General features: G+C 35.8%; 2 protein-coding genes across 8 annotated transcripts; both read left to right on the top strand.

Annotated features, from left to right (window-relative positions):
- The first annotated feature begins 46161 nt into the window (after window positions 1-46161).
- Prx2 (Peroxiredoxin 2) lies at window positions 46162-60461 on the top strand. 5 transcript variants are annotated; one of them, XM_064435965.1, is made up of 7 exons: window positions 46208-46298; window positions 48732-48857; window positions 52038-52214; window positions 53255-53395; window positions 56559-56698; window positions 57345-57513; window positions 59390-60461. In XM_064435965.1, exons 2-7 carry the CDS (start codon window positions 48754-48756, stop codon window positions 59535-59537), a joined length of 879 nt encoding a protein of 292 aa, XP_064292035.1. In that variant the 5' UTR covers window positions 46208-46298; window positions 48732-48753; the 3' UTR covers window positions 59538-60461. The 5 variants fall into 5 exon arrangements, with proteins under 5 accessions (XP_053601103.1, XP_064292035.1, XP_053601100.1 ...); XM_053745125.1 differs by lacking the exons at window positions 48732-48857; window positions 52038-52214 and adding an exon at window positions 46939-47023 and having other exon boundaries at window positions 46216-46298; XM_053745124.2 differs by lacking the exon at window positions 52038-52214 and having other exon boundaries at window positions 46221-46298.
- Window positions 60462-61815: 1354 nt separating this feature from the next.
- LOC128669898 (uncharacterized) lies at window positions 61816-68989 on the top strand. 3 transcript variants are annotated; one of them, XM_053745123.1, is made up of 7 exons: window positions 61816-61927; window positions 64011-64095; window positions 64602-64706; window positions 64889-65059; window positions 66378-66544; window positions 66850-67033; window positions 67593-68989. In XM_053745123.1, exons 3-7 carry the CDS (start codon window positions 64607-64609, stop codon window positions 67733-67735), a joined length of 765 nt encoding a protein of 254 aa, XP_053601098.1. In that variant the 5' UTR covers window positions 61816-61927; window positions 64011-64095; window positions 64602-64606; the 3' UTR covers window positions 67736-68989. The 3 variants fall into 3 exon arrangements, with proteins under 3 accessions (XP_053601098.1, XP_053601096.1, XP_053601097.1); XM_053745121.2 differs by lacking the exon at window positions 61816-61927 and adding an exon at window positions 62428-62704; XM_053745122.2 differs by lacking the exon at window positions 61816-61927 and adding an exon at window positions 62433-62704 and having other exon boundaries at window positions 64892-65059.
- The last annotated feature ends 3100 nt before the right edge of the window (window positions 68990-72089 follow it).

Here is a 72089-nt window from a genome sequence, read left to right as displayed (position 1 = left end):
TTTATACAATGTAATGATTACACAATAAACATAACCCATTAAAATATATATATTAATGTTTTTGCTATGATATTTTTCTTCATTTTATTATAAGTTTTTAGGAGCAACTCTCCTTTGCCTTGCACCACTTCCTTCGAGCTGCAATTAACGTTAGACAACTAACGGGCCTCCAATTTGGACGGATGGACCGTCCCGAACCGATCGCAAATTACTAACACATTACAAAGTACAGCCAACAGCACACAAATCTACCCAAATTCAATGTAAACTCGCCGCTGTATAGAAATCCATTGACGTCCAGTGCGTTCGCTTTGCGAATTAACCTTCACGAAGTAACTAGATAGTAATATATCCATAATATTTGAAATATCTCTCTTATGACAATAAAAGCTTGTATCAAAATGTTATTTTTGTAAAAAAAAAAACTTGTTTTTCAAATTCAAATTAAATAATAATGTGTTACAGAAAATTATGCATACGTAAAGCGTAGAAATGTAAAATACCTACAAGATAACATTCAAACTGAATTGCCATACCTGATGCTGGTGGAAAATCTGGTTTCAAATTGTGTGTGGAGTAAATACTAAGAAGACTTCATTCATGTAGCTGTTGTATTAAGTAGGTACGTTTCGGCCATTCGTTTACTAGTGGATTTTTTATCTTACAGTGAAGATTTCGGGTTAATTTTTCTGAAAATATCACTAAAACAAACGCAATCATGTACTTCGCTAAAATGTAATTTAAGAAAATACAGTAAAGCTAATTCTTTATAGAAAATCTGGAATCAAATCTTTAAAGTTACATTACATTCATAATTTAACATATTATTTTGACGACCTCGGTGGCGCAGTGGTAAGGTTCTTGCCACTGAACCGAGAGAGGTCCTGGGTTCGATCCCCGGTCGGGTCATGATGGAAAATGATCTTTTTCTGATTATCCCGAGTCTTGGATGTTTATCTATATATGTATTTGTTATAAAATATAGTATCGTTGAGTTAGTATCCTATAACACAAGTCTCGAACTTACTTTGGGGCTAGCTCAATCTGTGTGATTCATCCTGATATAAAAAAAAATATTAATTTCAATATTTAAAAAAAAACACAAAATAATCCACAATACGTTAAGAAAAACACATGAAAACATGTTGCTTCGTCACATGCTTCGTCAATATACACTTTAGTTTTGTAATGTTATTCCATGAAATATAGTATTTAGGGCTGGCAATTACCTGAACATGGAAAATAATGGCAGATAAATGTCCACCTCTAGCAGCACCGCAGATGCGAATCCTTTTCATCGCGTTTTTCATCACATTTTCATACATTTCCTGTTATGTCAGTGACTGTGTCTCGAATATTTTGTTTTTTATTGCTGAAGGTTCATTGGCCTGTTAGCATAGACAAGTCCCTTTAGATAGCCCCACAAAAAAAGTCAGGAAAGCTGTTAAATCAGGCGATCTTGGGGGCCACTCAATGTCACCGTTTCTCCAAATTAATCGACCGGGAAACATTATTTTTAATGTTTCGTAAAACATTTTAATAATTAAAACACGTATCCATCGTAAAACGCTCCGTAATAAATTTGCCGTATGTACACAAAGTAATTTTCATGCAACAACTGTCATATTTACCGCCAAAACAAAATGGCGGCAAAAAGTTGTATATCACCAAATTGGCCACCCTGTACTTACTCACGTCACACTGCACAAACTTATAACCGAACATGAAATACGCGAGGCTGGAGCACTTAGCACCTCATAATTTATGCAGGAAAGTACGCAACACGTCGCTGCCATTAGCGATATATACAGAGCCTCGGCTGGATTGCACTAAAACTGGGCGAACCAAGATGGAATGAATGGATCTATCTATATCGGATCTTTCCGTGTTCCCGGCTTCTTTCGGTGTTGTGACGTCCCAAAGCCCGAGGTCAGCTTAGACTGTGATATTATAGCCGTCCGCTACGTCAACCCTCGTTGGAAAAGATATTGTTGTCTATCAGCTAACATGGCTACAGATAGATAGATAAATCGTTTATTCGACAAACACACAAATAATAATAAAAAACAGCAGATCCATAAAATTAAACCCAGTATAATATATACGTGTGCAGCAGCATCCAAAATGGTCATAACTCAGCGATATTTTTGCACTAGCGAGAGCGCACCTATTCTAAGTCCGAAGCTCACGCAACATGCTACACGCTGTAAGTATACTTCACACAGTCTACTTAACGGATTTTGGTCGGAATAATCAATACGTGACCAAACATCATCATTCTAATCTACCTCACTCTATCATAAACCTTACATACATTTCTTTGCAAATATTTTCTTATTACTGATGGTATGTATGTATACCTAGTTAATGTCTATTTTCCATTATTCACGGTATTTCCCATTGCTTCTATCTAATGCGAAATCCAACAATTTCGCGACAAAACATGAGGTATTCTAGCGCTTTCCACGCTCCTTCTTTGTCAGTCATAAACGGAAATAATTCCTGCAAATGTAACGCGGTACATACACCCGGATACCCGGTACCCGGACGTCGAGACTGGAATACTTAACGACCCGGATTGTTGCTCATACGTTGCTCCGTTGATGTGTGAGGAACTATTTGAGGCACTGAAAGGTATCTCTGCAGATTTTTAGATTCGATTCACAAAAATATTTTTTTGAACTGGTACAGTCAATAATAGCACATCAAGTTACCCTGCATGAACCTCTATGGCGCGGTAATAGCGACTAGTTTGCAATGATTTTGGGTAGGTTAATGAGCTGTTCACTGTACAAGTGTTTGGGTTGTGACTGTAGCTATGAATTTAAGGCCTAATATGTAACACTTTCTAATAAAACATCATATTTTAATAAGACCTGCTTTTGTTTTATTTTAAATGCTATTTATTGGAATTGGTAATTGACTTTATGCAGATGTCTCTCTGCCTAAATGTAATTGCCAATTAATTCAATCCAACATTTGTGAAACACAATTTAATAAGTTATCTCTTCGATGTGTTAATGGGACAAAGTAAACTATGCGTTAAATGTGATAATTTACTCGACATGTCGAATCTACAATACCAAATGATTTTGTGTCTGTTACTAAAATAATGACTAATAATATGTATATAATGTAATGTAATACTTACAAACCTAACGTCACAATCTCAGCTGTAAACCTTGGAGCAAGGACCTCCATTCACAGTCCTGTGAATTTCCAACATTCAGATCAAAGGATGTTCCGAATAACACTCGAACGATATTGACAAAATGAGAAATATCTGAAGAAGCGAACGCTCTATTTACAAAGATATATTTTATTCACATTTTCTCCCCTTCTGTTGATTGTCAAAACCTTACCATCATCTCTAAACGCGATCCACTTTACGACCTAAACTGAACTGCATCGCAAATTCGTACCATAGACTTAATTTGTGTGAATGCGATTCATTTTAGGTTCCTAAATTGAACTGAGTTGCATTGGAATCGTTCTGTAAAAGTTGATGGTAGGCCTGCTGGGCGTATTCTGCTAACATCGATTCACAATTATTGTGTTTCGTTAATTAGTTGTAAAGTTTTTTGTTACCTTCTTTCAGTTGCCTCTACCAGTCTAACCGTACATACATATATTGTTTCTTCACATCTGATTGGGCGCGAACATACTAATATTATAAATGCGAGAATATGTCTGTTACGCATTCACGGCTAAGCCACTATGCTGATTTTGATAAAATTTCGAACTACGGGCACGGGCAATTTACAAAGAACATTACTGAAATCAAAATCAGTGGAACACCATTGAGACACGATTGTGATTTAACATTAGCAGAATGGACGCACTTTTGTGTTCCGTTATAAGTAATCGGTATTGAATTTCATTGTGATTATTTTTTATTTACTTATTTGGAAGCGGAGACGGTCTTGACGTTTGCATCCCGCTCGTGTCCTAGGTTCGAATCCCATTTTTGTCCATTTATATAGAAACTGATTGCGTAATCGTTTTTATTGGTTCCAACAAAGAAAACTTATTAAGGAACCTTAGTTTATGATTTGAAAAAATAACAATCTGTAAAACACAGGCAGTTTATTGGCAAAACCAACCAATTAACATTTGCAGAATAGTCGTTGCGTGTGTTTCATTATGTAGAATTCCAATGATCCGACGACTAGACGAAGCCGTCTCTAAACCAATTTTGCCTGATTGATATTCAATGCTTCGAACTAATTAAAGGATGGATGGAAATTCTAAACATTCTTTGTTTAGTAAATAACAAGTTTAAAGCTGTTCTGGAATAACTGCTGCTATACTGGAATAGGCTATTTTCCAACTCAGATAAACTTTTTAAATGTCAAAAACAAAAAAAAAATATGGAGCTTGTATGACAGATTGTATGATATCTTGTGACGTCACAATTTTAGAGTCAAAAAGTGTACTAATAAAAAAGTAAAATGTATTTAAGGTATTTAATTGGATAAGGATTAATGCTGTATTGGTTAAAATCGCTTAGAAAATTCGCCATTATTTGTCGTAAAAAGTAAATTAAAAAAAAATGTTATTGTGGGATATCCATAAGAGATACACGTATATCATCGCGGAGTTTTCTGTAGACCTTTTAAAATGTGTACTGTAGGACCTTGTCTGATTATTATATTATAAATAATTATACTCGCTATTTGACAAAGATTGTTTATTTAGGGCTGGTAAATCACGAGCAATACATTTAAAATACCAACAGCTAAAAATGGTGGATGATAGCATTTGTTTTTTTTAAAGAAAAGGAACATCGCGCAGGCGCGATATCGTCGTCACAGTGCATGTGCGTAGACAGTACAATACTTAGTACATTATTACGTAGTGTTCAGCCTGCGTTTGCAATGTAAGCGGAAAAAAAATGTAATTATTTACGACATCACATAGAAACCTCAAAAATAACAGTATTTCTCCACCATTTAATGGATGTTATTATACATATAAACCTTCCTCTTCAATCACTCTATCTATTAAAAAAAAAACCCATCAAAATCCGTTCCGACAGAGAAAGCGACTTTGTTTTATTCTATGTAGTGATTCAATTGAAATAGCCAATTCAATTCCAATTGAAATATGATTAATTTCGTTATTTCCCGTGTAATCGTAATTTTCACAACAATAATACTTTCGTAATACTTATTATGATAGAATGGTGGTGTAAAGGTTAAGATGCCCGCTTGTGGATTGAAAGGTCCCAGGTTCGAATCCTACTAGTGTCACATGAGTTTGTATACTGACTCATGTAGTTTTCATCGACCACCACTTGCTTCCGGTGAAGGACAACATCTTGAGGAAACCTGCACACTGGTTGATTATTATTAACTTGTGTGTGAAATGGAGAAGGCAATGGCAAACCACTCCATTAATAATGCCAAGAAAGTAGTTGTGTGTGTTTCACTCCACGTAATGACCACGACCCTCAGCCATGAGGAATACGACTATGAAGAAGAATACTTATTATGAGGTTTGAGAGGTCGTAAAAAAGGTATACCTATGTCTTATTGAATCACTTGGATGCAGGCTTCCACAAAACAGACATACATCTAAAATGCATGAAAAGAAAATTGAGGTGACATGCGAGGAATAAAAATAAAAACACGTTTATTCCCTTTGTACCCAATCTTTGTTCACAATCGGAACTAGAAATATATAACGGTGAATTAAAAAATATTATTTTTACCATTTTCAATCAATGCTGGGATCGATAATGAAAAACATTGAGTGAGCCAGCTGCTTCGCCTCAGGCACACTTGACATAATCAAGAAAAGGGGCTATAAACTGGAGATTAAAAAAATAATGGCATTGGTTGAGAAAGGCAGCTTAACTTTTCGGCTGTAGACCGCAAGGTAATATTTTTTTCAGTTTAAGTCTATAAGTGAAAAGTTAGAATAGCCCTAATATTAAGTAAAGGATACTGACATTTGTTCGGAAAAAGTATCAAAGAAACCTTCCTTATCTTTCCAAGTTAAAGAAATAATTAAACAAACAAATTTTCACAAATATTTCTTCACGTCATATTCTAAATTCAACAAAATTTCTTACAACTACAAACTACTTTTTTTAAAAATATTTATTTCACATATAAAGAACAAATATATATAGTACATAATATAAGAACACTGACAAAAACCACAGAGGTTTGTCCACAGTGAGCATCAACGTCAGCAGTAGTATAAAATATTTACTACCATTACATAAATACTACCATTCTGCAAAGACCAGTGCTGAGAAGAAACGCAGAAATAAATTTATTTAAACAGTGTTAGTCCCTATCATGCTAGAAGGGCGGTTGAAGCGGTGGTAGGATCGTCTGCCAGAGCTCGAAAGGTCCAGGTTCGAATCCTGCTCGTATCCCATGAGTTTGTATACCAATCCGCCTCGTGTATAGTAATTTTCATTGACCAATATTTTCTTCCAGCGAAGGAAAACATCGCGAGGAAACCTGCACACTTATTGACAGTTTAAGTTCACTAGTTACTTGCCACTTGTGTAAGCGATTACTTGCCACTAGATGTTGTAGTAATCATAAAAGTCATGTCAGATGCCTTTAAGAGTAACACACTCGAAAAGAACGAGAGAAAGAAGCCAAACGGGCTTTACCGTTACATTTTTCTCAGGATATCATTTCAGGATTCTGATAAGATCAGTACAAGGACGTCGCTCAGGCACAATGGGAGTAGACAACATAAAGCACTCCCTCTTCAGCCAGGGACAATCGTAATTGGTACAATTTTCAACTGACAACGGGCTGCGACTTTCATGTTTTGTTTTTCTCTGTTAATGTCATTTAGGGATTCTTGTGTAAAATACTGTGTAATTTTATTAAAACGGAATATTAGTCATATATTTTGCATGCGAAAAAAAATGTGTATGCGCAAGGTGCGCTTCCGTTCTAATTTCGAAATATAACTAGGTATTTAATCGGGGAAGCCAACTATCAGGAGCCAGGGAACAATTTATGGGACATTAATATTTTTTTACTTTTAATTTAAGTGTATCTTTTAATTACGTGTCCGCTGAGGAGGTCCCCAATCACATTCAGGAGATATTTTTTTTATAAATTGATGTATGTAGAAAGAAAGTAAGATCGAGACTTCATAACATACTCATAACAACTCAACGATACTACATTTTATGACATACCTATACTATACATATATAGACAAATATCCAAGACTCAGAACAATCTAAAAATTTTCATTTTCCATGTCGTCTGTCATGATGACCTATAAGCCACAGAGTTTTTTATACTCTCCATTAATAATTGAAGACCCATTTATGTAAATGGTGGGTTCTAAATAAAAAAATACCATGCAAATGAACAGTTACTAACCTAACCGCTTGCGCTAACGATTAATTTATCAATCACTGTCGAACAATAGCTAAGTCAAAACTTTTTCCGGTAGCGTCGTCAAGTTAGCCAAATTAATTGCGGACTCAAAATTAGTCTGTCAATCTGAAAGTTAACCTTCATTGATCGCATCAAGAAACATAGAGAAGTTATTTCAATTATTACTATAAATATTGATACTGTAGCGGGAGCTAGGCGATTATGCTCGACCGCCACAACGGGAAGATCTTCCCGCCAGGCTAGGTGTTGCGTCTGGGGAACCGCACGGCTCCGACGGTGTCATGTCGGATGTTGTATTTATGCTTCCAATCGAAAACTCATCGAAAACGCACTGTCTGCGCGGTCTAGACTTGTTAGCTTCTGGTAGTGAATCGACCGTAGTGCCATCTGTCCGTAGAGTCGTGGATCACTTGTGTGGCTTGTTATTCGTTGCGTTTGGTCGGCTTTTTTACATCTGCGACGTTGTGCATGTGGCGTGGTAGATGTCGCCACAATACTAAAAGAGATAACATATCATGCCACACAGCTAAACTTGAACTTCCAGTTTCACAATTATTGACTCGTGATATAATATAGTACAAGAGAGACAATGATGACCCGCTTAATATTTAAAATAAATACAATACTAGAACTGTATATTTACAATTGTATATAAGTAATGTAAAAAAAAAAAGAATACACTTATATTACTAGTATTCTATTATTTATCTTAACCGACTGGTTTTATATAGCTTTAAATATTAATCCTGTTCCATATTTATACAGGCGTCAATAAAAAATATTAACCCCAAGACCCATATTCTCTGACGTGACGCCCGACGTCAAGCTTCATTGGGAATGCTGTTGCTCATTAGCTTTTAAAACACCTTATCCTTTACTCGCCCCGTACGACATCCAGGGAGGACATGATGGTCATATTCTAGTACTGGAACCCTGGAACCACACGCTTCAGTTTTTCATAAATTTTCGTGTCTAAAATATTTTATCCACTATTCTCTGAGAGCATTCTTGTCTTTTTTTAGTCTACGTCATTCATTGATGACGTAAGGTAAGAACAAAGGATCGTTCCCGCGATAATGTAAAAGTTCTTAGAAATATGTCTGGCTGCGTCACTAGGTTTTTTATTTATATCACCGCGGACGTTTTCAAAATCAAATATTAAAAGAAGACTTTGAGAATATAAATTTAACATTTTCCTATGAACCTACAGATTTTCGTGTGCAAATTTTACGTTAATGTTATTACAATATGTTGTTCTATCGAAACTTAATACTATGTAATTTTGCTGCGGAAAACTTGTATGAATCCTTTTATTAAAATATTTAAGACCCTAATGTCTTAAAAGCCACTATTAAATGCCATAATAGCACAAGTTTCTAAAACGAAACTTTCTAAAACATACAATACAAAGAAGCTCTATACAGCACCTTGTATAGACCTTCAAGAATTATTATTGATATACAAAGTTTTACACAATATTGACGTTATGTAACATGATGATTCTAACCGACTTGAATCTATGGACGGTATTTCAGTCTGTATCAACCAATTTAATACCGGATCCGAACTATCGATGAACTCTGTAAAGCGGATAACGTTGCGTAGTTTATTATGTGAGTTTTTTTAACTGCAAGAAAAAACCGGCAATGTGTATCGAAACCAAGGCATAAATAAAGGCAAGCTCTTTGTTTAATTATAAGTCATGTCAGATACTCGACTTGAATAAGTTGTCCAGATACATAAATAAACATAAATAAATGATACTATTGTATCTATTATATATATATATATATATATATATATATATATATATATATATATATATATATATATATATATATATATATATATATATATATATATATATATATATATTACAATAATAGTACGCTCCACTGGCGTGGTAGGGATAAACACTGTTTAAATGAGTAGTTTCTTTCGGCATTTTTGCTCAGCTCAACCTAAAATGCTAAGGACTTCTTATATAAACGCTTTGACTTTCACATAATAATAACCAATGCGGAATATTCGCATTAATGTCTGTATTTGCATTTCATCCCTGTTTCAAACCACGCTAAGCTGTCCGGGTCTATTCACCTTGCACAACAGAAACGAAGAAAGAGAAAGCATATAATCCCCTCAAATCTGGTCCGTAGCCTCCAGCTTAATAACCGGATCATACAGACGAGTGAGGATAGCTTAGTGTAATCAGGATTTAACATCTCGTTGAGTCCAAATGCAACGGTTAATATTTATAAATAGGAATGGTCGTCTCACTAGTTCAACCGTTAAAGCGCTTTAAGGCGCACAATAAGGCCACCATCACATTTTTATCAATTTCTTTTAACTCTTAGCGAAAAATAAAAAATAGCAACATTATAGAATTTTTGATCGAGTGTGTATAGTTTTCTATATCTATCTTTTTCTATTGAAGCGGTGGTGGTGTAATGGTTAAGACTCCCGCCTGTGGAACGAAAGGTCCCAGGTTCGAATCCTACTCGTGCCATCTGACTCATGTATAGTAGTTTTCATCGACCACCACTTGCTTCCGGTGAAGGAAAAACATCGTGAGGAAACCTGCACACTTGTTGATTATTAACTTGTGTGTGAAATGGAGAAGGCAATGGCAAACCACTCCATTAATAATGCCAAGAAAGTTGTTACGTGTGTTTCATTCCATGTAATGACCACGACCCTCAGCCATGAGGAATACGACTATGAAGACAAGAAGTTTTCTATGTAGTTACAGTTAACTAAACGGATTTTCGTGGCCACCGTTTTTTATTTAGCCAACTGCGATAACATTAGGCAATGGAAAACTATAATACTTTCTATAAACATTCATTCACATTTATCTAGTGTAACATCATTTGTCAAGAAATTTTTCAAGTATTTATCAAGATATACCCTAAAAGTATTGTATGTATGGCACCTTAAATTTTAATACAAAATTCCACAACAAGTTAAAGATCAGAATTTAAATTTATTTAAAAAGCACTTCAGGTCCTTACTGATTGATAAATGTTATTATAATTTGAACGATTTTTTTAATGATAGACTCAGATAAAAATTTAGTTACTTTTTATTGTTCGATTTTGTTTTGTGGGATGACAGCATGCTCTCTATTTAAATTTGCATACCCGTGGACGGTGAAACATGTAGTACAATTAAGTTCTTCTTTTAAAACCACATTGTAAAAAATGTAAACTCATGTTTTTGCAAATAAATAATCTTTATGTTTGTCTAAGAAATAAAAGAAATTAATAAAAATGTAACGGTGGCGCAGTAGTGGATAAAAGTAAACACACGGGTACCATACTCCCTGAAATATTCGTTGTACTATTGAGCACGAATGGATTTGTTTGTGATTTTTGCCAATAACTTCTCCAAGCGTACTCCAAAATCGAAAACTGATAAATACAGTACAATATTAGTGATTTCATATTTATCATTTTTCTTAGCCATATGTTGTTGATATTATGTGTATATGTTACTCTAAAAGCACGAACTACGGTAAATCCTAAGATATAATACTTACCAAATGAAAATAATTTAAAATGGGTATGTATTTGACTAATTACTTAGTTAATTAATTATTCTAATAATTATGATACCTACATAAAAATATGTAAGGTTTTGATTGAAAAATAAATGATTAATAAGAATTACTCATTGTTTTATTCCCAAAATCAACATTTACCAGCCGTCAGTAGCAAAACCTAGCATATACTAAATTCTAATGGCAAAAAATCGTCAAATATGTATAAATCCTTACATTTACAAACCCATGCTGGGAAATCCTAAGAATTTCTGAAAAAACCTAAGATATATACGGGCTTTTACAGTAACATATATAGATACTGCTCTTTGACAGTTCAAAACTAAAAAGGTTCGGCGGTCTTTCGTGGGTCAAAGTGTAAAATTATTCAATAAACTCCCTGCAGAGGCTATTAATCTGCCAATGAAAAATTTTAAAACTTATGTTAAGAAAATTTTAATGGATAAAGCGTATTACACAATTAACGCCTATTTGACTGATAAAAACGCATGGATCCTCCCGACAACTTTGCCACTCCACACATGATCTCCTAATTTTTATTTTACTGTTTTTAATTATTTTATTCATAATTTTTATTTTTGTTATAATAATTCATATATTGTGACATTTAAATTTTATTTGTAAAACATGTACGTGATTTGTGATCTTCAAGTGTCTGAATTGTACTTCTATTTCGACGAATAAGAATTATAATTATGAAGTCATGGGAATCGAGTGACTCGAAATTGACGAGAAAAAGTGCCTGTGAAGGTCTAATTTCTGAATAAATTATTTGAATTTGAATGAGGACACAGCCTTAAAAATAAAAGGGTTTTGTAAATAAATCTAATTAATTAACAAATCGAGCGGCGTGATTACATCGCGATAATCGCTCCCCCAGGAGAGGCGCGACGAAGGGACGGGGGGAAGGAAGGGAGACCAGACGATGGCCATTCGTCTCAATTTACATGCTGTAACAGTTTTTTTAGTGCATCCCAAGTGGATTGTACGATATTTTTAGATTGTATGTATAGCCTTTTTTATTCATGATGATAAAAAATCTAAATTTAGAGTAAGGATACCAAAATAATTAGTATAAATAGAATTCGTTTGATAAATTTTTTCAACAGTTTTTGTCTCGGTGACCACTTCCCATCAGGTGGGCCGCATGCCTGTTTGCTTGCTCAATTGAATATTTTAAAAAATCCTGAAATATCACAATCGATAAAGATCAATCAAAAGCATCGATAAATGGAACTTTTTCGATTGTGATTTTGCTTCTCTTCGAAAAACAACCTTCTTTAACCTTCGAAACAATGAAAAATTTATAAAATTATCTTCGATTGCATGATAATCGGACATCAGAACTTCGTTCCCGTGAATAAATCAGTTTTTTCCTAATTCCTCACCGGAGTTCCAAGTCCCAGATTGTTATTAAACTTAGGTATTAAATTTTCATAAGGTAAAATTGTTTTGTTTCATCGTAAAATAGTTTGGTTTATATTAAAACGGTATGGTTGAACTCTTGAGGGTTATAAATCAAATTGTATAAGCCCTAATTGGACACTATTGTTTTGGTTAATTTCATTTTCCTGAAAATAAATTAAGTTCTGTTATTAATAGTTTCGGAACGAAATCGTACGGCACTACCATTCTAAATTTGTTTGTGTATAGGATTACCTTTATTATACAAAGAACACATGTCAAAAGTAACAAGACACATGTCATAACGAGACTTAAAAATACAATAGCGGACTTATCCTATGAAGGGATCTCTTTCAGTCAACCAGCTGTAGTTTGAGAGTTATTATATAATTAAAACACTATATATTATACTAATTAAAAAAGCTATTTATAGCGACTCCATGTATTCGCTATGCCACTCTATTCTTGGCTTTATATTTTTATATTATGCCAGAATAGTCGTGATAAGACATGATTAAAACACTCGTTTTTTGCAAGAAAATTAGGACTGAAAATCGCATGAGTATGTGGTCTCCAATCAAGAGTTGAAGCGGATTTACATCTGGCTATACGATGGATTTATTCTTTCAACGTTTAGACAAAATGGCGAACTTTGTATTCTTCTATATGGGTTAAAATTAACGCCAAAGTTGACTGGTACAACCTACTCTTAGAGAAGTTTGCTCCAGTAATAGAGAAACACTATAAAAAGAAGACAGACTGCATACGGTTAATACCAGTGTGATGACGTCACAACTCGCTATCGGCCATTACCGCAGTTACAACTATCTTCAGGCTGTAAAAGTAAATTATGTGACTATTTCGCCGTGGCCCTAGATTAAAGAAGTGAGGAGTTATACGAGTCTATTTCAAGTGACAGCACCAGGAAAGATAAGATTCGGTGTAAAAAGAAAGATATTGATTTTCTTTTTTCTATGTGAATTGATAAGTTAATTATAATTTGGCGCTGCTTTGGTTAAGCATTGAATTTATTAGTGCCATTAAAATTTCAAAAGACATAAATTATAATTGATTTAGCTAATTGATGAACTTGATAAGCAAAAAAAGTAGTTTAGTAAGTACTTTTCATCATTTCAGAAATCCAAAATGATTCTTCAGATGAAATCAGGTAACAGAAACTGACTACAGGGAAAACAAGGGCTTTCCACAAAACTCAGTAGAAAAAAAAAACATTTGTGAAATGTTATTATTTATTTTTTGAACTTTATTACATCACTACATAGTATAAAACAATGTCGCTTTCTCTGTCCCTATCTCCCTATGTATGCTTAAATCTTTAAAACTACGCAACGGATTTTGATGCGGGTTTTATTTATATATAGTGTGATTCCTGAGGAAGGTTTAGGTGTATAATTTATTAAGGTTTTACCTGAGCGAAGCCAGGACGGGTCTCTACTAAATTATAAAATTAACAAAAAGCATATTTTCGTCACTCTCCGAAGTCAAATATTTATCATATCTCCGCATTTCTATAATCCGTTGAAAATGTTCTTTTGTCGACAGATTTATTTATCGCATTAGCGAGATAAAAGTAGCTTTATGAGGGACAGTATATTGGTGGTATTTGCCTGTTGTTCGCTCGGATAGCTTGTCTTGACACACGTGCTCTGCTTTATTCTCATTCTGTAGCTAATTGACCTCCATTTAAGTACCCTTACAGAAGTAAAAACTTCTAGGTAACTCTTTGAATATAATAGACTAACTTTGGCCCACAACTTCGTATGTGAGTAAAAATCCGTTCACGAATTTCAGGAAATACCTTCTTAGTGTTCCCCTACACTCCCCAGGGAACCCACATGCCAAATTTCAGCTTCCTACGCCCAATAGTTTCGGCTGTACGTTGTCTGTCAGTCAGTCACTTAGTAAAGAAAGAGTTTTATATAATATTGATTGATTAATATTAGGTGTTGCTCGCACGAAGCTCGCTCCAACCAATAATGTTTGTAATGGGTCAATCCTAATCAGAATATTATATAATATGCGAATGAAAGTAAGTTTGTTTGTTGTCTTTACGCTTTATCTACCAAACCAAATTTTACATACATGTACTTTGAAGTATGTAAAAGGACACAGGGTATCTTTCATTCCGGAATGATAACTGTTTCCGCGGGAAATTTTAGCGGGCGTAGCCACGGGCAATAGCTAGTAAATATATATATTTCAAATTTAGTGAAAATTGGCCACAATAAGACATAATTCAATATTGTGTATGCGAATACTTGTCACTAAATGGCGGCAAGTTGCTTGTAAAAGCCATGTCTGGGGGCCTACCGTCATCTCTTAACGCGATCCACTTTACGACCTAAACTGAACTGCATCGCAAATTCGTACCATCGACTTAATTTTTAGTATGAATGCGATTCATTTTAGGTACCTAAATTGAACTGAGTTGCATTGGAATCGATCTGTAAAAGTTTATGGTAGACCAGCTGATGACATTTGATGACTTAAACAAAATCGGACACATAGTAATAACACGCTCGATACAAAGACTGACAGATAAAATTAAGTCTTTCACATTGATAAACAGATGCACGTTGTATGGAGAAGTTTTTATTCGCAATAACGTGACTGCATATAGGTAGGTCATAATTCTACAGAGGTACAAGAAATCTCATAATTGTACGAAAGAAACGTACTATCTTTCCCGATCACATAAAAACATAGTTCCCTAACATTTATCAAGTGCCGATATTTTCCTAGTCAAGAAGCTGACATACGAAATAGAGTTAGCAAATTTATACATATATATATATACATATTTTGTTAGTACATCTTAACTTATATTAATATGTTATTAAATTAAAATAAATAAATTAAAACACAAAAATAATCCAGAGACACCCTTCTCACAAAAGCCGTCCACAACGGAGACGTATACCTATCTCCTAACGTCCTCAGGAGGCAATTGGAACCATCCCGAATTTTAAAAATAAGCGCCGTTGTTCTTTTACGGGTAACGGCTGTAAAGCCGTCGACTGATATTCAACAAACATTGCTTCAGCAATTATAAAATTAACTCAAACTTTATTCATTATACAGGCTTCCAGAAAATCCTTTCCTCTGATTTATTTTTAATTTTCTTGTATCCTTACATATTATAAAACAAAGTCCTCTGCCTAGTCTGTTTGTCTGTCTGTTCGCGATAAAGTACTGCACCGATTTTCATGCGGCTTTCGCAATTAGATAGTGTGGTTCCTGAGGAAAGTTTAGGTATATAACTTATTATATTTTTACCCGAGCGAAGCCGAGACGGGCCGCTAGTGCTATATAAATAAATTTCCATAATCATTGAAATTTATATTGTTATTAAAAAAGCAGATAAGTAATCTCTATCCAGTTCGTAGCTCCCGGTCGTTTCCCTAATATCAGCTTATTTGCCAATATAACCCCGTATGGCGACTGACGCACAAGGATTATGACGCCATATTGGCCTCTCTCTTCAACACAAAGGGTGGACAAGGACATAAGATTCTGAAAATCGTTCACGGTTGTTTATCACGTCATTTATTACATCCTATTTTTTATACGCTTCTGGGGCCTATCGTACAAGGAATTTTCCTATGATGAAATATTTAAAATCCACTTTTATTTTTATATATCTATTTATGCTTTTATCACCCGCCATATTATATTGGCCAGTATGAAATAATAATATTTAATTCATTACAATTTTAAAGATTGTTAATAATACTATTCTATTTGTTTAGATCAATAGTAAAAAATGGAGCACGAAGCTTGCCTGATGGAAAGCAAACATCTCAAGGACACAATTAATCCAAAGTGGGTTGCCAACATTGTGGCAAAGTCTTTTGCTATAATACCCTGTAATAACACTGCCTCATTCACCCTTAAACCAGGCACTGTTATGTATGGTGGCGCTTTTACATGTTATCAATGAATTATACAAGATGAAACCCGAGAATTTCCATGCATACTTTCATGAATTTTCATACACACAAAATTGTTTCAGGTGGGCAAATCTGCATAATCATTATACCATAAAATATTCAGAAGCTGATATTAAAATGTCGGCAGCTGTTTTAAAATTTATTAAACATTTATTGAAATTTTCTTTAACTAGTTGTTCGCTGCGAACTTAGACGTCGGGAATACAATATTTATTTTTTTACAAAATTGTGAATATTTCAAAAACGACTTAACCGATTTTGATGCTCCACAAACTTAAAAATTCCATTGACAAATCCTACATACCTTTTAAATTTCATCATCAACGGCCCAACGGTTCGAAAGTTATGGCGTTACAAACATACATATATACAAAATATTTTTGCCCCAAGTAGAATGTTAGACCACGCTCGCTTCGCTCGGTCAATAACTACTAGCTCTTATTCGCGGCTTCACGCGCTTGAATGCACCAATACCTCCACAAAATATATAGGTATTTATTTTCGGGATAAAGGTACAAACAAGGTGGAAACTTTTACAAATAAGTGTCATCTAAATTTTTCAAAGATTTTTTTGAATAAACTCCAAAAGTCAGTCTAACTCCACCCTGTATCTTACTGTTGTACTGAGGCGGCCATGTATTAGAAGGCGGAGGCTGAAGAAACTACAAGTCACTTCCTTTTGGAGTGTCACGGCGTTGCATTAATGGTCGGATGGCCATAAACTATGTTTATCGATGTAATATTGCATGTGATTTCGTTGAAAAAACTTGTACATAGTTAAAAGGTTTGGAATCGCGTTATAAACAGAATCACCCAATTTGAAACCTCTTTAACTAAAATTCCCATTCAATTTCCCATCGGGAATCCTTATTGGAATGCAGTGGAATTCCCGTTTAAGCCAGAACACGTACCGCCGATTCTATCCAATAAACAGGTGCTTAAAAAGTAAGGTAAAAAGGAGATCCTTAGACAAACATCGAAATAGACAACAAGGCGACGCAAATCAAATAATTTATTCAGAAATTAGACCTTCACAGGCACTTTCACACATCAAATTTTATATTTAATAGTAATTTCTGAGAAGTAATGCCGAAAGAAACCCATTTTAACAGTGTTGGTCCCTATCATGCATCCAGAAGAGCTTACCATTATTGTTTCTTACAATGTTTTTTTCTAATTAAAAAAATAACAAAGTAGGTACATAATGTACATAGTCAAAAAGTATATAAAAACATGATATGATGGAAGAACCAGTATGCGACATTTATAAAATATAAATGTAATCTTTAAACCCATTCGATGTTTCAATATTAAAATAAAAATATCAAAAGTTTCTCTTCCATTTAGCTAGACAGAATTAAAATGGCGTCCAAACATTGTGACAGCAACTCGAAGATACACGGCAATTACTTAGTTTGTTGATTAATTTGATTAATATATTTTTATAGATATCTACTTCGATGTGTAGGAAAATACCGTGGGACAGGCCGCATACCGGGTGACTTACCAGACAATTTGAAGAGTACGCGAAAAAGATATCACTTGCTGATCTACGATGATTATTGGTCTAAGAAGGAAACAATAGTAGAGGGAAAATTCAATTCCGATACTCTGCTAAATAGAAAACTCATAAACCGCTTACGTTTCGTGTGGCTTTGTTTTTGCCCCCATTTTGTTTGTGGAGTTCTCAATTGGGCTGGAAATATTTTTTACATGCTTTCATGTATGTAGCAGCTGAGAAAGGAGCCGAGAAAGCTCTCAGCTAGTTTTCTTTTATATAAAAATTAAATTTACGTACTCTAAAATACTTTAATAGCACCCGAAACAATAGTGGTTTAGGTACTAGTTTTTATTCTTCAAACGAGTAAAATGTACTCGTATTTTCAGTTTGAATGAATCTCAAATGAACTCCGTGTTGTAGTCTCTAGGAAAAACCATGGAAGATCTCATTCCACAACCTCAGAGAATGTTGAGAAAGTTCCTTTTGAGCTCACAGGTGTGTGTATAAAGTCCCAATGTGTGAGGATCAAATTTAAATAGGTTTCGGTGGTCACTACACAAATAGACGAGAAGACCATCGATGGACCAAAGCAGTATCGGAGTGGTGGCCGAGACAGGGAAAAAGACCTCTTGGTAAAAGACCAGCCCGCTCTGCTCATATGACATTGGTTGGGTCATGGAACAAAATGGATGACGGTGGCACAATACCGTAAGCGCATAAGGACGCCTATAGCCAGAAGCAGGTTGATGATAATGACTGTGTTACAGAGATATATTAAACCTAGTATTAACACTATCAAATAGTAAACACATTCACGAGCAAAGCTAAGTGAAAAACTTGCGACACGGAAACTAACCGACTAATGACGAAACTTATTCGTCACACGTCTCCAGCGCTCAAGTCTCCCTTCAATCGTGACTCACGCAATATCACGAACATTAATGGTACAAAGTATATTGTATATATCACTTATATGTATTACGTACATTCCGATATTGTTGGCTTGCATATGAAAATGTGTTTGAAAGCTTGCCAGCGCATATCAAATATTTTTTGAAGATTATTATAGGATTCTTAACGTCAAAAAGGTAAAAACAAAACCAGATCGTATAGGTTCTGATCTGAGTTCCATTTGTGTTTCAAAACCATGTCTCCAACGTCTCTACTCTTGTATATAATGTGCGTTCAATTCAAAGGCAAACAATAGGCCAAGGTTTAAAAAAAAAATACATAATTTATTTCTTCAGGAAGCGGTAATCGTTAACCGGACGTGCACCCAGTTTATTGTTCATCTACCCTCATTAACTACGCAGTGAAATTTGAATCTTTTGTCACAGAATTTGAGACAGGATTTTCTTTGGCCATAGTGAACGATGAATGGAGTTTGTGCCAATTACGTTCGTTTTGTAATTTGCTTGGACCTGCGTTACTTTCACAACTGTAAAGAAAGGCAAGTCTAGATTGTATAAAGAAAGAGTTGATAATGCAGGCTGTTAAGTTTCAGTTAATTGTTAATTAAAAGTTGGTTTCCATTTTGCTTTCAAAGTAAAATGTCATTGTCAGATTTTAAGTATAGATGTACTTTTACATAATATTATTTCAGTTTAAAATATAATGCTAAGGTTTTGGTTGTCTTATAAGTGTCATAATTACAGAATAAAAATCGGTTATACAAATAAGGGGCATCGCTCAGAAGTTCAAGACGTTTTTACCCGAGCAGAGCCGGGACGGGCCGCGTCAATGTGAATAAATAAAATGCATATAAAAGTGCAAAGTGATTTTCCGACTGCGCGTCCCGCAATCACACGCCGCTCTGCGCATTAGAAAATTGACACGAGTTCCATTACTTCATTATCAGATAATCGTTCTAGTGCTAAGGAATTTAAATAGGTTTCTAAGTAAAATCCTGAACAGTTCGAGCCTGGCCCCATGCTACGTTGCGCTCCGTTGCGACTACGCATCGCGTTACCGCTCCGTTGTTTTACAAAGGTTTTGAAATTAACGTGCGTCAACGTAAGTCGAAACGTTCTGCGTTGATGCATCGACGGACGTCAACGCAACGGAGCACAACGTAGCAATGAGCCTAGCTCTACGGCCATTAGTGAAAATAATAGGACTATTATTTTCCATAATTTATAATGAGGCTCTTGTCGATGGAGTAATTTCCATTTTACTCTGTTTAAAAAATCGTACTTATAATTTTTATTTTACTGAAAATCACGAAACTGATTGAAATGCATCAAACGGTTCGTTTATAGTACCGGCCAATATTTTTCAGTTGCAATTCGAAGAATAGTAAAATTAAAATGTAAATTTAGGTAATATTAAGAGCGTGTTCTCATTGCTCAGTCGTTGCGACGACGCAGTACTTTCATTTTGTATATTGTTTATTCTTAAGAAACTATAATATTATTTACACAATCAAAAAAATAATATTATCACTTAAGGTGATGTGCACCGTCAAATTTGACGTTAATTTTAACAGGCGCACGGCTGATGTTTAGAAAACATGGCTTACTTTGCGTTTTTCTGCGCACGTTAAAGTTAACGTCAAAATTGATACACGAACAACTATGGGTGGTTTGCGCAACCTACCCTTAGTTGTTCGTGTGATCAATTTCTACAGCAATAATGTAACAAATAACATTGTATTTTACGCCTGCACGTAAAAGCACTAAAACTAACATTTTTACACTCAAGAGTTTTATTTTAGTTCATCATAATGGATATAGAAAGATGCGGTGTCAACAATTTGGTCTTTCTTTTGTCAAAATACAACAAAATATTACTTAATAAAAAACTTTTACAATATATGAAAATCATGCCAAATCCAAGGAACAAAAATTATATTGTCAAATTGTATCAGATCAGAGATAATATGTGGAGATAGCACGAGTTTTTGCGAATCGCCATCGATTTTTTGAAGTAGCAGCACCAGCCACATATATGCAAACCTAGCAAAATTCATTGCAAACTCGTCGCTATCACCGTGCCATAGAGTTTCATGCAGGGTAACTTGATGTGCTGTTGGCTGTACATATAAACCGATAAGATCAGTTTCATCAATTTCAGACGTGTCAAAACAAAACGGTGGTGGTAGCGGTGGTGTGAGTTGCACACCTACATTTAACTTGTATTATTCAAATTTAACTCCTTGAATCACAATTCGCCTTGATTCGTTCTGTTTGTTTGGGGTTTTTATTTAATACTGACTGGGGGCTGTCATACGGGATAATTAACTTGATATTTGGACCGTGCTGCAGATTAGGGAAATTAGGCGATAATATATGTAACTAATAATAATAAAAGTGTGTTCGGTTTATTCGGTTTAGTCTCCCAAACAAGCTACAATCGTCGATAAAACGATAAATTTATCTTATTTATAAATATCTAGTTTTTTTTACAAATATGAAGAGTATGTTGTTATATGTTGATTTATTTGAACGCTCAATTATTTCTATGTATGATAGTTACATTTGTAAAGGTCGTATATAGTCCATAACTTCAGAATTCCTAGAGGATACAAGATATAAATAATATTAACAAAACGTCATGTTTTATCAAGAAGTGAAGGAATTACCTAGCTTTGGAGAGAGACCACGGAAGGAACTCCACCGACAAGAGCCACGCTCTTAAATTATATAATCACAACGAAACAATTATGCGTGTAACAATGTAAAAAAATGTCATTTTTGCAACAAGCTTTTAATGTCATCAGAGAGATCTTGTGGTATTTCATACCTGAAAAACAACCCATGTCCATTCTGTAAACCGTTCGGGAGTTCTCTCATTGGGAGCCCATTTAGGATGCACCATCATCAGGTCATGCTTATCATAATAATGCATCGTCATGGAAACTGAAGCGACGCGGGAAATATCTACTCTGTAGGCCAACTGGAAGTAGGAGAAATGTAACTTGAAAATTTTAATTACAGACAGACAAGAAGAGATCTAGACAGGTGAAACTAAATAAATGCTTGTAAAATATATTTCATTATATCTTTTACCTAGAGACAGAGCAATATTCCGCTCACGCACATCATTAATATGTAAATTCGAACCCGCATACAATATTAAACACAGCCAGAGTTCATTATTTTTAGATATAATCGGATAATGGACATGTTGGAAATATATTTGTCATTTCAATGAATTCGATTTTCATGGGAATTGATTAGTGTGAAACATACATATTTTTAATAGCGTTATTTTACTACATTGTTGCAACATTAATTTCTAGTCGTGAAATACACATTACGCATTATCATGCGTAATGTGTATTTCAGAAGTTACTGTACTTAGGTCTTAATTTATCAATTAAGACCTAAATACAGTAACTTCTCAATTTAGCTGTCTAAGAGTGGTTGCACCAGTTAACTTTGACGGGAAGCACGTATTTTGTCTAAACGTCGGTGGCGCAGTCGAAGTTGACAACCACTCTATATAAAAGAACATTTTCAACTACCTACCTACTTTGGAAAAATAATTGTATTGCAATTTAACCACAACTTTAAAGTTAGAACTCACTGTTCCCCGGAGGATGTACCTATGGAAATACTTCAATGGGTGTTACATAATTTTGTCGCACCGGTGTGCCACAGATCTAAAGAAGTTTCAACGTTTTGTGCAAAAAACGACTCACGACAAACCTATGGAAAACAAAAGGGCAGGCTTTTGCACAGCAGTGGGACACATAATACAGGCATTACAATAAAAGAAGTGTGCCATAGATTTGTTTCTAGTGCCCCAAGGATAAAACGGATATTACTAAAACTCCACTGTCTGTCAGGCTGTATCTCATGAACCGTGATGTTAGACAGATGAACGTTTCACAAATTATGAACCTATTTCTGTTGTCGCTATAACATCAAAAACTTCTTTACGTGTCGACGTTCTCCAACGATATTCGTTATTATATTTCCCCGGAAAAAACGGAGTAAAATGAATACTGAAAGGGCTAGGTTTCTTCAATATATGTAATCCCATAATGTCTTGATATAGTTAGTGCAAATCAAGTTTTTGCTAATTACATATAAGCCGCCCCGAGGCAAGGCTCCTTATTCCTTATCTAATAAGCTTATAGGGCGCACGCACACAGAAACAAAATGTTTATTTGGAAATTATTTTTTGTAAAATTACATACATATACTTGTATAACTCTAGATTAGTATGTCTATTAATATTAAGTAAGCCATCCGCGACAAACTACTAAGAAAATACTGAAAATGGACTTCAAATACAGCAAAATTCACCATGTTACCTATTTATTTGCAAATCTATGAGTATTTTTGAAGACTCTTTACAGATTTTTTTATAGTATTAAACAGGCATGTGGTCCAACTGATGGAAAATGATCACCAGGATTATCGCACTCGCGTTTGCCGGCCCTGAATTAATATTTCATGCTCTTATTGAATACTTTGAAGATCTCCATGTTGTGGTCTCTAAACCACGGATTTAGATAATGATCTCATTCTCCGACAATTTCGTAAAAAGAATCTTACTTTTAGGATATTATTTATTAAACAATAATATTCAATTTAAAAAACGAAAACTAACATTTCTTTACCATAATATAAGGGTATAATGATGCTTTGTTGAGTTCATGGCACTCCCCTGAGAGCCAGTTAGTGGGATGGTGGACAAATTGAAATAGATATTTTATTTCTTCAATGTGCATTCAGCCTAAGGTAGCGCGCGCTCCACAATAACAGATAAATACATGTAGGTAGGTAAATGCCGCCATAATTCCATTTGGTTTTGTGTGGATTACGGCGCAAGCCCATTACCGAAGGTCAATAGTTACCTTCTATTCATTTGGTATTAATTACTTTTGCAACTGGAGTACCGGTTCATTTGGATTATTTATCTTTAGTTAATTGCGGATGAGTGATTATAATTTTCACAGCTCCTTGTCGCTGATGTTGTATTGAACAGTTGGTGATATATGTATATATGCTATATTAGGATATTATAAAAACGTCCCTGTTTAGACTCAGCACCCTGGCATGTCCTTTGTACTCTAAAAACAATATTAAAAAAGTGTGTCATGTGTTTCTAATAATCTAAGTAAAATAAGTTATATTATAAAATGTTTACATAAGCTATATTGCGTTTAATCGTTTAATAGTTTCTCTGTCCATCTGTCCGCCTATCATGGGGCTGCATCTCGTGAACCGTGATGTACTTATGTTGTTGTTCTAACAATAATATAATATTTAAGGTGGCACCCATACTAGAAACGTGATTTTATTGCCGTTTTATAGATACCCATCGAACGCGAGTCCGACTCGCACTTCGCCAATTTTTTATTCACAGTTGAAAGCACAAGAAAATATTCAGCTTTCTTTACAGTATCCTAAGAAAATGAGACTACCAGACGGATATCTAAGGTGCCTAAGAAGCCCTAAAAAGGAAAGAAAACCACTCTCCGACTGGTCTCGATCGGAATAATTCCGTTTCCGAACAAAAGCCGAACTCCAAGTAACACTCATTATTCGGCAAGAAAGAACTGCCACTCGCAACTTTCCGACTCCTAGACCATTGTGCCTTTATTAGAGAAACTTTGGGCAAATACTGAAATGCAGTTGTTTCACTCAACGGCCAGGTTTAAGCTGGAAAAGGTTTGAATTCTGTTTCTGAACGGAAAAATTCTGGTTTTAAATTTTCCAACCGTTCTCGCAAGTTTTGGATTGAGACGCCTTTTGCACACTAGCGCCAAATCGCATTTTTATCAAAGTCTTTTAAATTTGTTAGCGAAAAATAATAAAAAAATTAACAGATTATGCCACACCGGATTTTTTTTCTATAATACAATATGGTCACAGTCGACTAAACGGATTTTGGTGGCCACCGTTTTCGATTGTACGTAAAAATGTAGTTCCTGTCTATCTCGAATAAGTTCACCCGACAGGTATACAATAGAACAAAAACACTGATTGTAATATGGGATATTAAATATACAATATATTCATACGATATCACGTTTATATCATCAACAGCCATTTAAATGTTCCCACTGCTGGGGCACTGGCATCCTTACGATAAGGAGTTTTGACCATAAGCCACCACGATTGCGGATTGGGTCAAATATAAAATATAAAATGTATTTCCACCTATAAAAAAAATTATACACAATTTAAAAATTCCTTGTGGTATAACAGGAATAGTCCTGTAGGTTGGTTTCATCATTAACACTGATTAAACTACAAAATGACGTGTGTCGTTATAAAGTTTTCATGCGTACGAGTTGTGTTACTCCATTCATCACATCATTATTAATCCCTTGATGTAACAACAATAAAGAGCTTATAACCAAATGGTGTACTGTTTCTTCGTTTCTTTTCGAATATTTTTATAGTACCTATAGTCACAGTCTCTGTGTAAAGTATAATTATCATTCTTTGTAATTTTAATACTTCGATTGTAGATAGTCATTTTTCTATTAGACTTCAGTCGTGTAACTCTTCTGTAAACTCCATTTACTTCAAAGCTCCTAGTGTCGCTCTCAGATTAAATTTCGTGTTTGTGCATACCGGTAGCACTTCCATTAACTATGGGTAAGACGCGAGCATTAATAAGTGTCACTGTGTTATTAACACGCGTAACGTTGTAACGACTTGTCCTAGAGGCCGCAGAGGCCTTGGCGCTAGTATCAACTTCGCCTTTTTGCTTTTAGGCAAGTCTAGTTATGTGACTAGAATCGAGTTCAAACACGCGCTTCACCCTTTTGCAACCAACAACAAAAGTTTTTAGCTGCACAAAATAAAATTACAATGAAATTATTATTTTACTTGACGATCTCGGTGGCGCAGTGGTAATGTGCTTGCCTCTGAACAGTGAGGTCCCGAGGGATTTTTTGGAAAATGGTGTTCCGTTCAAGGAACAATACCAATCAAAGTGTAAGCACGCGGGATAATCGTGCTTCCTTCCTCAACCGTCGAGCGTAGGAGCCCAGGTATCGCATTTCTAGATGTTCGTCTCCACAACGCACGGTCGTCAGCATCCCTAGTAGTCAGATCATTGGCACGCAATCATCCTTGACGACATCAAGCCAAGGCGGGAGCGATATCGCCAGACATTTGTTTCTTACGTAATTTGCTCAAACTGATTACACTCGTAATGCCGACTCCACGCTGACGTCTAACAGTTCACCAAACTTTGGTGGATTCGGTATACATTGCTTTTTCATTGCGGTAAATGAAAGCTCTCGTACAAATTACGCAATGTTCACGCCTTCGCGTCGTTAACGTGTGTTTGAGTTCGGCGTCAAAGTGTGAAGCTGGTATGATAATGCTTAGTACCGGCTATACAACATCGATAAACAGTTCGTGAAACTTTGGCAGCACAGCAAAACTAGCAATGTATACTTTTGGTATACTTTCGGTATACATTGCTAGTTTTTCATTACGTTAAATAAAAACTCTCATAGTAACCACGCAACGCAAAAGTTCGACGATAATGTGTAGCCGATATATGAAAAGGTGATATGATTTCTTATATGGTACGTAACACTAAAATATGAAATATCATAACCATTAAAAACTATCGGCAACATCGAGAAGTTAGATCGAGTTGCGGCATCGGAAGTAGGGTGCAAAGAAAGTTCGTAAATAAAACGGAAACTGAAATTGCTTGCTTGGCTTCCGGTAAAAAAACGTATACTTATATTAAAAGTAGATATTTTATTTGTTTGTAACTCGATCCATTAAAATCATCTCCACTCATTTGCAGATTTGCTAACAATCCTACAAATATACAAATCACACAGATTGAGCTAGCCCCAAAGTAAGTTCGAGACTTGTGTATGGGACACTAACTCAACAATACTACATTGTTTAACTTATACATATATAAATAAACATTCCAGACCCGGGCCAATCAGAAAAGGTCATTTTCCATCATGACCCAACCGTGGATCGAACCCGGGACCTCACTGTTCAGAGGCAAGCAATTTACCACTGCGTACATAATAAACAGTGTAGCACTTTCTTAGTCTCTTTATTAGAAACTAGCTATTGTCCGAAGCTCCGCTCGCGTGAATTCCTCTCTCTGGACTATAGGTCGGCTATTTCAGGAAGATTGGTTTAGTAGATAGATCGTGAAGAGGTTTTAAACAAACAAATGTACATACTTTCGCATTTATAATAGTTACCATAAAAAAATATCGCCAATTTTGAAGGATATATAGGATAAAAAATATCGCCAATTTTGAAGGATAAAAATATCGCCAATTTTGAAGGATATATAGGATAAAAAATATCGCCAATTTTGAAGGATATATAGGATAAAAAATATCGCCAATTTTGAAGGATATTTAGGATTAAAAATATCGCCAATTTTGTAGTGTAAATATAATAGAAAGATCTTTGAAAGTCTCAGGTTTGTATGAAGATTCAATTATTTAATGAAAATATTTGAAAACTTCAGTGTAACTCTGTTAATTGCTAATTAAGACGAATGTATCAAATCACCTTTTGATGTTGAAAGGAGTGTAATATTTATTCCAAACTACATAGGGTTGTGAATGGAATGAAGATTGAAATTGGGTCATATTAAAATTTATATTTTTGTTCCAATACTAATTGTTGTACTTAGTACGAAGTACAAATTAGTACAAGTAAATAAGTTTCTAGTTTATTAAATACTTACTAAACTGTGACCGAAAAGTCCCAGGTTCGAATACTACTCGTACCACACGTGTTTGTATACCAAATCTGACTGGTTTATAGTGGATTTCATAGGTCACTACTTACTTCGGTTGAAGGAAAACATTGTAAAGAAATCTGCACATTGGTGGACAGTTTAATTCAGTAGTGCGCACTCGACTGCTTACCACTAGATGGCGTCATATCAGAGTCAGACGCCTAACCCTGATAACTAAAATAAAACCTGATACCAGTGTTAGCAATAAGACACTCATACGAATGAATGAGTAGGGTCACTCATTCATTCACCACCACAATCGCGAATAACAACCACGTCACCCTATCGTGCCAGTTTTATTTTTTTAATTATCCAAAATTATTGGAATTGTTCTAATCCAACTATTATAAATGCGAAAGTTTGTGAGGATGTATGTATGTTACTCTAACATACAACGTTACGAAATTTGATACACGGGTTTAATATATGGAATAACACGTATAATACTGTTTAATCCGTAATTCCACGAACGACAGCGAAGACCCGGGGCGCAGCTAGTGTCAAATAAACGTTGCCAACCAGTTACCAGTTAATAAAATCACGAGAACCATAATTTTCGAAAATACATGTTCAGAGACATTTCCCCAAAGTATAACTTTCTTCGACATACCCACTTTCTGAGGTTCCCTTTGTAACCGAAGCTATTATTTGCCGACGCAAACAACTCGTCAACGGTTATTGCCTACTTCCGGCACAGAATACGAAATAGTACAGAAATGTCACAGTTGGAATAATCCATTCGAACGAAATTGAACCTTATTTCGGTACACGAGCATTCATTATTAAATTAACACCGCATCGATGCGTCCATATAAAATATTGAATTGATACATGAATAGTTCTCCACTTTATAAATCGAAATACAATCTTATAGCTTTATCGTTTATAATCTAATGGAGTTGCTGACCTCTAAATATTCTGGGATTTCACGGATTGAATAAACGGCATAAGTAGTATAACATTCTTCCTAACATTATAAACAGACTGGAGTATGAATAGAACAGAAAAATTTGTAATAAATGAGTAGCTCCCATCCTGTTCCTAACTTTAACGCTCATATACCACACTCTAGGCTTTATATATGCGTATGCAAATTATAATCATTGAAAACATTATGCATGTCCGGAAAAATTTAAACTTATTTTAAAAAATTGGTGATTACACTGATAGAGCCTTACGTAATAAAGATAAATTGTCTGTCCCCGGGCATCGGTTGGCCAAAGTTAGAACGTCTTTTGCTGGGAACTGTATCCGTTTTTATAACAAATTGCCTAAATGGATTCTTGATTTGCCGGACAAAAAATTTAGAAATTATATAAAAGAAGTACTTTGTTTGTGTTATTGGAAATACAACTTTTCTTTTATTTAGTTATTCAAATTTTTAATAATAATGTAAATTCGTCCTCCTAATTTTTAATATATGTATAAGACCTATATTTCTTAATTGACGTCCTTGGAGAAAAGGCTGCGGTGAAGTTTGTTGCGCCGCTTCTTCTTCACTTGCGCTTTGGAAGCCGGCAGTAGACTTAGTTTAAGTAATTTTTTTGACGTCAATAAGTGATGTATATCATCCTAAATTGAATAAAGAATTTTGAATTTGAATCAAGTGTGTAAGGATTGTACCACAATTCCATGAAATAACGTTGCTCGTTACCTTACGTGCGCTCACATCGGCGTTTACGCATAATATGGCGGCAGGCGTGTTAGTGGATTGTTAACTCTACTCAAAAATACCCCATGTGGGGTCCAATTGTCTATCGTGCCTAAATTTCGAATTGGCCCCTGCTTCCGGGCCATGAGAGCATTTTGGTAATTTAGTGCTTTCTTCTATTGTTACAATGTCATCGGGGACTCACGCTCAAGAAATTAGGCGATAATGGCAATTTTCTTTATTTTTCTTTGGCACAGTAACATTCAAAGAAACCCCTGGCAATAGACATGCTATTTGATAAATGGGCGATGGATGTAAATGAAAACTCTCAAATATATTTTTCTTTTAATATGAATTCTTTTGACATATTTTGTCTAATAGATTAATCTCATTCTAAAGTTAAGGCAATTTGTACGTGTTCTTCATATTTTTCCGATCTGAACAATACAAACTCTTTGGCAATCAAAACAGGTAGTATTCAAAATTATTAAGAGGAACGTCTCGTTTGATTTCGATTGTCTCTATAAAAACAAAACGCAAGAACATACCCCTGTACTATGCACTTTATTCATTGTAGAAACAAAAAATTATTAAATGCACCATGTCTATACAATGTATTATAATAACTACACATTGTAATGTCATACTATCCGTTCTAAGCGAATGGATTTTCCTTGTAGACAGTCAATATACGCAACACGCAATATTTTACACTGATGCAGCGACTCGCAGGCGCTAAAAGTGCAAATAAATAATGCTTTTTACAGGCTATAACCTCATACCGTCATCTGTGAAGTACTAGATGTTGCCCGGGGCTTCGCTCCCGTAGGAATTTTGAGATAAAAATATAGCCTATAGCAATCTTGGATAATGGTGAAAAAATTTTTGAAATCAGTTCGGATTTTCGGAGATTATTCGCCTCAAACATACAAACTCACAAATGCTTACCTCTTTATAATAATAGTATAGATTTGTTGAATGAGAGTCTGACTATACAAAATTAGTAAGTACAGCATAAAAAAACATTCTGTTTTGAAACTAGATACCTATAGTTACCCGCATATCCGTTCGCGAGAGTATATGTTAGGCTCCGGGTCATTAACTATATCTAGTCCAAATTTCATTAAAATCGACCCAGCGATTTAGCCGTGAAAGCGTGACAAACGCATGATAAGATCTTCGCATTTTATTAATATGGAAATATGAGTGGATTTTTACAGTAGAGAAAACCTGGATCATTAGTAGTAAGCACTAATGTTCTTAGCTAAAAAAAAGCTTCTTTTTTCAAAGCCTAAAAACGATTTTAAACCTGGTAAAAATGCATTCGATCACGGGCTAATGGATCAGATCGTTTCCCGGCCGGTTTTCTCTTTTCATGTGTAATCGCCTTTTTTTCCACGTTTCGTTTCACATACAATAGTGCTGTGGACGTTGGCAACGTCCACAGCACTATTGAACGTTCTGAACGTTCGTTCATTTTATTTTGTTTGAAAGGAATATACATACGTGTGATATGTTATTCAAAATCGTTGTTTTGTTCATGTTGGCGGTAAGATTTTTTTCATCATGATTATAGATAGAATCTTAACTAATATTATAAATGCGAAAGTGAGTTTTTATGTTTGTTACCTCTTCATGGTATCGTTCGAAGTACCTACTTCGAATGAAGTTCGCGTAGAAAATTTACCGAAATCTAGCCGCGGGCAAAAGTTAATATTATATCATTTTTAGCCAGATTAATGTGTCAGTTTCTTTATTTTACCATTATCTGTTTTGATTGTTAACTGAGACATTTGCTTCAGTAAAAAAAGTTTTGTATTCACCTGTTTGTAGCACAGCGCTGTTAAAATTACACATTCACTTAGAGTGAATTGCATCAGTCAACTTTGACGTAAACTTTAACCTGCGCGCCGTCGTCGTAGTTGTTAGACAAAATAGCGTACTTTGGTTTTTCCGCGCAAGTTTATGTTAACGTCAATGTTGACTGGTGAAACCCACCCAATTTCCCTTGCGCGGGAAGAGAACAGTTACCACATAGTATTTTTTTCTGGAAAACTTAAAAAAATGTTTTACATTTTATCCCAATAATTGTCACTCATATTTAATTTATTCAAGAGCAATGACATCTACTTACCCTTAAAATAATGTTATGTCTAGTCAAGGGCATTCGCATTCATTAAGTTTTCAATTAAAATGTTATTTTGAAGAGACATCGTGCTTTCAAACGGGTCGTGTTCAATTACTGATTATTCGGTATTTATTTGCAATTACTCATAACGAAGCGAGTATAGGCTGTTAAAATTAAATTACAAATGAGAGAAGTTTTCACAAAATTGCAATCATGAATTTACAATATGAAACGAACAAACATGCAAATATAATTAATAACAATTTTGTTTGAATAAGGCGACGTATCAAGTGGCCACACGACACGACGCCTTATTTAAAACTATTTTGAAGAAAATAAATATAAATAAATATATAAATAAATATATTAGTACAAATCACACAGATTGAGCTAGCCCCAAAGTAAGTTCGAGACTTGTGTTATGGGATACTAACTCAACGATACTATATTTTATAAATAGATACATATATAAATAAACATCCAAGACCCGGGCCAATCCGAAAAAGATCATTTTCCATCATGACCCGACCGGGGATCGAACCCGGGACCTCTCGGTTCAGTGGCAAGAACTTTACCACTGCGCCACCGTGGTCGTCAAAATCGTCGAAGAAAAGGTAAGAGGAAGAAGTAGTCCACGCCGAGGAAGCATCATGCGAGCCAACGAAAAGAGAAGTGTCGTCGTGTCGTATCAAGAACTTACTTAAAACCAAGAATAGAGAGGTGTGGCGAATACTCTACCCAGAAGAACTTCATGAATTTGGCTAGCTCGTAGCTCTAAGAAAATCGGAGTTCCATTTGTAGGTTAGCTTTGCGCTGCCATGCTACAAAGCTACAGAGTGCTATACGACGCGACGTAGCATCGTCTACGATGAACGGCTATGGTGTGTGAAACGGTAAATAACTTTTTTATGATCTCTCTCTCATGTGTTATAATACAACAAAAGTATACAAGTTCGTTTTATTTTTTCATTTATTTATAGCTTCTGTGCGAAACGGTTGTTCAATATGTTTGAAATGGTTTTTCGTATTGCACAAAATATTTTCTAGTTTGGAGTTCAATATAGGTACGGACATAATACTACTAGATAATGGACACAATAGACACCATTCTGATTGATACATAGAATCAATACTAAATATTTTTATTGCACACCATAAAGTTGACATGGTGTTATAAATTATATAAAAAAAGCACATATTTACTGGCGGGCACACCAACATGAATAGATGAGAGGAGGTCGCACTCAAAATAATTTTTTATAAGTAAATTGTAAATTACGGACTCAATTCAATTTCAATTCATCATTTATGTATGTATAAAATTTGGGGACTTTTGTTTTTCTAAATAACAGTGAAAAACTGCTGCATAATACAAAAGAAAAAATATGGTTTAAAAGATGAAAGCGTAGAAAAAGATAATGTGCCTTTGTTTTATACTATGCAGTGACGATTATACTCCATTTTCAGAGTTTTAAATTAAAGAACTTCGAGTTCTTTAAGTCATCTACAATATTGTATATCAACTTGTAAGCACTCAGTTAACTGTTGTCTTTGAAACCGCCATTTGTCGCGTGCTTAACAATAGTAACCATTACATCTTCACTACAACTAAAGTTACAAAGCCTCGGCACTTTATTCAGTCGTCTGCGGCTGCCGATAGTCGAGAGCCTGTGACACGAGATATTACTTGAAAACAATTACTGAGAGATGTTTCAGATTCGTAAGTGTTTTGCCTTCAATTGTTAATTGTAGACTTAAAATTGTGGGTGTATTGTTTAACTGTTCAAAAGACTTTTAATTTTCGTCTTGAGTCAAATATGACGGAGGACAAGGCACACGCATATCATTTTTTTAAATGCCTATTCATAATTAAAAACAATCTCTAAATGGCAATAAATTAGGAAAATACTGAGCGTAAACTCTTTTATTATGACGAATATTATTTTTTTCACAAAATAGTATCAATAGCCTATATATAGATGTCAGTCTGCAGCTCTGTATCTTCACAACAGAAACACCTTAATCTCCTCCGCTCCGTTTTAAAGAACAAACAAAACAATATTTCGCATATATATTATTAGATAGACGAACGTTCCGTTTTAAACAATACACTAAGTAAATTTATCATCTATTAATAATGATAACTCTGTATAACGACAGATAGGTAAATGAAGAGAAGAGTTTATTATAGCCGGGGTATGACGTAAATAGTAGTATAATTACTTATAAGAGAGTCGAAAAGGTTCCAAACAGAAAAAAAAATTGAATAAAATAATGGAGCAGACACGATTACTGAGTAAACTTGTATCTGTTGCGTCAACTGTGTACGCAATTCACAGTGGAACAAAACAAAACGTTGCCAAACAAAGTCCACTCAATCAAACAGTTCTCGGTCACGTTGTCTGCGTTCAGCAGACGAAAAACAAAATGGTTGCCACGACCGCGCTGACGATGGACCCCATCGATCATTATGCGGCAGCAGAATCGCTGATAAAAATAAAATCTAAGTAATAAAAATACATATGTTTTTCACAAATAATTATTTTGAGAATGAAAATTGCCAACGCAACGACCGCATCCGCAACACATTCTTCCGGCCTTATTTTATCTCAACTTGCAGTCGGTTCTCCTAATACGACATCTCTAGAGCGATCGCTGCCGTACCGCAAACGCACGTGCCGTGCTGCAAACAAAAGCTAAATTGTTCAGTTTTCAATATTTGTCCTAGCTCGTAAATTTATTTTTTACAGGAACAAAGCCTCTAAAAATTGGTGGTGGTGCTCTAAAAATGGTGGACACAATACTTACAAATATAATAAATATAAATACACACAAAACTTCAATAGCACGTATGTATGTCATCTACAGCAGTAATAAAAGGGTAGAATCAACGGTACTAACTACTCACGCACGACACGACCACTCATTGACAGCTTATGCGCTGCTATTCCTATCTGATATCCTTATATATCATTATATAACCTCATAATCAACATTGTTCTCTACTAAAAGTATTCAGTGAAAATTTTGTTACCTATATTTCCACCAAATGAAATAGTCCAGCACGAAATGTACGTACCGTATTCTAATTCCTTTTATTAATTGCTTGTCTGCGGTGCACTCAATCACCGTTTTTATTTTGGTACTCCCACGTCCGTGAAAATATTGCATTCTGTTTTAAGTTTGGAGGTTGCTCACAGATATTTTGGAGAACCGTAACCATACGTGGCTGACACTATCCGGTATTCATTATGCAGGTTTTCAAAACCGGATCCGACATGTTGAGCTAACTAATTTTGAGTAGTGGCAGACTTCAAATGCTATCTAGCGCTTTCTGACTTACAAACCTTTTGTTTTTTCTAGCTCCTCCATTACAAGAATATCATAGTTATACAATAAACGTAATTATAAATATAAATATAGTATATTCATTGAAATATAGAAACAGCTGAGGAAACAACCAGAAAAACGCTCGGATGAGAGAAAGAGTTATTTTTTTAATTACTCTTTCTCTCATCCGAGCGTTTTTCCGGTTGTTTCCTCAGCTGTTTCTATATTTACGTTTGTTTTATAACTAACGGGTCGAGCGCTACTATAATAGCCGCTCGACCCGGGTAAAACCACAATAAAAAGTAGCCATGTCTCTCCTGAAGATTTCGCCTATCTCTGTGCCAAATTTCATCAAAATATGCCCAGTATTTTTTGAGTTTATTCATTACAAACAAAAATACAAAACTTTTATGTTTATAATATTTGTATGGATTTGAAATAATATCTTCGTATTGTTCTAAATAGTTAATTAAAAAGAAGTGCTTAATTAAGCACTTCTTTTTATTGCTCTGATATCATTTTGTATCATATTTAATGCAATAAATGTCTCTTTTATCATATTGCTTTATCCAAAACCGGTTTTTAATATTCACATATCCGTAACAATATTCAGATCCACCGGATCCATAACAGCACAGCTAAATAAATTTATTTTAAAATATCGGCGCGCGCTAACTTCGACCATCTATTTCAGCGTCTAGTGTTTTTATTTCGTTCGGGACACCGAAACTAATGCATAATTTTCAAATATTCAGAAGTTTAGCTTTTATGCTTGTGTTTATAAATCATTGCAATAAATAAATGAGTGAATATATGAGTGTGTTTTCAAGTTTTTGGAGCCATGTAACCAAACCAAACGAGGATTTGTAGTATATGATTGATTAACTACTTTTATGATTGATATATTGAGGGTACGATATGTGATATTTTTATCATAACACTTTACTTATGTCAGACACCTTTAGATATCGTCTTCATTACTGATAGTCATCGGGTAAAGCTTGCTCGGCTTGATTTCGGTGAAGGAAAATATCGTGATTACAGCACATTGGTTGACAGTTAAGTTCACTAGTGTGTATGTGATTACTTGCACCTAGACGCGGTAAAGTCAGGCCAAGAGCCTTTAATAAAATCTTGCTTAAATTTTAACATCAGTATTAGCAATTAACACACCCGAGAAGAAAAATATCTTAAAATATTCGGTGTGTATGTATGTTTGTTGTTGCGAAATCTACTGGATGGGTTATTATAAAATTTGGTACACAGGTAGAATACGACTTGGAATAACATATAGGGTACTTTTTATCTCAAAATTAGCACGAGAGCAAAGGCCCGGGGCGAAGCTAGTTTTTCATAAAATATCTTAAAATATTCGGACGTTACCCTCGGAATTCTGCAAATACCTAAAGCAGTTAGCTAGTTTCCAAGTAGTGTGAGCAGTACACAGTGCCCACAAGACTGTGAAGATCTCGACCTCTGGTCTAACTTTGGAATGCTCACAAACTTTCTTCATATGCCCCTCGCAGCCGCTCCCGGCGTCTGGTGGAACACGTATACTGATAGCGATTGAACGAATATATACAAATCTGGCTGATATACCTAACTACTAATATCTGTGACATTGTACGAGCGGACGTCGATTGCTTGCTACTGGTTCAGTTGAAGAGCTATTTCGATGATAAATATTCTATTTCTTGGCGATGGACTGGAAGTTGGTGGAGCTTGCGGCAATGTAGGACCTCCAGGTAGTGGAGAGGCACTGTAAGATGCTGTGGTAGAAGCCCCATAAATAAAATTACAGAAACAAACCAAAATAAAAAGGTAAGTAAAACTTGCCTAGTAAATAAATATTTCCTTACAAGTTCGCAACGTAACATTAGTCTACTACACTAGTCAACTAATATATACGCCCTGATCAACAGTTCTCGTCAGGTGGTAACAAAAATCTTTAGGTCTGTTAATCTCCAAGCTTTTGTCACTTGGGCCTATTTTTATATTGTTGTAGTTGAGTGCAGAGTAGGCTGTTACGTCGATAATTTGTGCGCTCCAGATTCCGTTGCTCACTCACATGCTGACAGACGGACTAACAAGTTACTGAATATACATACCGTACGGTTGAAGTTAAGAAGGTTATGTTGTTCATTTGAACACTGCACATTTTTCTCGGGAGTTTTGTTACTCAATCATGTCGGAACCACATTTATGAGTTAAACTTACGATCTCTCTGACATCTCTGCATGATCCCGGTTGCTTTCGGGGTTGTGAAGCCGCGAAGCCCAGTAACCGCGTAAAAAAATATTAACATTAAAACATTCGGCTGTGATTTTACAACCGGCCGCCTGCCTGACGTCAACCCTCCTTGAGAATGCTATTGTTGCCTGTCAGCTGTCTTGGCTGTGTGCCCCTTAGTCGCCTCGTACAACACCAATGGGAGGATATGGAGTGGTCCTATTCTAGAGTGGAACCAAACGCCACAATGGATTAAACTTACAGTACCTATCAGCACAAAAAAAAAATATTACATTTTTTAATGCCTCGTCAAATATCATAAGAAAAATTCGCCACAATTCGCCGTGTTCACATCGTTTTATAACCAATTTATGGTTCCAATCAGTAAACAGGTAAAACATAATAAAAAAAGAAAGTTTGCAAAAATCTATGTATTATTCAAAATCTCCTTCCAAACATCTAGAGATTTCTCGTCATCAATTCAACAAATTCCCCCCTCGCAGAAACACCAATAAAACTTGCAAACCTTATCGCCCGGGGCAGTCCAATTTGTACAATTCAGATCCCGCCTTTTTAATAGCACGTTAAGTATAAGTTTGCACGCGGCAACCAAGCGAACTTATGTCTACGCTATTATACATTTCTCTTTCAACGCGTAGGTGGCGCCCCCACTGAAACGCCTACATTACTGCAGCGCGTCTTGAACGCCACGCACAACCAAGATAAGTCCAATTTGCCTACATCACGTACACGTCCCGACTTAAAAATACAAAATCAACTTTTCTTTCCTTTAGAAAGTCGGTTTTTTGTCGCACCCTGTGTGATTAATTTGGTTTATAGGATGAAAGGTGTTGAGGTCTCTTTTTACTTTTCGATAATTTGACTGCGAATCTTTTGAACTTTTTAAACAACTTAGGTTCTTTAAACATTGCTATGTTTTAATGGATTATGTATATAATTATCCCAAACGATATGTAACTACCATGATTTCGGAACAGTACATTTAGGCCTAAGTACTCTCTAGATTCTCTAGGACGATAACTATCCATCACAAAATTATTTCAGCATTTGTTGAAAGGGAGTAAAGATCGATTTGAATAATCTCTCCAGATTATCAAATAGGGGCTTTTCTGTGCGCTTCGCTGTTATTAGTTGCCGAATTTCCAATTTCCTCTTGACTAGGTATTTGTCGAACTTGGTCCAATATAATCTGTGTATTTGTAATGTCCAAAACTTCGATGAGACTTTACACCTATATGATAGCTAGCTTTATCTTGTCGTGAGACAAATTCGTCCCAGTGGTTTAACTTTTTCAAAAAATAACTACTGGGACCCTTCACGGGAATGGCCTACTGATAAGTTACGCCGTTTGACTAGTGAGATTTATTTGTCCAAGAGTAGAAGCTGCTGGCACTTCCTACACATCGAAAAAGAAAAAAGAAAACTGATTTTTACACTAACTACACGTTTTTGCCTTTCCAATACAAAATATAATAGTCAAGATTGGTTGACAAACACACAGTGTTGCCAGCCAACAGGAGATAATACCCTCATTTATTTTCTTCACTTTCTTGACAGAGTGTACGTATAACTTTTGCCCCCAGACTGTATTGCAGTGTTAGTGACCAAAAAAAACGTGTTGCGCTCGGGAGAAGTGAAAAATTGAATATTAACGTTGTGCACTTTTGACGTCTTCCGAATTTTTGATCAGGGTCACGTGTCCTGACGCGAGTTAAACATTTTTACACGTCACAAAAAGTGCACAAAGCCGCTAAAGATGTTTTCACTTCAAAAATTTAATTTACTTGCGGAGGTCGTTTTCCGTTGTCGTTTTCCGTTTATTTTCCCTTGTCACCGTGTAGTTACGCTGTCTAGTATACGTGCATAAACGGTATATAGACGGTAACACGATTGAGGAGTTTGATAGTCGACTAACTTGTTGGATGAGTTTAGCTGTGCTTGCATTTATGTTCTAGGCTCCTGGCTTCTGGACGTTTGCGGATATAACTCTAGATTATTTTGCTGTGTTTATTGTATGATTTCGTAGGTATCCCAGCCACACAACCCGTGCCAACAAATACTTATATTTACGATCACTTTCAGATTTGAGTCATTTGGTGTCATTGAAGGTGAAGAATCATATTTTCATTGATAAGTTCCTTCACTGAGCCAATTAAGATGGCACATGTAGAACTAGTAACAGGTTTCAAAAACTCAAGGTTCCTTGCAAAATATTTCAATTACAAATGGAGTTTTGGTATTAGTCATTAACTACGGGGAATAGGGGAAAAACTTGATCTTAACAGATATCAATCAGATCGATATCAATCAGTTTTCGTGCGTTAATAAACGGTTGATATCGGGTACAATAATATTTAGGTGGTCAAAGAACATTAAAACGATTTGTCCTCGTCGTTAATGACGAATAGTTTTGCGACCGATCACTGCCGGAAATGGGTTACGGTCCGACTAAAACTACACTTTTTCAAAACGTCCAATCTGAATGAAAGCAAACTATGGAAATTATTCCGCTGTATCGATATGGTCGAATCGAAAAGCCATACTACATGCAACTGTAACAAATATCAACTTCCATTCTTCTTCTTTTCGAATCTGTTATGGCTAACACTGGTTACCTGACATTTAGTGGCTTGCTGTAACACTAGTGAACTTAAACTGTCGACTAGTGTGCAGGTTTTCCTACACCAGAAACAAGTGGTGATGTATGGAAACTACTACGCAAGAGTCAGATTAACGTATCGATCTGCAATACCAAAGTACCAAAGTTTAATAATTATATAATCATTATAAGACCATCATTGTACACTTAGTTGGCAAATAAATGAATATGAATATATAAACTCATGTGGCATGACTAGGATTCGAACCGGGGGCCTTTCGATCATAGACGGCCACCGCTATCGCTTCATATTCTCTCTGAAAACAATGTAAAAAAAACCTATGAAAGAGTCCAGTCTTGATTAGATCACAGCCCATCACTGGCCACCCCTGCAGTCCACCATTAGTTGTAGCCGATGATTGATGGTACCTTAGTACGTTCCGCCACTTTTTGTCGCTCCGTTCTCGGATTCACGCGTCCTTTATTGCTATGGTGGCTGAGCATCGATATTTATCGGAAATCAGAGAACATTTATAGAGTATATTCTTTAGTTTGTGCGATGTACAAATTATAAAGCTAAAGCTACCCGTAAAAATATCTAATACTTTTCAGACCATGTCAACTCAGCCTAATTGATTAATCGTAACTTTGATCAATTTATGTCTTATGCTGACGTACAATTTTCAATAGAGAGTAGTAGCAATAAATTATATTTTATAGTTAAATATTCAAGCATTGAAATGGATTTTCAAACATTGTCATACAAACTTTTAAAGTAATTTTGAAATTAATAAAAACATAACAATGTTCTGTAATAAAAAAAAACTATATTTTTTACTATCTTGCGAATTATGTAATCAAGGCAAATTGGGTACTATATTAATGCAAAATTTTCACGTTTAAGCTAGACATCTAAACTCAAAATTTAATTATCGCCTGCTTCTCGTCTCTAGATCTTGACCAATAGGATGCCGAGACAATGAATTTCACGCAGTCAAGGGAATGTTACACCGAACTTTCGGTACTACGGTCCGACCCCACGAGGGGACATTTTTTTTAATTTCCATACACAACTCTCATCTGGGGGCTTACCATCGTCTCTTAATACGATCCACTTTACGATCTAAACTGAACTGCATCGCAAATTCGTACCATCGACTTAATTTTTAGTATGAATGCGATTCATTTTAGGTGCCTAAATTGAACTGAGTTGCATTAGAATCGTTCTGTAAAAGTTGATGGTAGGCCTGCTGAGCGTTTTTCCTATTGGTTCCTCAGCCGTTGTGGACCGCTTTCCTACTTTTTCATCTCCACTTCGCACGGTCGTCAGCATCCCTAGTAGCCAGACCATTGACACGCATATCATTCTGGACGACATCAAGCCAGCATTACTTGGGTATGCCCCTTTTGCCAGGGGAGGCAGGAGCGGCATAGCTAGGTATTTGTTCGCTACGCAATTTGCCGGTTTAAAATAGGATACTTTTTAATATGGTTTTACCCGAGCGAAGCCGAGGTTGGCTGCTAGTCTTCTATGAATCGTATTCCATAACAAAACATACACAAAAACAAATTACAATCAACAACAAATAAAGTAGCAATATTTAGGTAGACAATCACGTCTGCCTGCGGACTTTCCCACAGCTTGAATCTAAAACTTGGACAATTCTATGGTATATATCCAAAGTCAGCAGTTGAATTAAATCGGCGACGACGCCAATGAAATATGAACACTCATACAACGCAATAGGTTTCAATTTCTATTTGCTTTTGTTCCAGAATGAACCTTCTGTATGTCATCTATTATACATATTCTGTGCCGCAGTCAAGTCGGAATGGCGAAGGAATGTGGAATTTACAATCAGGTTTAATTATGAAATAACTAACGGTCCAGGAAATAAATACTATTTATATACGGAACGTTATTCTTAAAAGACGTCTCCCGCCTTAAAATAGGACCGTGTATCTCTAACGAGGCAGCCAAGAGATACATAGCCTTGGAAGCATTTTTTACGCTGACACTGGGCTTCACAGCGTCACAGCCCCGAATCTAATTGAGAGCACATAAAGATGAAAGAGAGCGAGAAGGTAATATTTTTCGGTATTTTAGAAGCATATAATGGTTAGGCCTTTATAGTGGACGAAGATGTTCCTATATGCCAGCTTACGGAACAAATGCATGAGGCATATTCATAATCGATTCTCCACATCGGAGTTTCTAATCGAATGATCACAGCATCTCGATACAAATTCAGCCGATTGAATTAATCGTCGAGCCTATCAGGACTCCGTTCATAATCAGATTTCTTGAACACCTTCCGAACGGCGGTGAAGGATTTATAGAAAATGGATAAGACACAGAAGACTAATTTAATAAATTAATGACCGTTCATCTCCTATGGTTCAAGTAAACTTAATTTTTACATGGCATCAAGTCCGATGTCAATATATGCATGGCAGCTAACACACTCAGATCGATGCGGTATTCAGGTAGTAAATAAAATATATGTAAGAATAAGTCCTTTTTACTTAAGGTTTATTTTTTGTTGATGACATGACAGAACTTCATGTCAGTGAATGAACAATGATAAGTGATATTTTCCTTTTGTTAAAATAAATGTTCCCTCTTATTATTGTTTTTTTTTTTTTTGTGGGGGCTAGATATTAAAATATGGGGGCTCAAAAAGTTATCATGTCTTTACATTTTGCCATGTAAGGATCAATGTTTTACAGATATGAATCTAAGATAATAAAATATCTCTTTCAGAGCAACGCAATTTACTTTTATTTCTTCCTCTTCTAAGTAACACAATTATAAAATAACATTTAAAGCTATTATTTCTCGCATTTTAATCGAAATCTAACAATAATAAGAGGGAATATTTATATATATTTTCTACCTTCTTCTTCATAGTCGTATTCCTCATGGCTGAGAGTCGTGGTCATTACGTGGAACACACAACAACTTTCTTGGCATTATTAATGAAGTGGTTTGCCATTACCTTCTCCATTTCACACACAAGTTAATAATAATCAACCAGTGTGCAGGTTTCCTCACGATGTTTTCCTTCACCGGGAGCAAGTGGTGGTCGATGAAAACTACTATATATGAGTCAGATTTGAATACAGACTCATAATGGCACGAGTAGGATTCGAACCTGAAACCTTTTGATCCACAGGCGGGCGACTTAACCATTACACCACCACCGCTTCTTTAATACCTACCTGCATAGCATAGATAGAAGTGATAGGGCTGCCAGGCGTTCGGACGTATTTAGGCGGACATTAATAAACGGTGTCCCGCTAGTACGGATTTTAATGTTTATTGAACCATTTAATTTATATTTCATTGAGAACTTAAGTAGAAAGTAAATAATAATAAAAAAAAATGATTTATGCATACCATATTTTTGTCATAATAATACTTACTGACATTAAATTCTCAATAGGTAATGTATAATGTAGGGTGTCCGGTTTTACCCAAATGTCGGGCCAAGCTGTCTGGCCTGTCAGGTTATAGGGTTTGGCGAGCTGGCAACCCTAGATACAAGTGTCCAAGTGACTCTTTCACTCAAGACTATGGAGCAGATTACGACCCTACTCAAGTCACTCTACAATGGACATAAAAAGGATAAGAACTTTATATTACTTGAATTATACGCATGCATGCATTGGTAGGTAGTAACGTAGATAAATAACTTAATATGTAACACACAACTTAATAATTAACTTGATAACTTTATTGTACTAAATATAACTACATAAATAAAATTAACAACATAACGGACTTACCTAGGTATCCCAAGTATAAGACAAAGTCGCTTCCCGTTATCTGTCTGTCCTTATGCTTAAAACTACGCTACGGATTTTGACAGGAATAACTATTTTATTAAATGCAAAAGTAATAGTGTCCGTAGAAAATACTCGCGGGCGAAGTCGCGGGAAAATCTAGTACAATATACGTATATTGTATGTATTTCAATGCACGCATGTTATTATTTATCTAGATACAGTGTATCCCGGAACTGCAGTTGCGTCGAAATTTCAGTATAAACTATTACCATGCCATTTCAAGTTTTACTTCACGTCCTGACAAAGAAATCTATATGTCTATGAATAGTGTCGGCTATCCAGAACATTGAATGGAAAGACATTGCTAAATATTATAGATACGCTTTCAACACAATCTTATCTCTTCCATTAGCCATTTTTCTATGACGATAATCACTATCTTTCATCTTCCACTCAAACGCGCTACTCAAGAGACGTAGGTATCTTCATAAGACAGGTGTTATTGTTATTTTTTTATGAGTTAGTATAGAGGAAGCAAGTGAGATTTATGAGGAGAGCGGCAAGTGATTTTAATTAATGATAAAAAAAAAACCAAAGATAACAGACTACCATAGTGCCTCGGTTACGCACTGAGACGCGTCGGATGTATTTGCGTTCTGAACTCAGGGGGCTTACCATCATCTCTTAACGCGATCCACTTTACGACCTAAACTGAACTGCATCGCAAATTCGTACCATCGACTTAATTTTTTCCATGTGTCCGATTCATTTTAGGTGCCTAAAGTGAACTGAGTTGCATTGGAATCGTTCTGTGGAAGTTGATGGTAGGCCTGCAGTTGGAAACTAGGACGCGCGACGGGAGCCATGAGTTGCGGTCACATTTCAGGCTACATTTAGCTGTATATGGCGGGTTTAATAATATTTTGTATTGGTGGTATTTAAATTCAAAAATAGTGACAGCTAGCCTAGCCATACAGCGTAGTTGCTCGTCCGCCTATAAAACCTGCGCAGTTTAGTTTAGTATAGCCCTTTCCTTGGGGCGGCCATTCAATATCCCAATCTAAATCCCGGCCAACGCTAAAGCGATAAACGTAGTGTAGTAATGATCTAAAATTATTATTAGCCATTACGAGTCGAGAAGATCCTGGTGTGTTACGCAGTCTTCGGATGAGTGTCGACTATGTCAGACTGTTTAGGAATGGGTTGAATGGCCTTCCAAGCACAAATAATATATTTGTTTCATTGAGAATCTAGTACCAACAAACGTAATAAATTATTTAGGTACAAATGCTTTCAAATCCCTCTCATGTCTATCTCTGGCGGTTGAAAACCGACGAACATTCATACGTTCAACATATATATTGATTAGTAAAGAGCGTCGAAACAAAATTAATGTCTTGTTTTACATTTGTTTTTCAGTCGTAGGTTAACTTAAGCTAGATATGCCGACTAAGCTTCAAGTGAATATTTTCAACAGTTTGGAATAATAATGTTTATCCCAGCCATTTAATATTCAACCTGTTTGAAACTGCTAAAATATAAAGCGCCTGTTCAAAATATTAGATCAAGTAACATTATAGTAACATTATGCTTATAATTGCTTTTTATTTTGTAAAAGGCGTTTTGTTTCAATTTGAACTTTTAATTTCTGTTGTTGGTATTATACTCAATATAAATTTAATTCACCTACCATCAACTCACTACAAGCTGAGAGTTAAGTGGAAATTCTAATTATACAGGTAGGTAGTACATTACCTAGGTACCAAGTAAAAGGAAAAGGTTATAAAGTAAACACAGTTTTCTTATAAATATATATATCTGAAAATAATGCTAGATAATGTAATAAGTACAAAGCTAAGTTAAACTCTTGTTTAGTCCAAACCAACGACTTACTATAACTAATTATACTTGGTATTTGTATGCAGACAATACTGCATGTTGGCTTTAGCGGATACCATATTGTTACGATAAGTACCTAAGCATGAAAGCACTCTGAGTGGGAAATATCATCAGCAAATATTGCAGTACAAAAGCTAAACAAAACACTAGAAGCTGCCAGCTCTATGGCTTTCTAGATTAGGCTAAAATTGGACTCTTTCAACAGAGTTAATTTCCACTGTACCTAAATGAGTCAAGCACAGGACTTAGCTAGGTTACCTATAACAGAACTAATTACTTACCTGTGCTATGAAGGAAACACGTTTTTGTTTTATGGTAAGAACGAAATACCATGGATTTAGTAAGTACTTGTACCTACTAATTCCATGGGAAGTACTATGTGACAGGCAAAACTTCTGTTACGGCATCATAGTTTATGCCAGCTCCAAATTGTCGCCGAACTCGGACACATGCCGGTGTGAATGCGTGAACATGGCGTGAACATTGTGTAGATAGTGATTATGTGTACTTTTATTAACCGCAAGGAATAACCGCCAAAGCATAGCAAACTGTTCGACGACAGTGTGAAGCCGGCATTAGAGCCACGCCCCATTGTCGAGCTCCGTTGCGCCGATGCAGAAAGTTGTAGCTCCGTTGCGCCGATGCAGGACGTCGTAGCTCCGTTGTTTTAGGTTTCGACACAGACGTGCGTTGACGTACGTCGAATCTCCAATTATCTATACAATCCTGCGTTGCCCTGCGTTGTCTGTCGACGGATAGTCGACGGTAAATTTTTATATGTTAAAAATCACTAACATTGCCATCTGTTGACACACTTTGAAACCAGTACAACGTCACTGATTTCATTTGAAGTAGTACCTAGTAATTATTTCTGTAAGTTAACATTTTAAATCTAATTAGTTATCATGTATGTATTCTAATAATATATACTGCGATTTATAGAAAATAATAATAATATGCATGAAGCCAAGTACATTTTTGATTACTGGCAATAAATGAAACAATCGTTCAACTCAACCGGCCGGCCGGCTGTCATTTCGTTTTCGTCATTTGTCATTTTTACGTTTGCACGTAGCTTGAGTCGTGTAATTTGTAATTTTAATTATCTTGTGCAACATTTATTTCAAGTAAGTAAATGCACTTATTATTTTATAGAACATATAAATTCTTTGGTCCTACTTCTATGGTGCAGATTATATTCAATTGTGATTAACTTTATTTTCGTTCTACGGGGGCACTTCGTGTTGCCTTTCGAAGATGCGTCTAGAAAAACGGTAGATCCCGCTATTACGATCTTTTATCAATTTTTTCTCAATATTTACTGTGTGTAATCTACGAGAATAAGATACCGATTTTGGACTTTAACTCTTTTTGAGTTAGGTTACCAAACTGAAAACGAAGCCAATTAATAATTTCCACTCGTGGCCATGAACTACCTACCATCAAGATTTGAATATGAATGACCTTTTATCTTTACCAAACTAACTCCTTCAAACGTCTTGAAAGCAAGTACTTGACTAGCATATTATTGTTTATAATTAAGCATATATTACGATAAATATTTTACTTTGCCTAGGAGTTTTTATAAGAATATAGGTGTGATCTAGACTTTGTCTCATGGCCATGATAAGAAATCATTTTCTGTCATTTTGCAAATTGATTACTATTCTGCTGGTTTTGTAAAGGGATATTTAAGTTTTATGGAGATGAAAATGGAATGAAGAAAATAAAATTGTGTTGATACATAGCATGCTTGATTTTACTAAGGTGTGAACATGCAAACCGATAGGAAAAGGATGCGCGAATCGGACGGGGAATGTGGGAATGAACCGAAAAAGTTTCTACCAGAAAGGTACATGCAAATAATATGTACAGTATAGTTTGCATGTAGGGAAATGGGTGGCTCTTTATTTAAACTTTATTGAAATTATCTCAAATAATAAGTGGTTGAGGTCTTACACCTTAAATTATGTATAAAATTTAATATGGCATGGAATATTACCTATCCAATTCTTTGGAAGAAAATACATTTAACTAGTCATTTATATTTATGTATGCCTATTTTCTGCCCTTTTACAGGCAGAATAATATTATTATGAACCCACATTCTTTTACATTTTAATCATAAACTTAGTTTTAATTGGTCAGTAGTTATTATATTATTACATTGGGCATTAACTAAGGAAATACCTAGTTTATTATCACAAATATCTTCAAATATTTTTTCTATGTTTATAAGTAGAACATTAATTAAATTGTTTATGTCCATGTATAAATTGCATGTTGCATGAAATAGCATGCAATCAAGCGTGACAGCTGAGCATGAACCATTACAAATAAATCCTACTGGCCTTAAACAGTATTATTTCAGGGATCCCTTTTTTCACATAATTCATTTTGTCCCATAGAATAATCTTTCGTGTACCGATTTTTGCATAAAATATTTTGGCGTTATAGGTGTAAGGCATAATTGATTTTTGGCATATGGGTATTTACCCATAAATGTGACATAATTAACTTTTAGGTTAGTTATGCTTCAAATTTTCTGTGTGAACTGTTATGCAAGAATGTTATGCTTAAAAATCATTATGCCATAATATAGTATGCAGTATTACATTGTGACTTAATTTTTTATTTTATATTATGTTGTTCATGACTCAATAAAAACTTTTTGTTGGCAGAATATTTTCCATATGAATGTAAATGTTGAAAAAAAAAACATTTTTCCATTTTTATCTTCTGTGCATGTCATTTTAGACGACATGAGAATTAATTATAGTCAACATAGACATAACTTCTTTCACTTTGTTATCAATTTAAAATATTAAATGTGAAATTGTAGAAATAGAGATAAATATAAATAAATAAATATATTGGGACAAATCACACAGATTGAGTAAGTAAGTAAGCCCCAAAGTAAGTTCGAGTCTTGTGTTATGGGATACTAACTCAACGATACTATATTTTATAACAGATACATATATAGATAAACATCCAAGATCCGGGCCAATCAGAAAAATATCATTTTCCATCATGACCCGCCGGGGATCGACCCCGGGACCTCTCGCTTCAGTGGAAAGAACTTTACCACTGCGCCATCCAGGTCTTCATGGGCAAAAGATAAAACATTAGAATTCAAAATATTTAACTTTTTTGTAGCTAAACTGAAACTTTTAATAGGATGATTCACATTATAATGTAAGCATTGTGCAACAAATGACGGCAGATAGGTATAAGAATTCTTGTCCTAAGTAGGTAGGTACATACAACATTATACGATGGTGTAAATTTTACCTTGTTGTGTAGTTATCATGCATGCTACCCACTATAATATTATGACCTCTTTTGAGTTATATTACCTTACAATAATGATAGTTATAAACAACCTAATTATTTTACTGCAGGTTTACTACCTTATTTATAGATTTCTTTTTACATATATTGTCTTGAAAATTTTAGTTAACCATTGTTTATTTTCTAATATCCAAGCGAATTCAGTAAAAAAATATTTTTATAGGTAATAAACCTCACAGTATTCTAACATTTGTCATAATATTCAGCTGAAATTGTCAAGTGCTAAAGATGTCGATGGAACACAAGTGTTACTGTCGCGGAGATGAAGGTGTCCACTTAGACCTGGAGAAGCCGGAACACCTCATGCCTATGATGAGGCCTTTCTCCTTGAGGTGCTTGCCTTGATATTTGTAGTTTGATGTATTTGGAGTTTGGTACTTTGCGCGAATGAACTTGCGCGATAGAACTTGCGTGCAAGAAACTTGCACGTAAACAACTTGCGCGAAAGACGAAAGGTTAAGGAATTAAGGCGTTGCGTTGTGTTGCGTTGCGTTGTGTTGTGTAGTGTTGTATTGTAAACCGAATCTGTTAAGTAAATAGCTAAGAACATAAAAAGATAGGGCAATTTTTTTTCCAATTTATCTTGCCATAAAACTCCCCTTTTTTAATATCTCAATTTAACGCAACAACATCAACACAACGCAACGCAACACAACGCAACGCCTCAATTACTCAACCTTTTAGTCTTTCGCGCAAGTTTCTTGCGCGCAAATGTCTTTCGCGCATGAGTCTTTACGCGCAAATGTCTTTGGCGCAATTTTTTTAGCGCAAGTGTCCTGATACGATGTATTTGTAGTTTGTTTTTTAGGTAGATAGTCTGTAGTATTTGAGTAGAAATAGTTACTTGGTTTTATTGAGTAAGTATATTATAGTACATTGAAAAGTTAGAGTAAACATATAATTTTAATATAATAATGTAACAATACCTAGTAGTGAGAGGACCTGTCTAATTATTATTTATTACTGTGGAAATGTATTTTAGAAGTTAATAATATGGCTGATTATTTAACAATTGAGTTGTATAATTAGCATTCGTTTGAAGTCTTAAACGAAATCTCTCATTCAATGAAAACAGCTAACTAATTTTATAATATCTTTATAATTCCTTTAATTTAATTATAAATTGTTTTTTTTTTTAATTTCTTTTTGTGACTTCCAATTCAATACCGAGCTAATGCTCGAATGGTTAGCTTGTATCGATATCGTATCGATAGCCTCGTCCTTGACATACCATTAAGGTTTTTCCCATGCATTTTATTAATTAAAGATAACAATGACAATTTACTTCTGGAAGTACAGTCAACAGCACATAAACCTACCCAATTTCATTGCAAACATGCCGCATTATCATTACAACAAAAAATTGCAAATGTAATGCATAGTGAATTTTTTTTTTATTTGTTTATTTAGTGTCATTATATGGAAGTGTCTTAATAAATACATTAATTATAATAATTAATATAAAAAAGTTACAAATTGGTGGTTAAATAATGGGTAAAAAGAGTAAGGGTAGGTACTGAAAAATTATTAACCAGAAAACAGCACTTCTGAATAATAGATGTGTATATTACCTATAAACTGGGCTGTTCAGATCATTGCCGTTGTCACACTCCGACCCGGTTCACACCAAGACGAGACGTGACTATGTCTCATTAACACCCATAACGCTTATTTAAAAGCCACATGAATTTATGTGGCACAGTGCAAGTTGGTTCAGAGTGAAAGTTGAGTCTTGTTTGACTGTGAAAGATTCATTGTCTAGAGATACGATTACTTTCATATTTTTTTACGGCATATCAAACTACTCTAATTCAGTGGAATTTCGAATGAAGTGTAATAAAGGTTTACGCATATCCTATAATGGCATTAACATATTGGGCAGCTATTAAGCTAAAATGGTATTCCAAAGGAAAGTTGACATCAGGCAAGCCAGCTGTGTTGTAAAATCACAGACGAATCTTCAAAATTTTAAGGTTGCATTTTACCTCGTTTTCCGAGGAAAACGACAGCCAGTTGTTAACATCAGTTGGTCCATGAGGAAAACGTTTTTTACGCTGTTCCCGGGCTTCGCGCCATCGTAGCCCCGAATGACCATGCGAGAGAGGTCTATGCAGTGTAACTTGCGGTCGACGGTATTTCAGAAGAGCGATAAAATATTTGGCAGACTGAGAATTACTTATTCTAGGGCCATTCAAGATGGTATTGAAAACTGATGACTGATATTTTTATGCATAATTAACACTTATGTTCGACTTGTCTTATTGATGGCACATTGTATACTTTACTGTATTCATTACTAACGCGGGTGCAGGATGGAATGCTTACAAAGTATTGACTCCAATGAGAGTCAATACTTTGTAAGTCAATACTTTCTGAGAACGTAAATACGTTCATCAGAAGTAATCGGAACGAATAACTATGATTACATGGAAATGATACAATTTTCCTGAGCATTTTTGATTTCGTTTGTATGGCGTATTGGTAATTCCACGTTTCAATAATGATAGTTGAAAAAAAAAATTTACCCGTTTTTTGTGGTTTCATGCTATTAATAAAAGGTTAATCATAAGTAAATAAATAATAATAAATAAATATATTAGGACAAATCACACAGATTGAGCTAGCCCCAAAGTAAGTTCGAGACTTGTGTTATGGGATACTAACTCAACGATACTGTATTTTATAACAAATACATATATAGATAAACATCCAAGACCCGGGCCAATCAGAAAAAGATCATTTTCCATCAGGACCCGACCAGGGATCGAACCCGGGACCTCACGGTTCAGAGGCAAGCACTTTACCACTGCGCCACCGAGGTCGACAATCATGGCAATGAATCATTTGAATTTTAGTTTGGTACTATGCACAGGAAAATGGGTGAAATGGTCCCAAAATAGAAGGAGCCACCCGTAGGTATGTGCTTGCCCTGGCGTTCGCAACCTATTTTTGATAACAAGCAAAATAACACTATAAATTATACCAAAATGTAAAGACTGTCCTTCTCATTGAACTCAGAGGTACCTATCTAAATACTAAGATCTTCCTTATCTCAATACGTTTCATATCAATTAACTGACGATGATAGACCGCCGATTATCTGTTTTATGTATATTGATGCATACAAAGATTAAGTGTCTGCAGTTTGTACCTAATTACTGTTTATGTTGTACCTTCTTCATTGTAGAATTTAAAAGCTTTCTCTACTTATAATATGAAATGCAGCTCAAAAGACATAAATTTATGTAAGTACAATGCTTCTTTTGAAATTATTGCCTATTGTATTATGAAAAAGTTGGTTGCTATGCTACTTTACGTTCGGAATCACATGACGTTTCAGCCAACCCACATCTTCCATTCTACAATTCAGACAAATCTCATTTTAAAGACATAACACATTTTAAAAGTAAGGATATATACCAAACACCGCTCATCGAAATTATCGGTAAACGCAAAATTGTGACATTCCATATAACAGTGCAATGGTGAATGATGGTCATTCTAATCCCCAGGATGCAAAATCTCGAAGCGACAGTGGCTAACATGCTCACTACGGGTCTTCTCACAGACTATTTCTATAATGGCGCCGGTCAATTGCTGGTGAGCCTATGGAAGACTACTGAGAAGATGGTCTATGATGTCCACTTGATAAGATTTGAAGAGTTCCCTGTAGAGTGGAATGATGTTAGGTTCGTGGTCGTAGGGTAGATGGTATTACTAGTGGCCATAGAGTTCCATATTCATAGAATCCGTCCACTGAAAGTTTTTGTAGGTAGGTGGGTATTTATTAGGGAATACTTAGGTACTGAACTTGTACCCTTGTCTTGTTCTTTGAGGACTCAGATAAGGATAAGCATTAATCTACTAACTACAGATACAATAAAACCTCGATGTACTTACGTGATCCAGATCAACTATGTCATTTTTGTAGATTTTTTTTTCGTTACTGTAAACGGTGTAAATCATTGCGTAAATTTTCCAAAACGTTACGTGCTACAAAATATTTCTTACAAGATTATCACGTGGAATAAAATTATCGTCTACATACTAACATATGTCGAGTCATAGTAAGATCACCGATAGCACACTCATTGATATTGGTATGTGTATAATATGACACGGAACACTGAACAAAGTCAGTTGTGGTCGAGACGCGAACGGTGAAGGACGTGTTTGTGAAATAAATTGTGATTTTGTGTAGTTATTGTGTATTATACTGGTAATACTTGAAATATTTACTGTAGTAAAATAAGTTGGTATTTTAGTACATTATATTGGAAGTAGTAGTTTATTGTAATTATTTGATAGGTTTTAATTCATAATTTAAATATTAAACTATTTTCGTTTGTATGCCGGTTCTACAAAATGCTGAATTCCGTGAAGACAATACCTATAATGAACTACTAACTGGTAACTACAGCAGTTAGGCAGATGTATGTAATACTAATTTATTTTTGTTTTACTCGATCTGGCAAATCCTTTTATTCACATCACCAGTTACAAGAAAATGCAAAAAGTGTTTTAAGGCTTATTTTAAGGAATAGCGCCGAAATTGCAACCTTAACAAAATTCCCCTGCTAAATCCTTAATCATAACCGCCACTTTATCTACAAGCTGAACGAAACCTAAATGTTAACTTTTAACGTCGATATTGCTTTAGCTTCAAGAAAATACTGCTGCGATTCCCGAAATGAACCTTAATATTTAAAAAATAACGTTGTTATTGCAGCTTCAACAAGATGCCGCTGCAGCTGACCAAGCCCGCGCCCCAGTTCAAGACCACAGCGGTCGTCAACGGCGAGTTCAAGGACGTCTCGCTCTCCGACTACAAGGGAAAATATGTCGTTTTGTTCTTCTATCCTTTGGACTTGTGAGTACCCTAATCTCTCATCTACCCGTGTTCCCCGTTGTGTTCGGGGCTGTGACGCTGTGAGGCCCGAGCGTAAAACAATAACCTTTACAGACTGCTGTGATGTAATTTATCTGTGAGCTACAAAAGACTAAATTGCTGTGACTGAGACTGAGAATGCAATTGGTTGCCTACTAGCTGCAAAAGCTATGTCCCCTAGTCGTTCCATTCTAGATAGAAACCTTGATAATGAAAAAAGTAGCCTTTTAGATTTTCGTTCAGTTAAATTTTCGTAAAGAAATGAGTAGTGAGAAAGATCGGTTTTATACATATATTGTAATTTTATCTGTCCAGCGTAGTGTAATCCCAGGTAATCCAAAGTGCGATTCCTGAGGAAGAATAAAGTGTATAATTTATTATATTATAGTTTTACTCGAGCAAAGCCGAAACGGGCCGTTATAAATATTTATAAGGCCTCAACTCTGGTTCTCAGTTTTGGTTCGTAGGTAGGTAGGTACCTAGGTCTGCGTAGAGTGTTGACGTGATTTCTTAAAATATTTCCATTGCAAAAAATATCTCCTTGTTGAGGTTGTATAACTTTTTTAACAGATTCGTTGCTTCTAGAAACGTCAACATTACTTCTAAATGAATTCTGTCTAGTATTAAATCAGTGTAACGAAAGGTGAACGTAATTAACAATTAAAAGTTTGATCCTTGAACCGTTACAACGAACGAAACCAGTTTCCAACATTCCTCCAAAGTCATAGTCTATTCTTATTCAAAGATTTGAATGTATAATATGTTCGTTGATATTTTTTCGTAGTTCTCATAAAAACGAATTAAGTAAGTAGTTTCTAAAAATATCTGACTTTAGAATATGCAAAAAAATATAAAATGTTTATAAACTATTTTAATAGTATACCTTTAAAAGATCGTAACAAAAGCACTAAATATCGGTGTCTAAAACCCTTTAATTTAATTTAATAGGTTATTTGTCGTATCATTTTTGATAAGTAATGGAAAAAGTCCCCACATTCTGATAATGTGTTTATCTACAAGCGCTGTCTGACATCACTGACTTGGCTTAACCTCTGAAACCACTTAACTAACCTATAAACTGTCAATATTACTAAGTATATCAAATTTAATCTTATCAGCTTCTTTGATCTTAGAATTACATGTATTTTCGCCAAGCATACTAAGCGTCATATAAGTACAGTGCAAAAGATAACTTGGTGTAACAAAGTCTACATGGACCGTATCTCTGGCACTGCCTGTAGCGGTGGCAAAGTCAAAGCATTTACTCAGAAAATTGATTTTGCTCGCGGCTTCGACCGCGTAAATTTTCCTTCAAAATAAAATCGGTAAAATCTCAATTTTTATCGCGTTATTACCGCGTGTTCTGCATTACTTGTAACATTTTCTTTTACGGACGAAAAAGCTAGTAGTTTGGGCTGATATGGTGGTTGATTTTTCTATATTTGGAGGACCTTTTGATAACGATATCGTCCAATTAGTTTTTTATTACCATAGCTTATAGTTTTGCTTATGACACAAGAAACAAGTGAACCATGGTGTCGCCTACAATTTTATCGTAACAGCTCCGTGATAATAGCTAAACTCGTCAGTAACAAGTTATCAAGTTTTATTTGCTTTTTAACTTAGTTACATATTTGAATATTAAATATTCGTTTTTGTTATGAGTGTGTTGTTTACAATCACCATTTGGTACTATATTGAACTTTCGGTTGCTTTAGAGTTGACCTTCTAACTAAATTGAGCATAGATTATAAATAAATACTTTTTATATACTATTAAGCAGCAAACAGGTACGCAGCCAGTGGGCCGTCGTGTGTGATGGTATGTGGTCACCGCAGCCTATGAACAACTGCAACACCAGGGGTGCCACATCACATGGCCTAGGGTCTTTTGCCACAGTACCCTGTAATTATTGCCTCTCATCCTTCATATCGGAACATAACAATGCAAAGCCAAACAGCATAGCGCTGTTTGGCTGATGAACAAAATCGATTACTTACTTAAATTCGATTAACTCGTCTAAAAATATACACCAAAAAAAAGTGTGTCAATACGGAAGTATAGTAATGAAAGCAGTCTACAGATTAAAAATTATATTTCCATAATAAGTTGTATATATATATATCATGAATCTGGAATGTTCATATTAAGTAAAACAGTTGTCATATGTATATCTAATCTGCAAATACGTGATACACTCAATGACATCGTTTATCACTAACATACATCTGTTTTTAATAAAATACCATGACTGACTACATACTATTGAAAATACTTTTAATATAATAATTTTGTGATCTTGTCAGGTCACGGAAAATAAAGAATGCGTTAGCTTCTCTGCCCTGGCAGACTATCTCTGTATGTATATGATGGTATTAAAATATTAATAACTAGAATTTTGAGATAAAATATAGCCTATAGCAATCTTGGATAATGTACATTTCTAATGGTGAAAGAATGTTTTAAATCGTTTCGGTAGTTTCGGAGATTACTCGCCTCAAACATACAAACTCACAAACGCTTACCTCTTTATAACAATAGTATAGATAAAGGATTTTTTACAACAAGCATATAAACGTTAGTTTTTTTTAGCCTGGTTATGTGTCCCACTGGTGGGCAAAGCTCTCTTTTGTCTTCCATGTCTTGGGCCGTTTGGTGCAGACCACAATTTTAAACTTTAAGTTGTCTTCAGCCTTGCTATCTTGTTTCCTACGTCTACGTCAGGATCTTGGCACCAAACTCGCTTCATACCATATAAGTTCTGTTGCACTAAAATAAAAATAATATTTTTATAAAAAAAAGTAATACCTTTACATCTCTATTAGCAGAAGGTATTGCAAGTGATCCAATAGAGCTGAATAAGTACAGGAAATTATGAAAAGAATGTGAGAAAGAACAACATGAAGTCGATAATAATAATGAGATGAAAAAATTCTGGAATCGACAGAGGCGCGGGTTCATTTGCCGCTCGAAAAAATTCCAGATTATTTTCATCTCATTTTTTTTTAATAAGTAAAAACTCGTGTATAACAAATCCATTTCAATGAAGACAATAATTCGCAAACTAGATAATAAACTATGATTGCTTACAAAATTACTTAGTTTTACATCCTGTTTCTAAAAGTGTATTGATTTGTTTTCCCAGCACATTCGTCTGCCCGACGGAGATCATCGCGTTCTCGGAGGGCGCGGACGAGTTCCGCAAGATCGGCTGCGAGGTGATCGCCGCCTCCACTGACTCACATTTCGTGCACTTGGCTTGGATCAACACCCCGCGTAAACAGGGTATGTCTTTTATACCAACAAGCAGGTGAACAGCGGCCTAGGAATAAAATGCACACGGCCCATCTGATGGTAAGTGGTCACCGCCTATGCCGCGCCTGCTACACGCGCGTTGCTGATTTTAGTGGCGTTTGTCAGGATGTTTTGCCACAGTACCCTGTAATTACACTACCTGTCGCCTGAGAATGCGGCCCCATTGTTCTGCTGTGCCCCTTCGCGTCGATTTAGCGCGGTGCCGCTGTCGTGATCCGTCCACATACGTTTAACATTGACGTGCGTCAATGAACCGTATAATATATGCGTTGATGCGTTTGCCCTTGCCTTCTCCTTTTCACTCACAAGTTAATAATCAACCAGTGTGTTGGTTTACTCACGATGTTTTCCTTCGCTGGAAGCAAGTGGTGGTCGATAAAAGCTACATACATGAGTCAGATTGGTATACAAACTCATGCAGGCATGCACTCGGCACGAGTAGGATTCGAACCTGGACCCTTTCGATCCACAACCATTACACCACCACTGCTATATTTTTAACATAATATCCAGTTCAATTTCAACCTTAATTCAGAGGAGCATGTCGGCGTTAGTTGTAACGTTAGAGGCAATCGATAAAAATATAAATGTAGTAATAAATTGTGTAATTCGGCAGGCGGCCTGGGCCCCATGAACATCCCCATCATCAGCGACAAGAACCACAAGATCGCGCGCGACTACGGCGTGCTCAACGAGGAGACCGGCATCCCCTACCGCGGGCTCTTCATCATCGACGACAAGCAGAACCTGCGCCAGATCACCGTCAACGACCTGCCTGTTGGACGGTCAGTCGCTCTCTCCCTCACACACACACACACACTCCATCTCTCTCCCTCACACACACTCCATCTCTATCTCTCTCCCTCACACACACTCCATCTCTATCTCTCTCCCTCCCTCTCTCTCTCCCTCTCTCTCTCTCCTTCCCTCTCTCTCTCCCTCTCTCTCTCTCCTTCCCTCTCTCTCTCTCCCTCTCTCTCTCTCCCTCTCTCTCTCTCATCTTCGCGTGGCCCCGATTGCGAGGACCCTATAACCCTGAGGATTAATTTATCTAAGTACCCTTGCTCTTATCGCGTAAACGTGTAAAGGTATATGCCCCGTGCATTGAAATACTGTTACTGCAAGTAGAAAACATGATTTGAAATCTTCCACAACTGGTAGTGTTCACTAATAAATAGTGGTATTTCTGAGGAAGGCTTAAGTTGTGGAGTCCCGGCCCAAAAGTGGTCGGCGTTGACACCGTGTGGTTTTAATGGGTTCGAATCCCACATTACGTTGTCCGGCTTCCCGTGGCTGGATGGATGAGACGGTGGGACACTAATCATTTTTTTACGTGAGGAAAGACACACTTAAAAACTCAGTCATATAATCATGTGTCATAACAAATAGACACACAATTTACCATTATTTATTTTGTATTGTACTCCATTTATATAAAGTATATATATAACATACCTTGATAGGTACTACGATTAATATGGCCAATGACTTATCCGATAATTCAATTGTTAAGTTACGGTATCAAATAGACGACCTCGGTGGCGCAGTGGTAAAGTTCTTGCCACTGAACCGAGAGGATCCGGGTTCGATCCCCGGTCGGGTCATGATGGAAAATGATCTTTTTCTGATTGGCCCGGGTCTTGGATGTTTATCTATATATGTATTTGTTATAAAATATAGTATCGTTGAGTTAGTATCCCGTAACACAAGTCTCGAACTTACTTTGGGGCTAGCTCAATCTGTGTGATTTGTCCTAATATATTTATTTATTTATTTATTTAAATAGAAATGTGACCCGCCCTCATACAAACGAATATTCAATAATATTCATTGAGTTATCACAATGACCTTATCATAACCACGCTTTACCTGCATGAACAATTTAGTCATATAAGTAATCAATTCTATTACTATATTATCAACTAAAGACATCTTTACCCTTATTGGGCATTATCCGCGTCGATTAAGATCCTGTCTTGAAATAAATATTATGTTCTTATCATACACGTGTTGTTGTAAAAGATTAGCCACCTGTTAGTACGTTTGACATAATTGAGGAAATGCTATGCTTCAAATAGAATTATTAAAATGAATTGTATTTCTGACAATGATAAAAAAATTCAAGGCTATTACATAACCAGATGACATAAGGCTATTCAATACGCCTAATAAGCAAGTAGCGGTCAATCATGTTGGATGAATTTTGGCGACCTGAATATAATTGACACCAGCATTAGCAATAACGCTAGAAAAGACTGTCGCGGAAGGCCTGTCCAGTCCATGTAAAATTCAACGTACTATGAGGAATTCGATATTAGCACTGTGTCTCGTTTCTCCCATCTATTTCTAACAGCTCCGCCCACATTAGCGTATGTTTTCCCTCGGGTTATTAACTATATCTCCTGCAAATTTCATCAACATTGGTCGAGCAATCTCGTTGTGAAACCGTATATTATACTTACAGTACGTAACAAACAAAGCAAATTTTACGGAACTCTTGCTGCTGCTAATGAATACGAGAATTCTCTATCAAAAACTGCTGGTTCATAACTACGCGTAGTTAGAAGGAGAAAAAAAATATTCGAAAATAGTTTCGATCCAAGAAAAAGAAATATATTTTTATGAAAGTGAGTCGTAACCCAACAACATTGCAACTTGCAGGTCCGTGGAGGAGACGCTGCGGCTGGTGCAGGCGTTCCAGTTCACGGACAAGTACGGCGAGGTCTGCCCGGCCAACTGGAAGCCCGGGGACAAGACCATCAAGCCCGACACCAAGGCTGCGCAGGAGTACTTCGTCGACGCCAACTAGAGGCCCGCCACCTGCTCCAGCCTAACTTTCAATGCGATACTAGCGACATCGAAATATTACACCTTCAGTAAAAGAATCAAAATAATTCGGTCAAAAATTTCACGTCAAGTTTCAAAACGAGTTGACTTGTCAACGAAATTTAATATTTTCACGTGTTGTTTTTTTTACGAAATTTATGTCACGAAACTGTTTTCATGACTCTTGTATCGACATGGATAATTAGGCTTTATAGTACTAATGCTGGACTTGATGATAAATTTTTGTCGAGATATCATTTTGTAAGGCCGGTTCTGCATTACTAACTGCATCGTGCGTTATTTGGCAAATTTAACGAGCTCGGTTATAATATAAATAATATAACAAAATGTAAGTCGTTCAGAGACAAAGAACAGTAATTATGTACTATTTTGAAACAATACTTTTTTTTTTTTGCCGAGCGGTGATTTTTGTATAGCAACAATCTCCTAAAATGAATATTTTGTAAGACACCTAATATTTATGATTTTAACTTTTGCCAATGCATTTGGATCACTTTGGGATTACTTACTTTTTGTCATTAATGAATTTAACATCAAATCCAGCAACTCGAAACTTTAAGATTTTAAAGATAATTTCTCTAGCATAGCTGTTACATTTATCTTTCACAGGCTATAAGCCAATCAGCATTATCGATCGTTAGCATAAGGGCCTCTGTGATTCTGTTGATCGGAATAATGAAGGTTATAAAAATATTGTATGAAAGTTCAAACGCTTCGCTGTCATATGCACACATATTTTATTACATTTGTGGCGTGCGTTTGACAGAGTTAGTGTGAATCTCACGAGTGTTATGGTACGGGTCAGACAATAAATTATTGTTAACGATGAATGATCATTGAAACGTGCTGCATCAAGCGAGGCTGTAATAAAAGCTATTATGTTCTATTTTGCTTGTTTTTTTTTTATTTACCATATACATTTTAGAAACCATTGCAATCCAAAGTGACGTTTGTACGGCTACATATGTGGCAAAATTGAGTATTGTGTGAGGTGGACTAGGAAGGACCTATCTTACTACTCACGTATATGTATATATACGTGAGTAGTAAGATATATAGTGATTATGGAAGCGGTAGCAGCACTAATTCTGTGAGTACACTAGTCTATTATTATGTATATACCTAAATACTTATTAGTAGGAAAGTATGTACCTACATATTTTGTGCAATTTTACACTGCTTACCTCAAAGACAAAGATTATTTATTTGCAAAAACATGTTTTAACAACACTTACTAGTCACGTTGTATAAATGGAATTAAAAATATAGAAGCCTCAACCACATCTATGTCTCAACCGTAAGCCGAGAGCAATAATGTTTTTGTGCGCTTGTCAAGATGAGAAGCAATCAAATGTCAATGAGCAATGATCAGTCTGTGAGTAATTTTAATATGCTTTCCGATGTTCAAGTCTTTATTTATTACTAGCTTTTGTCCACGGCCTATGACACTAGTTTACTCCTATTTCCACAGCATAAATCTCACCTCAAAGTGAATGACGAACAAACACACTTTCACATTTATATTATTAGTATGTCAGTATACTGTGAAATATTGTTATAAAGTAAGTAGGTAACTATAATGGTAAAGTAACGCGGATTTTTTTAGAAACTTTCATATCGCAGTGTAATAAGGGCACTAAAACATTTTAACCGTACCTATTACTAGTCTTATTAGATTGGTAGGCACTTTACTGGTAGTAAGATTGATAAACAAGGACAACAAGCTACAACGAAACTACCACAGTATTCATTTATTAAAAATACAAATAATAAAACATAAATAATTGCAAAGTCAATCAAAAATGCCACCCCGGATTGTACCCGGTTCAAAAGTACCCATAACGCTAGCTGCGTTTCCTCGTTGGATAGCAATTGATAGCCTTTGATCCAAGTACCATCCGGAGCGGTAGTCATATCCACGACAAATCCACAGTATTTACAATTATATCCAAGTCATATCACAGTATTAATAAGGCTTATGACACTTGTAAGTACAATAGATGGAATTAGTAGGTACCTACTTCTACCACAGATTACTTATACCCCAGTACATAATACCCGCTACTAGTAAATCCACGGTAAAAAAACAATATAACCGATTGATTAGATTATTATCGTTATACCCGCCTGCGACACACACCATAGGAGAAAAGTTTTAAGTTGGTGGGTAGATGTAAAAAAATAATCGCCATCGCCACTTTTGTAAACAACTCAGTTACTACCCACTTCTATTTTTAGGGTTCGTTGTAATTATTATAATAAGTAAGTATGAGGTATATTCTACCTACTTATTACATTTTAAATAAGTGTTATAGAAATGCCAGTTTAGGTTAAAACGTTGTGAATTAAAACGTACCTATCGTATAATCTGTTGTATAAATAAGTGCACACTAAATACCTACATAAAATTTGGTGTGCACTTATACTAACCACAGATAAGTGCACATCGATACTTAAGTACTAATTTATAGTATTAGTAAGTACTTACTACTTAATATATACCATATTACCTTTCTCTCTCATTTGACTGAGTGTCCTGCTAATGTCTTCCTTGGTCGTTGAATGTCGGAGTCCACGGTCCGCTCTTCTACTTTTTCGTCTTCACTTCTTACCTACGTTAGTCGATATGATTTATACCTATTTTGTATTAATTTTAATGCTTCTAGATCTCAATCTAGAAGCAAAATAATAAACTTACGTCTTACGTAACTAAGTACTTACACCTAAATAAAGTAGGTAAATAAAAATTTTATTTTTAAAATAAATAACTAGGTACCATAACTACCTATTTACCTACTTTTCAATGTTTCACTAATTATACGGAACCAAAATCAAAACACACTTTACTTATTATGCAAACAAAGCGAACAAAACTGCAATCCCGGCAAGTCTCGGGAAGTTGAAAAGAGAACACATTCGACGTCCAATCAGAAGCGATTCCAGGCCCAAGCGTTCTGAAGGAAGGTCGCGTCCACCGACAAAGTACTTACCTACATTTTTATAAATTAAAAGTCGCGTCCCTTGCTCGTTGTGTCATTGCGCAGCGCGGTTAAGAAAAATAAGTTTTAACAATTTAAAATGGGCCCAGACGATTATAGTGATTATGGAAGCGGTAGCAGCACTAATTCTGTGAGTACACTAGTCTATTATTATGTAAATACCTAAATACTTATTAGTAGGAAAGTATGTATATGTACCTACATATTTTGTGCAATTTTACACTACTTACCTCAAAGACAAAGATTATTTATTTGCAAAAACATGTTTTAACAACATTAATTTTAACAACAGTTGACTTCACTTTGTCAAATGTGCGTCCCATTGAAACAAAATTACAAACCATATTTGAAATTTGCAGGAGTAGAATTTCGTCTTATTCTAATACGATATCAATTATAAAAATAAACATAAGTATGTACCTACTTATGAAATGGTAAATACATGTAAGTAGGTAGGTACCTAGGGCTTAGGTTGAGGGTGACAAAAATCCTTGTTGTTATGTGTTGATAGGTAGCGTTGAAATATGATTCTTATTGTCGTTGGCATAAGGTGTATTAATACATTGATGAAGGTACATTATTTTTTATCGCAATGTTAAGTGTGATTTAGGCACAGAAGTAAACTAAGTAGGTACTTAGGTAGGTAGGTACCTACCTAAAAGTATTAACTACTTACCTTTAGAATAATAATTATTATATGGATACCTAATAATTATGTTATTTTGTATTATTTGTTCGATTTCTAACTAAGTACATTCAGCTTGTAGGTAGGTGTTAGGTATTATAGAATAATAATATAGGTAGGTAGATATTAGGGTATATAGGTAGCTATGTACTGGTTTTTTTATACCTACTACCTTCCTATCTAGTGCTATAAAATCAAAATCAAATCATTTATTCAGAAATTAGGCCTTCACAGGCACTTTTTCACGTCATATTCTAAATTAAATGATATTTACCAAAGCTACAAACTACTAGCATTTCGGAACGACCACTGCTGAGAAGAAATGCCGAAAGAAACTCATTCAAACAGTGTTGGTTCCTATAAAGCCAGAAGGCCTTACCATTTTTTAAATATAAATTTATGTATAATTTTTTATCAGTAATATAACAATGTAAGTACACAATAAAGTACATGGTCAAAAGGTATACTGAAACATATTATGATTGTGATCAAATGCTGATGAAAGGAAAATATATATACTTACATATATATGTATAATTAACCAACCTGCAATACCTGCTCCATACTATCATAGAAAAGATCGCCAAACTTTGACGAATTCTGTGTAGATAGGTAGGTACCTACCTAGTTAATTGCTAGCTTTTCATTGTGGTAAATAAATGCACTTATACAAACTATGCAATGTTCATGTATTCGATGATAGTGTGGGCCGGTACTTAGGTAAAATATCGCTTGTTTGGTTTCATTTCAGGGGAGGTCTTGGCACAGCCAGGAGCCGTGGCCGCAATTCAAATCGGGACTAGAGAGGCGAAGGACATCCAGCAGTTTCCTAGACTGTGAGTAGCCTAGCCGTATGAAGTGCGTCCTATTTGTCATATCTAGGCAAAATCTAACTACTCAGTTTTAAGCTGCTCGTCTTATTGGACATTTTCGATTTGAATTTTTTTTGCCATGTGCTCTCTACCCCTAATGCCACGCAGCTACCGCGGATACCTTCTAACTTACCTATAAAGACTAGATTAGCACTGTGAAAACAAACATAATAGGTAGGTATCCCTCTTTGCAATCCGATTCCAGGACAGTCTAGAAGTCTCTGAATAGACTCCGGGCTGGTGTAGGGATCGAGATGCCACGAAAACGGAGCCAAGTGGAGTTTCTCCAACCACAGTCTGTGTTCAGTCTATGGCTCACCTAGTTGTTATCATGTCCCAACTGCCCCACGTCCTGCACTATGGACGACGAGGCCAACGATAGAACGTACTTAGCAAATTAATGGTCGAAAATAATTTAGTCATTCCGACTCCACTAGAAGAAGAATGTAATATTTAATTTTCAATTGCAGTGGTGATGAACCAGTGCACTCTGGATGATGCCCTGGAGGAGTTCAGACTGAACGGATCCGATTCCCCCTACAACCCTGAGGAGGAGCGGTGGAGTTATCAAGGGGGTAAGTCCAGCCTACATACATACGTTACCGCGGCCTTTCCAGTTTCGTTTATTTATATTACTGTCAGCTACGCCTGTCCCAGTACTGTCTGTTTGTAATTTAAGAGAATATATACTTACTACATACGCACACCTTTTACCTACGAAATAACTTGTTGCGTAATACAAAAAAATCTTCAATTGTAGGTACTACCCACGCAGACCAGCTGATCGGCATGGGGCCTTCGAGCCAGTACCTCCGCCAGAAGTCCTGGCCACAACCCGAGGTGACGCCCGCCGTGCAGCTGCCGAGAAACCAGGAGTGGAGCACCAGCCTTGAACAGGACTTCAGGCCTTCTGTGCAGCCTGCTGAAGGTATAATTATTATTTTTTAGAATCTGTACTACGATGTGCCTACTATACTATGCTGTAATGGTAGGACAATATTGTAGATTTGTACTGTAGCTTGGTAGTAGGTACATGTTTCAATACGTCATTGACGCCAGTTTGATAAGAGACCAGCTAAGTGCCGACCTACCCACATTGTAATCTCATAATCAACAACAGCAACAAATTCGGTCTTTAAGAAAAGGGTTAAGGAACATCACCTTTCTGTTTGATCCTAATATATATAAGTATATATTATTTGTATTTACTATTATAGTTTATTTACTATATGTAGTTCTTATACATGTTTTATACATTATATTATATTGTATTATGCATTATATAAAATATTTAAGTTTATTGTAATTTTCTGTTTTGTACACGCCAATGCCTCTTTTTTTCCCATTCTTCTTTCGCGGGTCTACTGGAAGAAATTTCTATAGAAATAAGTAGTACCTTTGTACTTAGTTTCCTATTTGTAAGTTTTATATTTACACTGTTATGTTGTGTACATAAATAAATAAATAAACAGTTCAGCTGAAACGTTTTCTTCTCGGTTTCTTTGTTTACAAGTAGACAACGAACAACGCTTTGTCAGCGGCCAGTACCTAACTAATGTAACTAGACCTAATTATAAGAAGATTCGATTGATGTGACCGTCACGTTTCTTTGTTATTTTCAAAATTAGATAAGTACCTATTAGTTACCTAATCAATTATCCGTGAAATTAGTTAAACATTTTTACTTTTTTGTGTTTTTTGTTTGGGACGTACCTACTTAGTTCTTGAGCGAAACGATTCCGTTGTTTTGCGGATAATAAGGCGTAGTGCGAATTTTCTTTATTCCAAATTTCTTCATTAGATTGTTGAACAGCTGACTTTCGAACAGACGTTCGCTAGTGAGTGTTGGACATTCGAATCTTGAAATCCAGTCGTTTCGGCGACAATCTCAGCTGTTATTTCGTCGACAGGTATCGCTTCGGGCCATTTCGTTTCGCGGTCGATCATAGTGATAAGGTATCGATGACCTTGAGATGTCGAAACTTTTTGTTAGCGGGAATTTCGACGTTACGCTATAGGTGTGTCGTTGAATTTTATTTTTCTGGCAATACATGCACGTTCGGTAACCATATATTTAATCCATGACGGTAATTATTATTAGGTAGATTTTTATCTATACAATCACAGCACGCAAAGAGAATAGATATGTTGATTGCGATTCCTTGGTATATACAGAATATGGGCGCGTCCCGACTACGGAGAAAGTAATTGCTATAAAAAAGTAACAGGCGTTTATTTTCTTACAGTTCCTGTAGAAGTTTCTTCACCTCAGTACGAAATCAATCAACCAGAGGCAATCAGTCAGGAGCAGCTGAGAGTATTGTCGTCTCTTCCTAATGATGTGTTGTATGCTTTGCTGCGGGGGCTGGAGGGGCAGGGGGTGGAGAAGAAGCCGAAAAGACGAATGAATGAGGTGAGGAAATTGATGATTATTGCATAATAAGTAATGAAACTTTTTTTATGCTTTAAAGTGTAAATGATATTCGTCTAACCAATCACTAAGAGCGCGGTTCCGTTGTTCAATCATGTTTCTTTATTTTGAATTCCATGCAGAAAATATATAAATAATCGGACGTACCTCGCATCTGTCTATCTGTATGAACGCGATAAACAATAAATGTTTCCTGAGAAAGGTTTAGGTGTGTACTTTATTATGTTTTTACCGCGAAGTCGGGACGCTAGTTATAATTCGACCTCAATGCACTGCGTTATCATCAGATGCAACAAGAATGCCGCTTCTGCAAGAACAACGGCGAGCGCGAGTCGTACTACCGGTCGCACTCGCTGAAGGCGGGCGGGCGCGTGGCGTGCCCCGTGCTGCGCGCCTTCGTGTGCCGCCGCTGCGGCGCCTCCGGCGACGCCGCGCACACCGCCAAGTACTGCCCCATGGCCACTCTTGAAGGTAACATAAATACCGAGCCAACTATTTGGACGTAGATCATAGGGTAAGCGTACACGTAAAGTGTGAGCTATTAGTGACAACAAACTGACTAGGTACACGCTGTAGAAGAAAAGTATGCATGTTATACTGATCAATATTTTGCTATGTCAAAGTCGGCACTTGATATTATAAATTAAGATTATAGATAAATTAAGATTAAAGATATTATTAAGATTTATGATGAATAACATTGATTTTTGCCTGCGGTTCATGCGTGAATTTTCCACTGGAGTAGTTATTTTTCCGTGATGAAAAGTACCGTATCTTTCTCATTGCTTGAAACTATATTATGCATTTCAACAAGATTGGTATAGTAGATAAAGCGTAAAGAGGTAATTGAATGAACATTAATTTGCATTATTATTGTTGTATTTGAAAAGCAGAGAGACATTCAATCGGAACTCGTCATTTCGCTCTTAGCGTAATTCCATTCACCCTCGTCTTCGATTCGGGATGTAAACGTATCGCGCAATCTCTCGTCATACGATCTGGGTATGTACTACCATCTACTATTATTTAGAACGCAAGAAATCAGCGGCCATGATGCGCAGCGTGCGGCTGTCGGCGGCGCGGCGGCGCGCGGCCAGCCCCGAGCTGGTGAGGTTCGGCGCCGCGCCGCTGCACCCGCTGTGGGCCGCGTTGGAGCAGAAACTTATGCTGTAGTGCGGGAAACGGTCGGTGCGGCGACAGCACGCTATGCTCCGTGCTTTTGACATACGTTGATTCATTAATTTTATCGAAATCAGACGCACGTTTATGTCGAAACCGATATATGAAACGACGGAGCGGCACGACGCAACGTAACGATGAGGCCAGGTTCTAGTTATACCTATACAAAATTGTAGTTTCCAGTTAAATAGTGTGTTAAGTGAAAATTTGGAATAACGACATCTAAGGGTAAATCTCTGAACTAACTTCAGCGATACGGATTTTCTTAATTTTCAAGTTTTTGTTAATCTATATTCTAGCTATTTAGTACCTATTTAGTTCAAAATAAATAATATCTTTTACAATAATGTGCCATTCACAATTTAACTGGAAACAAATAATAACAGTTGATTATAAATTTACATTATCATATAGTTGATTGGTTAGCCGCTAGATGGCATTTTGAATTATTATGTTTTTACGTCTTGTTATTTTGAGTATTGACTGCTTTGTTATAGATTTATATGTGACTCTAGATAATCTAGTATCATGTTATATATTTTATATATTTACGAATTTTATCACGTCTAGCAACAAATATTTTTCTTTGAAAAATGTTGCTGATTATGGTTTTTAAGAATAAGACAAACATTATTGTAAAATCTATTCACTTAAATATATAAATGTATCGTTATATACTATGACATTTTCTATAAACTTTTTTGATATAATGTGACTAGAAGCGGATTCAATATCATAAATCAAAAGTATTTTATTGAATGAAATATTTTACATAAATCGGCGTCTCGCAGTAATACTGTGTAACTTTTTAGACATTTTCTATTTCAAATTCTCTGTAATTTTGAAATGAAAATGCTCCAATGAATTTAACACCCGCTGATTTCGTAATAAATTTTTGGATAAAATTATCAATTTTCCTTAGATATACTGTTTACACTAAAATGCAATAGATGGCGTTATGTGTCAGTAACATGAAAATACATTGAGAATATTTCTTATTAACAATTTATTTTTCATTGTTTAAAGCAGTTTAAATAATACATAAAATCCGCATGTCACTGAATAATATTCTTCAAATTAACTTAGATAGTAGGTAAGTACAGTACTCTTATTTTTATTAAGATTATATCGCTTTAATTTGTTGATTAATTTATGAGAAGAATTTACTTTATGTTCACGAAATACGTCATTTTTGACACGTTATCGGTGTTGGTGTCTTTTGGGTCAAATATATAAAACTGATCTATATTACTGTGTTTTTCTTTGTATGCGAAATTCGTCCTGCATTCACAAATTTAATTTACTTTTTTCTTTCATTAATAATTGAATGTATAATTTCAAATGCTGATATTTTTACTTTTCATGACTTTATTTTCTTTATGCTTAGTTCGACATAATGTTAACTGTATCTCTTTCCCTTATCGGAACATTTACACTCTTCCTTCATCAGCCGTTGAGCGTCGGAGCCCAGGGTCAGCTTTGCTACTTGTTCGTGTCCACTTCGCACGACAGGCAGGCATTCAGTAAGTACATACAAAGTAATTTGTATTTCAATAATAGTCAAATCACAACAGTATTGACACTATTGATAGTAAAAGTCACATTTTCCGAAACCACACCGAAACATTAGTTACAAGTATCAGTATGCAAAGTTCAGCATGACATACTCAAGATCCTACTCCCACTGACATTTCATTTTCAACTTTATACCGTTGGTGGTAAAGATCATTTAAGTCTTGACAATTTTCGTAAGAAGCCTTTTAAAAATGGTCCGAATTGGACGCACGCACTGCGACTACGCGTACCGTTTTGAATTCGCCGAATGAAAATTTCTTACTTCGATATTGAACCTTATCATGTTAGCTATAGTACACATTATCCCATCTTTTAACTTGTCTCATTTGAATGTATACCTTTAATGAGAGAGCTTAAGGTTGAGATTAGTTTGCAATAGTGTTCCCAAAATATGTAGGTCCCAATCCGGTTGGTTTAAGAATGTGTGCCGTTGATGTAGGACACGCAACAGCCGAGGAGCTCCTCGACTTCTAAGATTATACAGATTGGAATATAATATGCAGTAGTCACCATTCTGGTTCTATGGTGGACGCCTACGGGATTTCGGACATAAAACGGGAGGGTGATTAAGCTACTTTGAATACGATCTTAAACCGAGATTTGAATGCGAAATATTTCTTCTAATTTCTCAAAGGTAGTGTATTCCTCATGTTTGAGGGCTGTGGTCGTCATGTCAAATGAAATACCTACCATGATTAAATTGACACAAACAGGCCAGAGTGCTGGATGGTTTGTCATTGCCTTACTAGCTATATATCTATACCTTCGCGATGTTATCCTTCACAGGAAGCAAGTCTCGTCTATGAAAAGTACCACATGAAAGTTATTATATATTATTATATTATTATATTATATTATATTAGAAACATCCAAGACCCGGGCCAATCAGAAAAAGATCATTTTCCATCATGACCCGACCGGGGATCGAACCCGGGACCTCTCGATTCAGTGGCAAGAACTTTACCACTGCGCCACCGAGGTCGTCAAAAGTTAGATTGGTTATGACCCTATAGGAGTCCAATCAAAGCTTTTCGGTTCACAGGCGTCTTTATTACTGGTCCACAACAGCTGTCAAAGCCTAGTAGGAAAGTTCAAAATTTAATTTAATAAAATACACCCTTCGGTACAAGCTTATTTGGCGGGAATTTCTGTTTATTTAGTATCTTTTTTTAATTTTCTGTCATAAAATATCATCACAATAAAAAATCGTATAATCGTGAACGTGTAAATAATATGAAAAATTTCAACTCTCTGGTATAAGGTGACAGACAGACAGACAAACATACACACACATTGATCGTACTCTAAAGCTCTACCACGATTATAAAATATACAAAGTCATTAATTTAGATTAACAAAAGTGTTGAAAATTATCAGCAGACATTGAATCCGAAGTAGTCATAATATCCAGGTCAATAGTTTAATTACATTCGCCCACGAGAAAAAAAATCATTCATTCGTCATACATTTTACATGATTAGTCTTAATAATATGTATGACATTAACATAGAATCGTGTGTGGATGTCGTACAACCGTTGGACGTCGTGTAGGATGGGCTTCACACTTGTGTGCACATTTTGTTTATATATCGTGAACGCGCGTGTGACATCTGGTATTGCTAGGGTTCATAGGCTGCAGTGACCACTTACCTCCTCCAGGTAGGCCGCAAGCTTGTTCCCCTTATAAGTGTATAATAAAAAAGCGACTTATTTACTAATAAGTCGCTTTTTACTACCAACCCGCGTCGGCTTTGCACGGGTGCAATATTATGCATGTTATATAAATATATGCATATCAAAATCCGTTGGGTGGTTTTTTTTTGAAGAAAAAGTGATTCAAGATTAAAGTCGTACTACTAGGTACTTATTTCCGATCCACACGATTTTCAACGTTCAATAACATCAAGGCAGCACTTCTTGGATTTGCCTGTTCGGCCTTATAAAACGGCGCAGTTGGTCGTACTTTGATACAACTTGATCGTACACTTAAATGTCTCTTATCTGAGACCGTCGAGCATGCACCTTCCTACTTTTTCTTCCTCACTACACACGCAGTTGTCAAAACATTGGCTTGCATATCATCACTTGTATATGTATGCATATATTGTATCACATTTTGGGATTGCCTCTTCTACCACGACCAGGTGGAAGCGGCAAGGCAAACATTTGTACCCTACGTAATTTGCTTGTAGATACTATAAACAAACGTCACAACAGGGCATACAAACCCACGGGTCATTGCTAGTTTTATAAGACGAGGAGTCTTCGACACCTACGTTTTAAAGACGTGACATGGCCTTTCCAACTTAAGAAAACATTTACTTGTATTTAATGGTGAAATACCGGCCATAGACAAATGCATACGCAGCCGCGGGTCAAAGCTAGCTTTATATAACCGGCGGCACTCCTGTGCGACGCCTACACCAGGAGAAATGGCGCGGCCTTGTTCCGTGACCCACTGCCGACATCGCGGGCGCGCACCACGCACACACACAGCCTGATTGATCGAGCTAGCAGCTTACTGCTTAGTTCACAACTGGCGCTCAACTCGTCGAAGATATATAAAGTCAAAGCTTCAAATTAGACCTTCATATATTATCAAATTTTAAATTATAAAGTATTCACTCATATATCTACAAACCAGGGATATAACGAATATTTGCAACCGAATTCGATATGCGAACGATTCGCATCATTTTAAAGATTCGCATCAAACGTTGTAAATGTTTTGCGAATGTGAATCCTGTGCAAGGCGGCGTGGCATTATGGAAAG

The sequence above is a fragment of the Plodia interpunctella genome, chromosome 5 (assembly GCF_027563975.2).
Source record: "Plodia interpunctella isolate USDA-ARS_2022_Savannah chromosome 5, ilPloInte3.2, whole genome shotgun sequence".
Taxonomy (NCBI): Eukaryota; Metazoa; Arthropoda; class Insecta; order Lepidoptera; family Pyralidae; genus Plodia; species Plodia interpunctella.
This window is presented reverse-complemented; position numbering and strand designations above follow the sequence as displayed.

Coding starts and splice junctions, on each gene's coding strand:
- Prx2 (XM_064435965.1), top strand. CDS start 48,754: ATGTCGATGGAACACAAGTGTTACTGTCGCGGAGATGAAGGTGTCCAC. Junction 53,396..56,558: donor TTCTTCTATCCTTTGGACTT/GTGAGTACCCTA, acceptor TTGTTTTCCCAG/CACATTCGTCTGCCCGACGG. Junction 57,514..59,389: donor AACGACCTGCCTGTTGGACG/GTCAGTCGCTCT, acceptor TGCAACTTGCAG/GTCCGTGGAGGAGACGCTGC.
- LOC128669898 (XM_053745121.2), top strand. CDS start 62,654: ATGGGCCCAGACGATTATAGTGATTATGGAAGCGGTAGCAGCACTAAT. Junction 62,705..64,010: donor GCGGTAGCAGCACTAATTCT/GTGAGTACACTA, acceptor GTTTCATTTCAG/GGGAGGTCTTGGCACAGCCA. Junction 66,545..66,849: donor CGAAAAGACGAATGAATGAG/GTGAGGAAATTG, acceptor CGTTATCATCAG/ATGCAACAAGAATGCCGCTT.